Source organism: Cavia porcellus, unplaced genomic scaffold (genome assembly GCF_034190915.1).
Source record: "Cavia porcellus strain 051 isolate PalLab524CR breed Dunkin Hartley unplaced genomic scaffold, mCavPor4.1 scaffold_11, whole genome shotgun sequence".
Classification (NCBI taxonomy): Eukaryota; Metazoa; Chordata; class Mammalia; order Rodentia; family Caviidae; genus Cavia; species Cavia porcellus.
In genome coordinates this window covers 2,899,983-2,971,830 of record NW_026947494.1, presented here as the reverse complement: position 1 = coordinate 2,971,830, position 71,848 = coordinate 2,899,983, and the positions used below count along the sequence as shown (strand labels likewise).

At 47.1% G+C, this 71,848-nt stretch overlaps 1 long non-coding RNA gene across 1 annotated transcript; it reads right to left on the bottom strand.

Moving 5' to 3' along the window:
• Nucleotides 1-53,968: 53,968 nt before the first annotated feature.
• LOC134477976 (uncharacterized) lies at nucleotides 53,969-59,090 on the bottom strand. The gene is made up of 3 exons (XR_010050314.1): nucleotides 58,565-59,090; nucleotides 57,813-58,009; nucleotides 53,969-55,148 (listed from the first exon to the last, which is right to left on the bottom strand). It is a non-coding gene; the product is annotated as an uncharacterized LOC134477976 (long non-coding RNA).
• Nucleotides 59,091-71,848: the final 12,758 nt, after the last annotated feature.

The window sequence follows — 71,848 nt, the reverse complement described above, 5'->3', positions numbered from 1 at the left end:
TTTGGGCAGAACCATTTGACATAGTTTGACACATTTAGATGGAAGAACATTTGGAAATTAGCTTTTCTTTGTTTTGTTTTTCTTTATTCTTTGTTTTTCCTTTTATTCTAAGCTGTTTTTTAAACTTTAAACCCAAAGACCCTCTCATAACAAGATACAGCAAGACAGTGGAGAATGCAGAGTCGCCACCATCTGGCCCTTCCCCCTTGAGGGCCAGAAGTTTTGACCTCCTTATGTGTGTGCTAGGGAGCCTTCAGCAGGTTTTAGTCACAGCCATTATGCATCTCTGTAAATTTTGCACGGGTCCTTTGCTGGATGAATGTAGACTACGTTGTAGGTAGGCGGGAGAGGAAGGCGGAAGGTCAGCGGAGACATGGTGACAGACATTCTGGTGAGAAGCAGCGGTGGCTTGGACATTAGAGCGTGATTGGAGACAGAGAGCACTGGAAAGAGGAAGCAAATCGGCGGGACAGAAGCCACGCTTGCTCTTGGGGGAGGGAAAGACGACTTCCAAGTGTGACTAGAAATTTGACCTAAGAAGCTCCAGGATGTCTGTGAGGGACAGGATCCCAGGAACGGGCAGTGGGTGACAAGGCTGCCCTGGGCATTTGCTGTGCGGGAGGTGGTGTTAGACATGCCATTCGCTCCTGAATCACCTCCCCTTGCTGGAGCTCTGAGAAGAGCAGGGAGGAGGAAGGCGAGAACTCTTCCTGGAACTGGAGATTCAGGTCTTCCCTTGATGCAGTAGGGACCAGCATATCTGTTATGATTTACGTCTCCATGTCCTCTCAAAGCTGCATGAGCTCCCAGGTGGGTTTTGGGAAGCCACTAGGTCCTGAGGGCGAGACTCAAAAGTGCAGTAGTGCATTGATGAGTTCATAGCTAAACACATGCAGGGGAGGCCTGGTAGGAGAAGGGGGTCACTGGGGTGCAGCCTGGAAACGTGTGTCTCCCTCCTCTGTCCTTGATCTCTCTGTCTCTGTCTCTCTCTGACTCCTACCATCATTCCATGAGCTGTCCTTCCTCTATGACGACCCTCTGCCATGCCACCCTGCCTTGGAGCCAGTGAAGTATGGGTGTCTGGGTGAGGAGAAAAATAACCAAGCCCAGGTCCTGCTCGGTGCTCCCAGCAGTTGCACGCAGTGCCCACCATGATTCTGCTGAGAAGTGTGTGGCTGTCCGCTGTTGGGATTGTCTCTTATGTGAACAGCAAACTCCGTGCTTTTCTGAGCCAATGCAGCTGCTTATTGGTCTTCTAAGGAAAGCTTCTAAAACCCTGAGATTTTCTTTACTACCACCATTAATAAAAAGACTAATAATTGTTTAGATGTGTAAGTGCCATCAATTAAAATTAATCACCACAGTTGGTAGGTGATGTTGTAACTCAGGATGGGCCTCCAATAGACTGACCCTGCTCTACAATAGTATTTCCACGTCATTAAGTCATTTCCCTTGGGTAAAAGGCTGAAAATGAGCCTGCAGTGAATAAATGCATCACTCTGTTCTGAGATGGGCTGTGAGTGATGGGAGAACCTGCCAGGGCCAGCAGTTAGCGGTGTGGGTGGCAGCTTCTGGGTGCTGTTGGGACCGCCATTGCGGGGAGGGTCCCTGTATAGAAACTCATCAGAGTACTCACTCAGTATGATCAGGAGCTATGTCACTAGGGTTTTGGTGAGACACCTGCTTTCTCTGAGACTTTAAAGATGCTCTCTTTCAGCAGCTGCTCTCCTTGGTTAGCTGCTGTTCCAGAACACTCCATCGAGTTATGGTGAAGAGGTGTGACCTTCAAGTGGCTACATAAATCGGTCACCAATATGACCAGCTTTCACTTGTGTTTCTTCTATTTCTCCATGTGCCCAATAAAGCACTGTGTAGATTGTAAAGCCAGCTCTTATTTCAGTTCTTGAAGTGCTCAGGAATTAGACGGGAGGGTACTGACTTTTTACCACTGTAGCAGTCCTGTCCTGAGAGGCTGGAGCCTGAGCTGGGTTAGGACACTGAGGCTGAGCTCCTCAGAGTAGGCAGGGTAAGTTACCACACTGCTCTGCTAATTGTCAGAAAGAAGACCCTGGGAATGTCCAGGTGTAATTAAAGCTCACAGCTCACCTGCAGGGACAGCGCCTCTGAATGACTCACTTGAGTGACTGTTTGTTGTTGATAGGGCAAAGAACTCCCTTGAAGAGTGCAAAGCACATAATTACCAGCCTTTAATGCAAACGCTTTTGGAGAATTTCTCAGCTAAGCCCGCTCTTTAGAGGTAAATAGCAAGGGGGCTTGTAATTAGATGCGCTGCTCTTTAGACATGAACTGACATAGATAATGCGAGATAATTAGTAGATAATTTTCCAGGTATTTCTGGCACTGAACACTAAAAGCAGAATTAAGTCAGGCAAAGCACTCTGCAAACCGCCTGTGGCCAGCGGGCCGCTCCTGTCAGCTGGGAGGAGGGTGAGCTCTATACCCCGGAATCCGGATTCCTCTCCCTCCATTGTCCAGTTAACCAGGAGGCCCAAGAACGGCCCACGGCAAGGATAAGTGGGTCCTCTCTTGGAAACAGTTTTAATTTTAATCGCTGGCTTGCACTGTGGCAGGGGACGGTAGGCAGCACACGTTTTCCACTTTCAGTCACCTGCTCCGTTTACTGACCTGCTAATTGGGACAGTCGCCACCACCGCGCTCTGAGAAACAGTTAGATGCAGGTGATTCAGGAGGATGTAAACATCTCACGTCTGCTTTTACGAATTAATAAAGCAACTTCACAGTCTCCTCAAAATGTCAGCAAGGAGACTACTTAATTACACATCTGTAGTTTTTAAACACTATGCTAAGATGAAAGTGGGAAATGGGAGGAAAGTGAAATAAAGAGGTCTCTGAGCGAAGAATCGGGAGACACGCAGGACTCTGTAGTGCTCCGTCCAGCTGGTGTGGGGACAGACCCTGCCCACACCTGGCTCGCGCGGGGGTCCTCAAACATTACACAGGCGGTGCCGGTGACCTCAGCTTCAGCCCAGCGTCAGCCCGGCTTCCTGGGAGTCTGAGGGCGTAGCAATCCACCTCCAGCCCTTCAGTTTCCCATCCCCAAGAGGAGAGCAAACCCCATCTCCAGGAGGTGGAGGCGCTGAGCGAAGGGTCCAGGGAGACATCCTCTAAAGACATAGGGCTGAAATGAAGGATGCTGATGTGCAAGTGTGCTGTTCCTGGGCTAGTACGGGCTGGGAAGTGATGGGATTAAAACACAGGAATCTGTCCAGGCAGAGGAACCTGAGATACACGCTCAAGGTACTGTGAGATGCGCTGTCCATTCAAAATCACGGGCATTTCCCCTCACTTGCAGAATCCTCTGTCCTGATGGCTGCAGCCTCCTGCTTTTCCTTCCCTGGCTCTTGCTGTCTTCATTTTCACGCCCTTGATTGACGATCTCCTTCTCTGGTCCGGCCTGTTGGGCTCTTTCCGCTTTTTTCCTCCTCTCCCTCTTTCCCTAAGAGGCTCCCACAAGAATTTCTGGGTTAATTGGCTGACAGTGCTGCACCTTTTTTCTAGCCCTGGTTGAGTCACAAAACTTTATCTGATCACTGCACTAAATTTGAAATAATTAGGTCTCTAACTTCGTGCTAACGTTGATATGAACTTGGACTTCATTCTAACATGGAAATTTAGACACAGTAGGCAGATTTTTAGTTAATTACAAAAATTTTCAGGTCCAGAACATCCTCCTCCAACACTTTGTCCTGTGGTGGGTCCCTCCACTTGACACACAGACTTCCACATGTGATTTGGCATCTGAGCCTAGGGGGACACCTGGGGGTGCCCACAGGCCTTGCAGCCTGCTGACCTTGGGACTATCAACCACATGGGCAGGTCAAGTGACTCCCGAACCATCTGTGTCTCATCGTCCACCAAGGAAGCTGAGGACAGAAACAGGGGATTGGTGACACTGGGGCAGATACCAGTTTTTCCAGGGCCCATTCTGCCCAGCTAGCTGCTGAAGTCTCCAAAACACAAGTGACAGGCACTGAACCAGGCAAGGGACAAGGTCCTTAGCAGAGCCCAGTGTCTGAGGAGACGCTGCCTTGCCTTGGTTGGTGCTGATTGGGTTGGCGATGGGAGAGCTCCCTGTGGTGGTGACACTGGGAGCAGAGCATTCAGCATGGCCTCCTTCACCTTTCAGGGTCCTCATGGGAGTGGGGAGCATCCCCCACTGCAGCTGTTGCATTTGATGCAAAACCTGCCCTTTGTGTTAGCAAGACAATCCTGCCTTTGTATCCAAGAGAGCAGAAGGAGTTTTTGCATCACTTTTATTCCCCAGTTAAAATGAAATTCACTCCTAGCATGATTAAAGGGAAACGGAGCTTCTAGGTCTATACCAGGGGCATTCATCACCCGACCCCGGGAAGGGTGAGCACACCTGTGCCCAGGGGCAGGCCAGCAGACAAGGCTACTGATGACAGCCATCGCTGTCCCCTGCTCGGACCCGATCCTTCCTCAGCAGGCGGGGAGGTGCTGGTGCAGTCCTGCTGATGTTCAACAGAAAGAAACATTTGCCCGAGCTCACATCTCTCTCCAGAGGGAGGAGCCCAGGTGTCCGAGTGATGGTCTACACCTCAGCCTCTAGCAAGAAAGGACCTCATTAAGCCTGAACTTTTTCATGTCATGGATTTGATTTATATTACACTCAAAAGTAAAAGATGGGCCTGAAAGTCCAAGAAAACATTGGAATTTGTGGACTGTGGGCATAGCAGTAGTAGACGTTTGTCTAGCGTTTGGGCAGCTGTCGGTACTATCCATAGCACTGCAAAAAAGAAAGAAAATATCAGTCTTTGAGGACTCTAATGAATCAAAAACACTGCACCTTCATCTAGGATGGGGCTCTGTCCCAATAAGCCCATGGCAGATGGAAAATATTGTCAAGTCCAAGATGCTTTTAATGACCCTGCCCTACCAAGCAGCATGGCTGAGGCTCAGTACAGCTCGCCTTACCCCACAGCTGGGGAAATCGTGCAGCACAGGCTGGCCTGCTGGCAAAGACAGGGTAGCTATGCTGCTTACCAAAATGTTTGCACTGGAAGACACTCAGGTCTCAGAGACACTAGACAGTGCAGGGTGCTTCTTCCTCTGAGCTAGGGGCCAAGAGGGACCCGCAACTCACCCGTCATGGTGAGCGAATCACACAGGACAAAGCTGACCTCAGTAAAGAGCAAGCTCAGAGCTCAGTGCAGTCCTGTGAGAACAGATCATTTCTGCACTATTGTAATGGGAGTCTGTCTGTGTTTCAAGATGAGGAGTTTGTCAGGAGTCACATCCACTGGCCATCTCTAAAAGGTGACCTCAGCAGTGCCATCCTCTGGGGCCTCTCCTGTGTGTTATTCCGCTTCCCAACCGTACCTGCCACCAGGCCAAGTGATCAATGTTCAGGTCTTTGCAAAAGTGAGGTGAACTTAGAGCACTGCTTGCCCTCATACCCCGCTGTGCCCTGACATCTGACCAGCAATTGTCAGGATCAGTGCCTGGCTGAGGGTGATTAGGGGACATGGGTGTGAGGGGGCCTGGGACAGCACTGCCGTGAGTGCCATCGGGTCCTCTCCAAGGAGACTCGCACACCGGCTGTTCCTCTTACTGTGGGGTGACCCCCAAACTATCCTGGAAACTCTTTTACAGACATTCAAAGAATTGATAAAATGTATTTGAAAGATGCCAACCATTAAAAAGTACAAATGACATCTTGTTTTTAAAATAAAGGAATCATGAGTAATGGGTGCTCTCCGCATGCTTGGAGGGACACTCACTGATGCTTCCCATCTGCACAAGGGACTTCCCGTCCAGTTCACATATGGGGAAACTGACGCACTTAGCGATGGCACTCACGGCAGTGCTGTCCCAGGCCCCCTCACACCCATGTCCCCTAATCACCCTCAGCCAGGCACTGATCCTGACAATTGCTGGTCAGATGTCAGGGCACAGCGGAGTATGAAGGCAAGCAATGCTCTAAGTTCACCATCTAATCCCTAACCTGAGCTCCTCTACCTAGTGCGCATCCCTGGGGCTCTGCAGTCGGTACACACATAGGACCAGCCCTCCCGGGACCATGCGGCATTTGGTGTTCGCACCACAGGGTGATAGCTGCTGGTTTTCATTTTGCTTCATGTAAGGAAAATGGCCTGGATTTTCTCAAGCGCTTCTGCAGTCAACACCCAGCCTCCCTGTCATCTTAGCTCTTGTTTGAGGCAGCAAAACTGAGGAATGTTGAGAGGGAAGGAAGCAAAGAATCGGGTGGTAAACTGGCTTCTCACAGGGACATCAGTGAGAAACCTCACCAGAGGAAAAGGCGTCCTGGGGATGCACAGGTGCTCAGTGACAAGACAGGGTGTGAGCTGCGGACATTCACTGCAGTTTCCGATACCCAGTGCACATTTCCTGCACACCATTAATCTGTGAGCATAAAGCTGCACACCAATAAATTACACTGAAGTAACACCGAGTTAACACTGAATAGGTGCCTATAAATTACCAGTGAAATACTCCAGTCTAATTAGAGTAGAGAGACATCTGGGCAGGGTGGTACTGTAATTGTGGCGGTACAGTTGGTACTGTAATCGTGGCTCTCTTGAGGCTGAAGCAGGCAGATTAAAATCTGAGCCCACGGGGTGGGCAACTTACTGACTTAGCAGGATTCTGTCTCAAAATGAAAACTAAAATGGGGCTGAAGACGTAGGTCAGTGCAGAGGCTCAAATTCAGTTCTGTTACTTTGCTCATTGCTGAAACAAAATACCCTACACCCAAAGTTAAAGGAGGAAAGGTTCATTTAGCTCACAGTTTGTGGAGTTTTCAGTCAATGATCATCTGGCTCCTAGGCGGGGTGGCATCCCAAAGGAGAAGCAGTTCATAGGAGGCAGAAGGTAGCAAAGCCACAAGGGCCAACCATAGTGCTTTGTGTCCCTTGTAGCCAATCCAGGTGACTCACACCCTCAATCCCAGTGCTCTTGGGCCTGGCACTGTACCATGAACCCACCCCTGAGTGAACACATTCTGCAGGTTTAGTCACTTCTGAAAAAGGCCCACCTAAGAGTGCAGGAGACTTTTGGGGCACAGTTAGACACAACAAAACCAGAAATCTCTAACACTATCTAGAAAAAGAGGGATTGAAGATGGGGGAGTGTAATACAGTTCAGAATCAGATGTATTCCCCCCATGGAGAAGGCCCTGCCCAACACCTGGTGGTTGGGTGGACATGAAGCCAGGGAGAGCATGACCACAGAGGTTAAGGGATGATCAAGGAATGAGCCTCCGCAGCCAGAGAAGCGTCCTGTGGCGTTTCCTGGACTCTTTCTCCAGGAGGGTGACATTGTGCCCCACGATGGGTGCCTGCTGTTGGCTGGAGCTCCACGCCTTGATGACTCCTCCAGATTCCCTTAGCCTCTGTGTCAGCCAGTCTCTCCTATGTCACTTCTGTGCTCACCTGGATCCTGGGGTCCACTGTCCAGGGCAGCTTCTGCAGCCACACTCAATCCAGCTGGTGGCTACAGGGCTCACGGGCAACCACAGGTGGATCCCGCAGTCTCCCCACATCCTCTTCAGGCTGTGGACCTCCATGCTAGCCCCTGCTGGTAACTGTGTAGAGGTCTAGCCAGTGCCTCTCCTCCTAGGTAGGTCATTAATAGCATAGGAAGGAAGATAGGGTGGGTCCAGAACCATCCAGTTCCTTCCACTGGTGTCTTCAGAAAGGACTGTGACTGGCAGGTGAGCTACACACAGGAGCCATAAGAGAAGGATGTGTGTCCCACTCTCTGTACCTGCCACTTCTGCACGTGGATGACTTGCGAAAGATCTCACAGTGTGGTTATCTGATTAATAAATCCTGAGATCCATTCTTCCCCATTTCCCAGCAAGCCATGATTTTTCTTAAAAAAACTGGGTTCAGAGCATTTTCATTGCATCATTCTTTCAAGACAGGCAAGCCCTCGGCTCACGGGCTTCCCTGTGGTCCTGGAATTCACCCACAAGACCCACGACCAGGCTTTGTGCTGTCCACTCCTTCTGCTGGCCAGAGGCTCAGTTGTGTTGGCTGTGTGAGAAGCTGAAGCTCCATAACCTGCTTTGTGACCACACACTCCCACCCCGGCCTTTGCTCCTGCTCCTGCCTCCAGGCAGGTCTCTGCTGGGACATCCACTTCTTGGATACCCTGTCCCTTTGCACAGAACTCTGCGGTGTTCTGGCACCTGGGGGTGAGTGATGGGGACCACCCACACCAGGATCCCTGCCATGTTGGGCATTTCAGCCTAAAGGAGAGGCTGACCCCACTCCAGGGCCCTCCTGTCCTTTTCCTCTGGGGAGTCTAGCTGAGTCCCCTTGAATCACTGTCTTTGCTCTCTACGCTGTCTTTGAATTAAGCACAGAGATCCTGGAGTTGTACCGTCTTCATTGTTCCCAGGTCCTCCAGGAAAGTACTAGACACTGTCGGTGTCCGACAAAAGTGTGCTTGGTGAGTGCTGGGCCTTGCAAACTGAACCTGCGTAGAAACCCACAGGGTTAGAGCAAGAGAAAAACGTCCTAGCAGAGGTGCACAACCTGTAAAAGGCTCCATAGGGAAAGCAAGTGTCCCCTGAAGAAGCTGCTGGGCTGCTGCATGTGCCAGCTGCTGAGGATGAAGGGGTTCCTCTATGAAGGCTGTGGGGATATGGGAGGCTCAGTTCAGGACAGTCATGGGGGTCACTTCTGACTGGAGGTGGGCATGCTGTGCCTGTTTCATCACTGACCCTTGTTGGAGAAGCTCTGGGTACCAGAGAGCAAGTGCCAGTCTCTGACTCATCAAAAACATACCAAGAGGATATGAGTGCAGAGGTGCAAGCAGCATGGGACCCTTAACCCACCCAGGGCATGCAGTGTCCCATGCAGAGCAGGGACAATGTGCTCATCCCCTCCCACTAGTACAGCAGAATCCCACACTGGCACAGTATGAACCCAGATGCTAAAGGGATTTATTCCTCACAGTTCTGAGTTCTCACAGATCAGGGCACAGGCATGTTCTGCTGTGGTTCAGCACCGTCTCCCTGTAGCCTCACACAGGGCAGGGCCACAGAAGCTCTCAGGAGCCGCTTGCCAGAGCACTAACTCCATTGCTTAGGGCTCCACCCTTGTGGCCTAATAACCTCCAGAAATCCATAGGAATTTGTGGGAACACAAACACTCCCAGAATATCCACCAGTGAGTGACCTCAAGAGAACATCTCTTAGAAGTCACACTTTCATTCTAAGGTTTCTAGCAAAGAAGCCCTAAGGCTGGGTTGGAAGAAGAAGCTTCTCAGGTCTCCTTGCTTCTCAGCCAAACTTCCTGGACTGTGGCTAAGAAAGAGATGCTATCCAGCCGATTAGAACTGAATCTACCAAAACGGACCCAACCCTGCCATGGAGGCAAGGAGACGGGCCCCTGGAGGCCCTGCCCATCCCAGGAAACCATGCCACCTGTCACTGCCTGGGTTCCATATCACCTTCTGGAGACCACTCCTGACACTAATCCCTGCAGGGCCTCAGGCGGCTCCCACAAGGCCGAGGTTCATGGAGCTGCTGTGTATGACATTTGCCTTTCCTGGGAGAAAGGGCTGGCGTAGCTGTGATGGGACACAGTTTTTAGATGAGGTGATATGTTAAATCTCTAATAAACAAAACCCAGGGCCCATGAATGCTGGCCACTGCGCAGTGTGGGCAGTGGTCCTTCAGTGACTCCGAAGGGCCAAGCTGACCAAGACGCAGGGGCAGCCAGTGGAGCTCTGAGCCCATCTGGGAGATGAACTGTGACTGCCAGTTTAAACAGGTGTGCAGAAGTAGGGGGCCATGCCCAGGAACAGAATTCATTCCACCTCTGTCCCTTCCCTTCCTCTTCTTTATTTCTCCCTCTTCTCCTCCCCCACCCACCCTTCACTCTCTTCTTTTAAACACACTCAGCTTCATGGTTAAAATAGCTTTCCGTGCTTCTCATGCTAAGATGCTCCTGGAGACTCTACTACTTTGGGTTACAGCTGTAATTCTGTTACAGCGCTGTTCCTGCATTTGTTAAACCTTTAGTGAGTACCAGCTCCCCTGAAAGAATAGCAAATCTGCCCAACTTTCTTCACTGTTGGATTTGGATTCCAGAAGCAGAAACTGACAAGAAGAGAAGGAGAAAACCAATCATAAGCACAGACACAGAGGGCAGTGAGTCCGCAGGACAAAGCGTGGTCCCTGCCCTTGGAGCCAGAGAGGGCTGGAAATCTGAGGCTGTTTCAGGGACAAAACTTACAGGAGAGCTCTGCAGCAGCTGCTCAGAAGCACACCGGGATCTTTTCACCCTCCTTCCTGAAACCTCTCTACCCCCTCTCTGAAGCCAGCACGCTCATTTGCAAAGCATAGCCAGCCACAGAGAATGGGGTCCCAGACTGCATGCCCTGACCCAAGCAGGGCAGCCAGAGGGCTGGCTGGTTCTGCAAGCTGTGATGGTATCCTGAGCTGAGGTAGCTACACACAGCAGAGGCTGAGGGAGCACAGGCCCCAGGACAGCGCTCCTGAGACTGAAGCGGAAATGGAGCGGGGAAGGAAAAGAACAGAAAGCCCCTGGAAAGCCTCTTGAACTGCTGCAAGGTTTTAAGTTTTTATTTTAACCTAATAATCTACTTGGGGCTTGATCATGCATGTGTGAGGAGTGCTGATGGAATAAAGCTGAGTCTTAAAAGATGCTGCCCTGGGATTACAACTTGCTGAAATGATTTTTCCCCCTAAATTGGAACCAGATCTGACAATCAAATGAATTAGCTGAAGTCACCGAGACACCTGGATTAATTACCAAAATGTTGCATATGCTTGCCATGTTAGGAACTGCTTACCTCCTAATCACCTCACTGTGCCTCTGTAGAGTGGCCATTAGGAGGCTCCCGGAGCTGTGTGGGCCCTGGGCAGTTTCAGATCCCTGTCTCCAAGGAAGCCGGCTGCTCCAAAGAGGGATCACCCAGATTCGGGGAGCCATGTCTCTCTCCAGACAGCTTTGTGCTATGAGGCCCATTTTCTGTGTCACCTTGTATCTTAGTTACTTTTCTCTAGCTGTTGAGAGAAAATACCTGATGCCCAAAGTGAAGCAAGGGAAGGTTCATTTGTTATAGTCCATAATCAGCTGGCTCCAAGGCAGGGTGGCGTGGCACAGGGAAGCTGTTCCTGGCAGCCACAAACAGCAAAAGTGAAAAAGCAAAGGCGGGCACAGCACTTCCTGTCATTACACTGTGTGCTGGATCCTCCTCTGCATGGGTGCAGCACTCGCATCACCAATCCAGCACTAGACAATGAGCCAATCATGAATGCTGGACTCACCCATGTCCATGATTGCATAAAGCTTGGGGAGGCCATCCGAACACAAACAATAACACTTTGGGATGGTGAGGGCCGGGTCACCCCTCTCCTAGTGGATCTCTGTCTCCAGAGACTAGAATCCCAGGCAAACAGTGCTCCTTGGGGTCAAACAGCATCCCCACTCCCAGGCAGGCATGGCCCCTAGATTGGCTGTGTGCAGATGCCATGCACATCAGCTCACAGCACACTGCAGGTGTTGGTTGCTGGTCTGTTCCAGGGCTGTGCTTTCCCTCACTTAATCCCTAGCCCCCCAGCACTCTGTGCACCCAGCACTCATCTGTGTCTGAGACTGTGAACCCTCACCCCACACAAGTACAAAAGGCAAACAGGGCTGCCAGCAACCCGGAAGGGATCAAGGTGTTGTCCAAGTGGAGAGGCACACACCAGGTCCCTCTGCTAGCTGCAGGGAGGATCAAGCACTTTCTAAGGACACAATAGTCAAGAGGTCACCTTGAGTCCAGTACTCCAGCATATTAAGTCCAGAGCAGTGTGAGGAGCTGCCTCACCGAGGGCCAGCTGCACTATAAGCTGAGGAGAGTCCTGGTCAGTGGCTGGACAGGGTGCCAGACACTCCATGTTCCAAGCATCTCCAGTGAAGCCAGGTGAGCCTTGGCAGTGTTTCTGATGGCCCTCAGTCAAGGGGCAGCAGTAATGTGGTCTGGCGACCTTCAAATGTCAATCCCTACCCAAAAGCTGATGATCCAAAGTTGTCTGCTCTTATATCATCGGTGCCCTTACTTGACTATCTCTGCCAAAGGTGAGCTGGGATCATCTGGGGGCGTCAGACCGATAGATCATTGCTTTTAAACCCTGTGCCCCGCACGGCTGGTAGCTGTAGTCTTGTGAATAATGTTAAAAGACAGAGTCAGTGATGCTAAGGGACACTCCTTATTCTCATATCACACAGAGACCCAGAAACCCCGATCAGGAAATTCCCCCCCAAATGTCTGGACATGATACCGTTTTCATTTCTGATACCATCAGCAAATACATTTACCTACCATAAAAACCGAATGGGGAAGAACCAATAGGAAAGACAGAAAAAGAAACAATGGTGAGGAGGACAGAGGAGGAGGGCAGGGGAACATGGCCGTGTGGCGCTCAGATGCTCGCTGTCCAAGCACAGTGAGGGAGCTGCAGTCACTTCCCTGTTAAAAAGGATTAAAGGCTAGGTTAATGTGCTCGTGCCAAGAGACACTGCCAGAAACCTACCTGTGGAATCCAGTATTTGGCAGCAAAATTCACAAATGCATCTGTTAACTAAATTCATGTTCTAGAGAAGAACAGTGGTGACGATGACTCACAATGCTGGGTCATTGTTCTTTGGAGGGTATTGGGGGCTGGGTACTTTTAAAAAGGGGGGGGGGCAGAAAGAAAGGAATGAAGAATGAAAGGAGGGTGGAAGCAGGAAGAACAACCCTCCTTATTGGCCAGGAGTGGATTAAAATAAAATGTCTGTTTTCACCAGGGTCTTCACAACCAAGGGAGTTAAGGCTTGGAGAGTATCTTGACATGTTAGACCGGTGTCGCGAGGAAGACTCCAAGGGCCTCGCTCTCATGTAAAAACAATGGGGTTTTTATTATTCCGTGTACACGGGGTCCTCCAAACAGGTGGAAACGGAGAACCCTGAGTTGGGGCAAGGCTGGTGTTTTTAAGGATGAAAACCGCAAAGCAAGCAAGCATTGTTACAGAAGCCAATCATAGCAGTTAGAGCAGAACAGTTGGTGATTTGTCCATTTGTGATTGGTCAGATCATGAGGGGCGACCAGTGGGTCAGAGTTGATTAACTGTCTTGTTTTGCACAGCTTATTTTTAGGTCACCTAGCTCCTGTGTGGCTTGGTTCTGACATACTTCCCAATCTTGATTAGCATAGTCAGCAGACTTTATCTCTGAGTTTCCTGACATAATTACCTTACTTTAGCACCACAACCTTTTTATTTGTAGAGGGCAACAATGGTTAACATATCAATTGGGTAAGATTTTACAATTCTTTACAGAAGAGAGCATTGATTAACATATCAATCTTTTACCCAGGGGAAAAGGAAGACACATATTTACAGTTACAGGTATTACTATGATATAAACGAAGCTATTTCTGTGAAGAATGTACAATCTAATACAATCTGATGCAATTAACACAATTTGTGACGGGGCTACCAGATAGGGAAGACCCAGGATGTCAGGAGCTAGTACCTCAGGCCTTTGTTTTATGGCCTTTAGGAAGTTAAAACTTAACCTAGTTGGATTTGAAGGGAGAAGGGGAGGGGAAGCAGCAGATGGAACGAGCTTTCTTCGTCTCTTCATTCCCCCCCTTTTTTTTGGGGGGGATGACCTCTAATCTTAGAGGTTTGTTGTAGCTAGGGGTTTATATTGGTGACGTATGACCATTAATTTGACCTGAGAGACTTGTCTCCTTATGAATTGGGTAATTCAGTTAATGAGGCAAGGGACAATGGCTAGGATTAGGATTAAGGTCACTAATGGTCTTATTAAGGGAAGGAGATAGGGGAGAATTCCGTTTTACATTTTTTAAAGGGGGCTCCCATACAAAGATCTTTAACAATTGTTTTTTTTTTGTTTACAGGGGGACCAAAGCCGCCATGTAAGGTCGGCATTAATGTTATTAAAATTAAAACAAGTAAGCTAAAACAGTTTATGACCAGCATAATCTAACTATGCTTTAGTCAATTTTTAACTTTAAGGGTTACCAGTCTGTTGTGTAGTCCACTGAGTATGTCCCTCGTTGTCTGCTGTTTCCAGTGGCTTTACATGAGTGTAGTGAATCCGCGCAGTTTTTCCTGCTACCTTGATGGCAGTGGGGGTACTGAGCACCACGGTGAAAGGTCTTTCCCAGTGGGGTTCGAGGGAGTCATGGTGATGACATCGAACCAAGACTGGAGTCGTTGAGGCCTTGGTCTTTGAAGGCAGGTCCAAGTGTTTTTGTCTAAACAGCTGGTGGATTTAGGCCAACACAGGTTGGAGTGTCTGTAGGGACTTAAGATCTTAATTAGTAGTTTTAGCTAATTTGTCTTTTGACAATCTTGGAACCAATGGCGGGGGCCTCCCAAACATGGCTTTAAAGGGGGAAATTTTGGAAACATATGGGGTATATCTAGCTCTTAACAGTGTAAAGGGAAGAAGGCTCATCTAATTATCGTCAGTTTTTGAAGACAGCTTAGCTAAAATGTCCTTGAGACTTTGGTTTATATGTTTTATTTGCCCTGAGCTTTGTGGCTGATAGGCACAGTGGAGTTTTAATTAATCTTTAATGTCTGGGCTAACTTTTGGGTGACTCGGGCTATGAAAGTCAGGCCATTATCGGACCCCATTGATAGTGGGAGGCCAAATTAAGGTAAGATCTTATGTAATAGCCTTTTAACTACCACTAAGGCTGACTCAGATTTAGTAGGGAAAGCCTCTACCCAGCCAGTAAAAGTGTTTATTAATACCAAGAGATAGCGGTGTCCCTGTAAATTAAGTTTTACCATGTCCATGAAATCTACTTTTTAATGTTCTCCTGGAACAATTTTTTGATGTCGGGTGGTCTTTAGCGCAGAGCTCTTGGCTGAGTTGACTAAGAAGCACTGTGGGCATCTAGAGCTCGAAGAGGTGGTCAGTTTGTAGAGTTTTGGAATAAAATACTGAGTTCTGGACAAATCTATAAGTTTAGTTTTTTTTTAAACGAGTAGTCTGGCGAGCCCGGTATAACAGCTCCTGTCCTAGTGTCTCCAGTAACCGTACTTGTATATCAGGTAACTGGTATTAGCCCCTTGGGGTGGGAGACTTTACTCCAAGTTGAGATGTTAGCTGTAGGTCTTTTTTTGTGTAGACTGGTTTTGACAAGGTCAGAGGACTAGTATCAGAGCAGTTACTTTTTTGGTTGACCCCTCTGATGTGGTTGTTATTTTTTATCTCTGGTTGGGTGAGCCTTGTAAGGAATAGCAACCCATTGAGGCAGCCAGACAGCTGCCAGCAAATCTAGAATCTGTGGAGCATTTTTAGATGGCTTTTTCGTATATGTACAGTAGCAAAGGGATGTCTTTAGTAAAAAAAATGTTTATCCTCTTTTTTGTGGCTAGTTTTAGCCTCTCAGTCAAAGCAACAAGCTCCGCCTTTTGGGCAGAAGTGCCAGACTCTACCCGCTTAACCCAGAGTACCTTTTTTTTAGCGGTCACTGTTGCCCCGGCCACTCGTTTGCCGTTTTGGATGAAGCTGCTTTTATCGAACAGTTGTCGGCATTTTCCAAAAGCTGGTCAGTAAGATCAGCCTGTAGGTTCTGTTGTAGTTTGAGGATGTCAGCGCACTCATGGAGAGAGGTGTTCTTTGTTCCTCCGCACACGGGGTCCTCCAAACAGGTGGAAACGGAGAACCCTGAGTTGGGGCAAGGCTGGTGTTTTTAAGGATGAAAACCGCAAAGCAAGCAAGCATTGTTACAGAAGCCAATCATAGCAGTTAGAGCAGAACAGTTGGTGATTTGTCCATTTGTGATTGGTCAGATCATGAGGGGCGACCAGTGGGTCAGAGTTGATTAACTGTCTTGTTTTGCACAGCTTATTTTTAGGTCACCTAGCTCCTGTGTGGCTTGGTTCTGACATACTTCCCAATCTTGATTAGCATAGTCAGCAGACTTTATCTCTGAGTTTCCTGACATAATTACCTTACTTTAGCACCACAACCTTTTTATTTGTAGAGGGCAACAATGGTTAACATATCAATTGGGTAAGATTTTACAATTCTTTACAGAAGAGAGCATTGATTAACATATCAATTTTTTACCCAGGGGAAAAGAAAGACACATATTTACAGTTACAGGTATTACTATGATATAAACAAAGCTATTTCTGTGAAGAATGTACAATCTAATACAATCTGATGCAATTAACACAATTTGTGACGGGGCTACCAGATAGAAAAGACCCAGGATGTCAGGAGCTAGTACCTCAGGCCTTTGTTTTATGGCCTTTAGGAAGTTAAAACTTAACCTAGTTGGATTTAAAGGGAAAAGGGGAGGGGAAGCAACAGATGAAACGAGCTTTCTTCGTCTCTTCAGACAGGAAGCACAGGGGCTCCATGCTTTTTCCCAGGGCCTAATTCCCCAAAGGGTCCCTTGGCCTGAGCCCTCTGCCAGGCCCTGGAAAGATGCTCCCAGGTTGTGTGTGAGGAGCAGCGCTGAGGGACAGTTTGTTTTGCCGGCCTGTTGGGGTAATCCGGTCACCTGCTAACTTAAGGCAAGCTCTGTACCCGAGAACACCCAAAGCATTTTACTGTGCACATCCCTGTCAGAGACCGTCCTGCCAACACCCACCCTGTGCTCCCTTCAATAGTTGGCCGTGTGAGCATCATGGGGAAATCTGCTCAGGGATGGGGCCCTGGGGTGTCTAGACTTGCAGAGACAGGGCAGGAGAGCACTCGGCATTCCTGGGAGGTGTTAATGACTCTAAGCCTGTCAAGAATGTCTCCAGTTGTTTCAAAAGAAACAACTCATCAGTTTAATAAAAAGGAGCAACATTTCCTACAGGTGAGCTCCACTGATCAAGGCGGTAGAACCCAGCCTTTGTTGCCCCTTTGGAAAGATGCACTGTGGATTTTAAGCTGTGCTTTTGAAGTCAGTTTTGAAAGCCTGCGGAGCTTTGGAGGGTCAGGGGCTGCCCTGCAGAGGGACGCACCCTGACAGTAAAAGCCAAGGAGGAGAAAGGCAGTCCCAGGGTCAGCGCTGGGCCAGCAGAGCTGGGGGCAGGTGCTCACCTCTCCCCTCTAGAAAACTCCCTCAACAATCCACGCTCTGGAAGCCAGGACTCTGGAGTCTCACAGAAGTTTTTCGAAAGGACACAGGATGTTTTGTATTTAGGAGGCCTGGTGGTCACCATCAGCACGTTCACAGCACAGCAACACACAGATCCAGGTATTATTTGTGGCCCCACCCTAATGCTCCCGCCACTCTCCCCTGTGCGATGACTGTGGGAAACTCAGCAGAGCTCCAAGATGAGGTCTCTCTCCAGGGGTGACCTTAACGTGTAACCCGCTCTTTGGTGGGTGTGACATCTTGCAGAACTTTTCTTTAGATAATTCTGGTTGGCTCAGCAGGGTTCACAGCCCCACTGCTGCATAGCCGTGGTCTTTTATCAGTCTGGGACACCCCAAAGGGTTAGAATTCAGAGGGGGGGCAGAGAAACTGGAAAGCAGACATGTCCCTGTTTATGATGAGCCCCTTTCTCTGAAACTACCCTGCCCTGATCTCACCCTAAATCCAACTCAAGCCCAACCAGCCCCTGTTAAGACTGGTTGATGTGAATAGCTAATTGCCTATATTGCAGATGTGGTCTGCAAAACATTGTGCAAGGCAGGAGTGGGTCCAGAGATTTAATCTCTTGCAGAATGACTGAGTGTATGCTTTGCTTTCTTGATGAGCCAACCGACTTGAGGTCTTTCTGACTGAGAGCTCATACCGAGTCTCTTCCTTCTGTTTTACTTTTTCCCAAGTTTACCATTAAAACAAAAATTGTGGCTCAGCCTTGGAAGCAAAATGGCAGGAGTGACTTCAACTCTGTGTTTAGAGATCTGCAGCTAGCGATGGCCTCGCTCTTCTCTGGGCTCAAGGTTGGTGCAGACAAAGGATCCAGCAGGTCCTGGGAAACTCACAAACCAGGGTAGGGACCCTCCTGTTATGTATTCCAACACAACCTGCATTTCCGCCTTTTAAAATGCACCATTAGCTGGGAGGCCAGTCCTGTTTCCCCCAAGGGCACTGTGTCATCAGCAGTATGTAAATGTTGTCTTTGCCAGTTTATTTTTTCAGGTGAAAACTCTTCCTGTCTGTGAAAGAAGGCTTTTGTGGCCTCAGTTCCCTGGTATGCCACAAAAGGGAAGGGATCCAGTTCTTTTAACAAAACTGTGGTGCAAACCTCAACTCTGAAGTCAACTTGACAGGGCAGGGCTGATCAACAGGACATACTCCAATACACAGAGTCCCCATTGAATTTTAGGAAGGGAGGCTGGGGACTCTCCTGTACCCAAACCAAGCATGGGATACATGCCTCTGGAATGTTCTTTGCTGCTTTTTTAACTTTGGCCAGTGTCCCCCCTTGGTATAAAGCACAGACCTTCCCGGGAGGTAGAGGGAAATTTCTTCTCCTTTGTAAATCATACTAGGACCATGATTTTCCTTCAAGCAACCCACAGTGTTTCCTTCCATCCTTTCTCCCCTAGTTAGTTTTCCTTTGGAGAATCCCGGTGTTGGAGCAAACTCCAGTGGCAGGTCCTGGGTAGTGTGACAGAACAAGAGGACTTCATGTCCTCCAAAGAGTGTCCGAAATGTTCCACTGTGCAGAGCTCCGGCTGGAGCATTTAACGCACACTGTTTTACCTGGGTCGGCGCCTCAGGCAGGGAGCTGTGCAGAGGACTCCAGTCCTGGCCTTACAGTAAACACTCTGTGTGACTCTCCATGGCACATAGCAACTCTGCAGCCTCCTGCCTCAGCCTGCATGAACATGTGAATTCAGGAAAGGGCAGACCGGGCTCCTTACTCCTCAGGAGGCCTGACTGCGGTGCCATCTCCCTGAGACCCTGTGTCCATGTCCACCCACACGATGGCATCTTTCAGCCACGGTTCAGCCCACGCCCCTGTGTCCTGGCTCTCAGCTTCTGCCCAGGCTCCTGCACACACCCGAGTTGCTCTGCTGTCTGGAATCCTCTGGGAAGGTTGGCCTGGGACCACAGAAGAGCTGAGGAGATTTTTCGTGTATCAGTCACCCTGCCAGGATAAAATAGAAAATAGACTGTAGTTCAGTGCAGCTGTCTAACACAGAAGGTACTGATGTCAGTCATGAGTCCAGGGAAGACTTCTGTTTCCCCTGCACAGCTCTGTGTGGAAGCGGACCATGCCCTGTCACAGGGCTGTTCCCAAAGAATGTGCTGTAATATGGTAATTTATGAGAATACTTAAAATTATAACCCCGGGGCATATACAACAGGTTTTGCACATAATAATACACACAATTTTAACCTCACGAAGTTTTGATATTAACCTTATTGCAGCAACTTTCGGAAGAGACTGAAATTTTAAGACTGTGCCCTGAGTCCCCTTAAACAGGACACTGGGTGCCGGCATTGGAAGAGCAAGTGTGAGCCCCACTGGATGGAAAGTCAGCAGAGGCTTCGGGAGCGCAGGGAGGGCACAGGGTTTTCTTAGGCACTCTGAGTGGGGATCACCCAGTTCGGTGTAGGGGGTTACACCGAGAACATCCTTTCCCACCCTTTCCCCACCCACAAATCTGGGTTTGTGACAGCACCTGCTTTCCAGGCACGCCTTTCTCAGGAGGGAGCCTGACCATGCTGGGGCACCATGGAGGGCTGGCCGAGCTCACACTTAGCCCATGGCAAGGGGACCCGACTGCAGTTGGCTGTGGGCGTCCTCTACCTGATTTTATTAGTGTGCATGCTTTCGACTTTGAATATTTTCATGGAAGTTGCCTGGGGATTTCACCACACAATCACCCATGTGTTTGCTCAGGGCCTGGACCTCACAGCATGGGTGGGGCCATCCCTCCTGCTGCCCCCTCTGTAGGGCTCGGTGCTGAGCACAGAGAAGCTATGGGAGAGTTTGGAAAGTGCACCAGGGCAGCAAGGACTCCAGAGGACCACAGGGGAATGGGGCTGCGGCCAGCAGCCCACTGTGGGCCATTTGCTGCTGCACGTGCTGGGGACTGTTCAGACCCCAGAGGCCTGTGCATGGCCCTGGACATTGGCATGCTGTACATGTTGTCCAGTGCCTTTGCCCCCAGGCCTTCTCCAGGGACACAGATTCTGTCAGATCATGCAGCTCAGCTCAGCTCTGTGGAAAGCTTCTTGCCCCAAGATCTGAGCCCCGCTGCAGAAACTCTTCCTGCCCTATTACCGGGCAAAGTCAGGGCACTTTGACACCATTCAGGTCACTGACCCACGAAGTCTCTGGAGGTGAGCCCTATGTTCCCTGCAGAGCTGGCCAGGCCCAGTGACATGGTCCTCCTTGGCCATGGAAGGGAAGACCAGAGCAATAATTTTCCTAGCAGGCCTAGCCATTAGCTTCCAAAGATATGTACGGGGTGGGGGTGGGAATAGCAGTATTTCTATCTATGCAACTCAGACATGTGGTTTGCTATGAGGCTCAGGACATGCAGGCCACCTCTCATTCCGAGGCCTGGCCAACACGCTGGCACCAGTGTAATAGATCAATGTCAAGGCAATCAGGGTGATTTTGACTATATTATGACAGATGGTATAGTGAGTATAGCCCTGGGGCGAAATGTAAATGAGGTGTTTTTTTTTTTTTTTGTCAATTCCATGGGAAAACATATTAATTCTCATCTTACTTTTTGACTGAGAGAGAAGCGAAACTTGCTTGTCAGGTTGAGGAACTTATGCAGGGTACTGGAGGCCACACGTACCTGCCCGAGCAGAAGTGCTTTGTCTGGGAGTGTCTGAATGGGGTCATCCCGTGAATGACACTGATATTTTTGTGATTGTTGTTTTCACAAGGGTCAAACCAGTGGATTGAATGGATCTGTAAGGAGAAACCGCCACACCTTTGTCTCTGCATTCTGGAGTGCAGTCTTTCCGGTGACTTCCTGTCTCCATCAGGGTGGCTGAAGGGTGGTTTGCTTTTGGGCCTTAGCTTTGACCTCCCTGGCTAAGGACTTGCTCTGAAAGTTAATCGCTGTGCCGGACTGGCTAGCACCCGTTGCGGATGTAAGCTCACTGTGAGCTTATATCAGTGAGCTCCGAGTAAGCTCACTGACCCCACTGAGGTGCTGTGAGCTGGACCTTGGAATGATTCTCCCCCTTAGTTAAGGTCCTGTGGAAGGTAGGATCATGGTGCTTTAGGCCTCTGGACATCAGTAAGCTGTCAAATGATCTGTTGCATCTTTGTCAAAGTAGCTGGGTGTTTTCTTTCCCTCAGGGGACAGTCACTGGGGAGGAAGCTGTGGATGCCTCCAAGAACAGGCAGAGTCACTCCCAGGGGCATTTGTCATGTGTCACAGGAGTTTCACTGTTAGGGAGGACGGCCCGTCAGTCAGTGGGGCTGAAGCCAGGCAAGGGAGTGTGACAGTCATGTAGAGCTGATGCCTGCTGGGATCACAGCTTTCTCTTGGAGCCCATCTAGGGAAGCTGTATTGTACTGACCACCCCAGTGGCTCTCACAGGTCAGGTGCCCTAGGGCATCACTTCTGCTTGGGTGACTATTGCACAAGTGCCCCTTCTGGGGGTCAGCACCTGGTCTCTGCTGTGTCATGCAGCTGTCACCTCCTCCATACTTCGGAAAGAGGCCTTCTCCGGTGCTCTTCCATGGCACAGGTCGCTGGAGCACAGCAGTGAAGACCAAGCTCAAGCTGCATCTTTCCAACTTCCGAAGCCAGTGAGTCTCTGGTTTCTTGGAAATGCAGGGGGCTGTGAGGATGGACATGCTGCTCCCACTCCAGCTTTTACGTGTAGGAGTTCTTCCCTCTGTGGTTTCTACAGGTGTTCTGCCCTCTGCACCTTGGCCAGGCCTCACTGAGCCGTGTGGAGAGCAAATGTCCACAGTCACCAGGGGCCCTGGAAACATTGGTAAATCCCGTGTGGAGGAAAAGCACTCCCAAGCCAGCATGCTCTTCCTTGCAAGATTCATACTGCACCCCTCGATCAAACTCCTCCATAATCGCCTCCCGGAGCACTCCCTAGCTCCTGCTGCCACATGCTAGTTAGGGCCTGAAGATCCTTCGAGCTTTAGTCTCTGTCCTCACGTAGCAGAGTCTTTAGCTGTTGTGACAAATTTCTATAAACCAAGTAGATTAAAACTGTAGACAAGGACTAATTTTAAAAAGCCACAGAGTGTTATTTTTCATATTTTTGAAAGTTGGCAGTTCAAGATGAGTGTGCAGGCAGATTAGTGTCTGCTGAAAGCTGCTGCTGGTTCACAGGCGGGGCCTGTTTGATGTGGATTCATGGGACAGGAGGGGCGAGGGGATCTCTATGGCCTGCTACGGGGGCACTAATCCTATTCATGATTACTTTGTCCTTCTGGCCTAATCACCCCCAGTGCTAGTGAGCTTTCTCATCTGGAGACAACGTAAGGAGGAGAAGTTTATTTTGTGCTTACGGTTTCAGTGAGTTCAGTCCGTGGTCAGCAGACTCTGGACTAAAAGATATGATGGAAGGGCATGGTGGAGGAACATTCTTCACTCCATGTTAGCCATGAATCAGAGAGAGAGAGAGAGAGAGGGACAGAGAGACAGACAGACAGACAGACAGACAGACAGACAGACAGAGAGAAGTAGGAATGCAGGACAAGCAAGCCTTTCGGCTTATGCCCGAATGACCTTTCTCTCCACCCAGGCTCCACCTCCTAATATCAGACTTTAAAGAGGCATTTTGGATCAAAATCCTAACACCTCCAAAGGTTTCACTTAATCCCTTCATCATGAGGTAAAGATTTCAGCATAGGGATTTGGGGGGACAAAGCTATCAGACCCTTAGTGGGGCCCCTGTTGCCTCACATTCCAGCACAAGGAAATGTATGGCTTCTTCCTTGGGAGAGCATGAGGCCCTGGTTCTTCAGTGACCTTCAGAGGTCCCTTGGAGATCACAGTGTGCAGAACTCTGTGTTTTTCAGCTCTGCACTGCTGCAACAAGTACCTGAGATGAATTCCCATCATAAGAGGAAAAGCTGGTTTGGGCCACAGTCTTAGGGGTTTCCGTTCATGTTTCCATGGCTCCCCTGGAGCCTGGGGTGCAAAAGCTCAGTGCAGCAGGGAGTGAGCTTCTAGAAGAAGCTGCTCACTTCCTGGTACCCGGGAAGCAGTGGGAGCTGTGAGAAGTGGCTGGCCTCTTCACTTCTCTTCAAGGGCACAGTGCCACTGGCTTGATTTCCTTCCACCAGGCTCCACCTCTCAAAAGTTCTGTGTCTCCAACAGCACCAAGGGTTGACAACCATCCCTTTAACACTTCAGTCTTGGGAGTCAATGCAAACCCAGAGTTTAGGAAGCACCACATGTGTGTGTCACCATGGTCTGCAGTCTCAGACTTCTTCTAAGCAGGGCCCGGACTTTGGCAGAGCAGCCCAGCTCTGATTGGACATTTACGATTTTTGAATTTTAGCTCCTCACGTTGTTACATCTCAGACTTTGTCTTTTGTATTCCACACAAGCAATGAAAGTGCTTTCTAAGCAGGACTCCATATGAGGACTTCTTGCTCAGTTGTCCCTTATCCTCCAGGACAGGGGCAGTAGTGAAAGGTGTTCACATCTGCTGTTCCACCAGACATCACCTTGGATTCCTTACTGGTAAATTATTCCCTTGCCCTGTCGCAATTCTGAAGCCACCAGTGTGGTTCTGCAACAACTAAGCTCCACTTTTGGGCCAGGGTCTGTGTTGTTGACACCAGCACTGGACCCCTTGAAATTCAATCTTAGTGCTAACAAATCCTGCTCTATCTGCTTCATGCATTTACTGAATTTCTCATGACACCAAGTATGCAGTACCATCGAATCCCGGTCATTCATCAAGGATGAACTGCTGCATAAGTAATTTACACAGAGAACTTAATTTTTAAGATATTACCAGAAATATCTCTTTGGGTGTCGAATTGCGCTGGAGATATTAAATGAAGATGTCAGCCTCTTTTCAGGATCCTCAGATTCCATCTGCTGATTACGTCTTCATGGCACTCAGGAAGTGCTTGTGGGCCAGCACCAGGCTTCTACAAGCACAGGGCTTACACTGGATGCAGATCTGATTCTCTCCCACTCTCCACCAAACTGCTCTTCCCCAAGGTCTGTGTGAAGGGCGCCTGGCTGGAGAGTCTGGAAGAGTTTGCAGAGCAACTCCTTATCTTAAAAAAGAATAATTTTCTTCAAAGAAGACATAAATCATTTCCCCAAAATGAATAGCATTTGTTCTCCACTACTACTGAGGTTATTCACTTGGAACTTTGATGACATCAAGATCAATCCCAGGCAGTGTAGTCAGGGCTCCCCAGAAATTGTTGCGAAGAGCCTGAAGGTGATGGGACCCTTCTTTTCCACAGCATTCTGAAACAAAGAAGAGTGTAGGCAGGGTATATAATCTTTCCCAACGACCCTGCAGCATCCATGGGGAAGGCTGGCATGCTGTCCATTCCCAGGGTACCACATTAGAGTGGCAGATGCATCAGAACCATAGCGAGTCGTCGTGGTTGTGTCCTTAAAAGCCTACGCTGCCTCCTGTGGGGTCTCCTCCTGGATGCAAGGCTGCACCCTTCTTCTCAGAAGCTCGAGGACCTGCCCCTGGCGTGTGTTTAGCAGGGGCTCAGGAGGGACAAGGGCCAGCACAGGAGGAGGAGGCCCTACTGCCCGCCGGGCTTTGGCACATGGGGTGGGAAAGCCCAGCACCCACTGGTCTCTCTGTTCCCTGTCCCTCCCCACTGAAGCAGCTGTCATGAAACAGGTTCCCCTCCTTTCCAGACTGGAGGAGATGGGCAGAGGGGACCAGCATGTTGACGTGGGGGTGCCCACCTGATGGCCGGGTGACTGCTGTCTCTGCAGGTGACCTTTTCCGTTCTGCAGTTCTCCCGAAGTGGGCCTCCAAAAGAGACACATTCATCTTTGGTGCTGCTTTTCCTCTCCTCCTCCATGTGCTCAGTGGGAGGAACTGCAGAGCTGGCTTTCCTTACAGGGGGCCTTTTGGGCTGTGCAGTTCTCCCCGTGCTTGGTGTGACTGTGACTTGGTGTTCCTGGCACTTGATCACAGAGTCTCCTTTTGGGTTTGTGACCACCCCTCCTCTGGTATCACAGGGCTCCAGGAGGGCACATGGTCACTGTTGGATTCCACCAAAGGACATCCTCTCCCTGTACCAGAGACACACTGAAGACTGCTGGGAAGGGCGCTCACCTCGTGCAAGGAGTTTTACGCTCTGCGTGTTGAGAGCGTGTTAGCCGTATGGGCTCCGAGGGCTCCTGACTCCACTGCTGAGATACAAGGCTTTTCCTTAATGCAGAGTCCACACAATGCACACAACAAACCTGCTGCAGGAATAAGGAGAGAGTGCACCATGCTGTGTTCACTTACACAAGCAGGAAACCCCGTGGCTGTGCGGCCAAAAAGCAATGCACAAAATAATTTTGCTCATAAACCAATTTTCTTCCTTTGCTTTCCTTTTTGTCTCCTTCTCTTTTTTCCCCCTCTAAAGCAGCCAATTTAGCCCTACAATAGAAATCAAATGCATCTTTGAACATCTAAATTTACTTTAAACCCACGCTGTGGAAGGGCCCTCTGTAACCCTTACCGAAGCTGCGTCCCCACCCCTTCTTATGCCCTAAAAGTGCTTATCAAGATGAATGAGAACAGCAGTGTGTAATTTCAAAGATGAAATTGCTTTTCTTTGAAGCAGCCCCTGCACGCTCTCAAGGTCACCTGAGGCAAGAGGTCGCCCAGGCCTGCGACTGGGTCCACAGCCAGCCGGGTCTACTCAGGGGCACAGGGCAGGCTGGAGAAGTACTCTGTTATATTTTTCCTCTCCAAAGAGGTTGTGAAATTCTGTCTCATTTGCACATTGCAAGGCCACACTGACATCTAGCAAAACACCAAAATGCTTTCCCTATCTGTGGTAGTCAGGGGCTGGGAGAACAATTAGAATCAGGACAGGGAATTTATAGTATTATTTTATGTTGGTCACCCAGAGTTAACACAATAAAATGCAGGAAATCTGTCCACAACACTAAGGACATAGACTATTTAGTCAAGGGCCTGAATCCCACACCAATGTCCCACGTGAGTCCAGATGAAAACTTAGAGCCCATGACATTGCCTCCCACAAGTCAAACTGGAAGTCTAGAGCCCACAAGGACTCACACCAGTTGCTTTTAGGGATCTGTGCTGGGAAGGCCCAAACGTCAGCAGTGGAAGCTAGAAAGTCTAGGCCAGCAGGGTGAAGGAGCTGTGCTGGTGGATTGAAGGTTCTACACTGGAGCCGAGAAGTCACACTCACAACAAGATCAGGGCCGTCCTGAAAGGTACCACAGCCGTCCTCAGTGACACAGAGGCCCTGAGCTCCTCCAACGAGAAGCACAGTCAGGTACATGCCAGGAAACCAGTGCTACGAGTTCATCCTGGAGACTAAGTGGCACATGACTTCCTTCCGGAGCCAGGAAGCAATGCTCGATGTGAGGACCAGAGCTCCTCCAGAAGAACCAATGGCTCAAACAGCAACATGTAGGAGAACCCATAATGCCTCAATGCCTCTTCTTCTTCTATTTATGCTGTCAACTTTCCTCGGGTGGAACATCTATGCTCAGCATCATGGTGATTTAATTCTGCTGGTGTTAAGGTAACCACCAGTTTTTAATTTGTAATACTATCCAACTCCTGAAAGGATGGTCCTCCCTAAAGATAGAATCTATGCAGATGGATGTGACCACCCAGCAGTACCCAACACTCCCCAGTCCTCCCAGTGGTAGGATATAGCTGAGCAATCACCCTCAAGTGTGTTTGCTTCTTTAGAAGAAAGCTTTCTTGGGAAAAATCAGTGGCTCCGCAGAGGCTATTCCTTAGGTTGGTATACTTCCCACACTCTTAGGGGATCGGGCTTTCTAAGGTTTGAAAGTTATTGAGACAGAGTTACTTATTCATTTATTTATTTCAGTTTCTTGAGAGAGGGTCACGTTGTGTATTTCAGGCTGGCCTTGAGCTGCCATATAGCTCAAACTGACCTTGAACTTTTGGTGATCTTCCCACTTCAGCCTCCCAGTTTGATTCAGCTTGAAATATTTACTATATGTGTTAAATATTTACAAATGTGTTACATATTGAATAACAATTTCACAAAAGCCAAGGGAACTATGGTTCTACGTGATAATTATTTTGCTTATATGCGTACAATTCTCCTTATGCATTTTAGCAACATGTTTCCTGAAAATTTCTAGAAAAATGGTTCAGAGTGACTCCACTGAGCCTAAGAAATGTTGCCTGTGGTCAAAACGTCACGGGACTGAGGATGGCACGGCTGACGGGTATTGCGGGCTTCATAGGTAGCTTCTCTGGCTCTCGGCTTCTTGTGTGTAGAGAGATCATGGCACTCAGCCCATGGTTTGGTGGAATGGAGGAGGGAGCCAAGAGTTACAGCTGAGCAGGGCTGGCCTGTGGCTTCACAGCTGAATCAAAACCCTGGGAGGCCTCCTGGAGCATCCTGGGAAGGCAAGGGGAATTGTGATTGACAGTCTGCAGTCCCACCCTTCCCCTGATTTGCATAAATATTTTCACAAGTTAATCTGGTTTGACGTAAGCACTTGAAGATTTTAACAAATGTCGGGGCATTGAGACCCATCACGAGTTTAACATAAATTCAACGGGGAAACCATATTGAAACGCATCATAAAAATGCGGCAAACGCAGCCTTCTGTCTACTCCTGGCTCCGCTGACCGTTAGGTCTGCCATCGTGACACAGCCTTCGGGTAACATCACCCACCCAGCACTTTGCTGAGGCAGAGGTCACAGTGATCTGACCTCAGCATTGGCAGGCGCTGCATTCTTTGAGAAGGGTAGTTAAAAAACGAGTTTTTCCCAAATGTCTTTTTTAAAACATTTAATGACATTTTAAATAGCAAAGTGCATTTATGTCCCTACAATAAGCCAGAATTTAAGTTTATTAAATTTACTACTTACTCTACACAGTTGCATAAAGTAGACACCATCACTATATTACTTCTAATTATTATCTGTGATGATCATTTAATAAACAGTGGTCAATAATTGTTGCCATTTAATATTAGTGTTATTCATATTGTTATTGCAACTATTATTTTGTTGGCGGGAAGCCCAGAAATACTAAGGATTTTGCACCTAGAGGTCAAGAATCCCGTCCCTGCTAAAACATGAAAGAGCTGGCTGAGAGCACGGAGGGGCAGTGCAGTTAATTTACTCCACATCCTCCCGCAAGCTGCAGGCGTAGCTGCACCGGGATGCTGCATCTTGGGCTGTGTAATGGGGATGCAGCTTTTCCCTGGGAAGGCTTCTTACTGATTTTCTTTCTTTCTTTTTTTTTTTTTTTTTTTTTTTTTTTTTTTTTTTTTTTTTGTCTTTTTCATTTTTATCCGTACCGGGGATCGAACTCACGACCGCCTGCTTGCAAGGCAGATGCTTATGTCGCTGAGCTAAATCCCCAGCCCCTGATCTTCAATCAATGCTTCTCTTGCTGAAATTTGAGAACCCTGAGACGCTGATTCCTAAAGCCCATTCTTACCTTCTAAAGCAAATCTATTTGTGTTACTTATGTGATCCTCAACGCAGCTAACAAACCTGTAAGCCACTGAAATGCTATGGTAAAATGGAATTCCAGCTTCAAGCAGGAGCCTCGTTCAAAGGTTATTCCAAACCCTGTTATCTTACCCAATGTCTTCCTGTCATTTCTCAGGGCTGAGTTACTTTGGAGAATATTTGTACTTACATATTTTAGGTACTCCAACCCACGTTTAAAGTCTGCTGGGAACCTAACCTGGTCCCCTGGTGGTTGAAGATGGAAAGCTGTCGGTTTAAGTTCCCTGCAGCAGTACTGGGATCATCCATCTCTGAACCCCTTTCTGCTCGGTGCCTGGACAAATTTCACCACCCATGCTAGGAGCCTCAGGTTAGGACCTCAGCCCAGAAGGTGCCTTAGGCTCCTGGCTCAGCAGAGGTTCTATAGGAGAAGGAGAAGGGCCCCTCTTCCCTCGGGGGCCATGCCCTTCCCTCCTTCTGCCCCAGGGCTCAACCTGAGTCCTGTTGCTGAAGTGCCCCTCCCCCCAGATCTGAGACCTGCTCTCACAGAGGGAAAGTTTAAAGATAGAACTGGGGTTTCCAGTTCATCACCATTATCACTATTGAGTTCTGAATCTTTTTAAAAACAGTCTAATTGGTGTTTGTGATACGGGCTTGTGTTGTGGGATGTAGGTAACATATTCCATAAAATATCTTGACTTTTAATCAGAAAGGAATTTGTACTCCTCACAAAGTGAGGAGCTCCATGTAAGGAGGTCACCAGAGCACAGCTGGCCACAAAGGTGACCAGGCCAACAGAACCAGGTCCCTGGCTCATGTGGCTGGGCCCCTCCTGGTTTATGACCCAAGGGCTAAGCTGTTGAACAGACAGTGCACAAATCTGTATTTTGTTTCTTCCAAGCAAAGCATGCATTCTTCTGTTTCTAAAACTGCTGTCTCCTGGCTCATGGTAAACTGTATTATGAAAGTATAACCTAGGTGAGGAAGAAAATAAAAGCAAAATAAACACCTATGTCGTTTTTAATGTTTGGAAGGTGTCACTTATAACAGACTTTGCATAAAAACATCCACAGAGAGGACCACATCACCTACGGCCTTTAAAAAATATGTGTTTGCCATTGCATCATATATCTCTTTCAGTGATTAAAAATTAAAACAAAATTATTATTCCAACTTAATGACTGCATATGGTTACCTCCTATGAATATTAACTAATTTAATTTAAAAGTGTCCTTAGTTATTTATTAATGTGTACTTAGGATTGTAATTCTTCATGTTTAACTATGTTGAGTTAAATTTCTTGTGTGTATTTCATTAGAATACATTCACAAAAGAATGCTCCTATAGTCTTAGGGTTTTTGCATTTCATTTCTCTGGAGCTATGTTCTAAAAATTATACAGATTTGAACACACAGCAATTTTCAAAATGATATAGGGGAATGAAACTCCCAACCTACTACCTGTCCGGTACAAGATCGTGTCCTCTAAAATCGAAGAATGAGGTTAAGAGCAGAATATATTTATTGAGAGAAAGAAAACTTCTGTCTGAGAGAGACAGAAGGGGTCACCAGTGGCTTGCCACGGACTGTCTTTTCTAGGGACTTTCATAGAGCAAAACCACTAGGTGAGATGAACCCAAGGTGGGGAAGACGTGGGAACTCTCAAGGCAGGCAGACAAGAGGTGGAACAGAACTACGGTCAACCTGTAAGGTTAATTGTTCAGGTAAAACAGACCAAATCAGGGACAAATGGGGAACCCAGTCGCATCAGTGGTCATTTTATGCAGCAGTGACTCTTCCTGTAGGGGGTTGGGATGGTGACTTTTGGCTTCCTCAAGGTGATCCATACCTATTTAGAATATCATCACACTTAGGGTGTGGCTGCATTTGTTTTGCCTTTGTCTTGAGCTCTGGCCCACAGTGGGGGTGTCTGTCTCCTCCAAGGGCACAAGACCCCCGCCCTTCTTCAGAGAAAAACACCTTTGAGTCCCCTTTCTAAGGTCCTCTCTGCAGGCTCCCTGGAGGGCTGGTCCTGTCTGACTGCCTATAATATTTCTATCTAATTCAACTGCCTATAACAAAAAGATGATATATCCACTTGGGTGTCTCTAGATTTTATATATTGGTGTTCAGTAAATACAGTTTAGCAAATGAATTTATCCTTAAAACCATTATGGTATTTGTTACCACTTACTTTCTTTGCTAATATGAGAAGCAAGTGTTTTATGTTAATGAGTATCTGTTTAAATATCTCTGAGATGGAACATCCTTCCACATATCTTATGTAATTTCATGTTGATTTTTAAATTCTTGTGAATTACCTGCAGGGATTCTGTACTCTCCTCCTATTGACGCATAGAACCTGCTTGTGATTTAATTTTGGGTTAGATGCTTTTACCATAGGTCTGTAATTCTCTCTGCACATTATTTTTTGGAGGAGGAAAGAATTCTGGATCTTAACTAGACAGCCACCTCTACTCTGACAGCTTATTGTTTCATGATCTCAACAAATATGAATCAAGTTATAAAATATGTACAAGACACAAACTTAAGCTTGTTATTTACAACATAGAATACAAAATCTTGAATATAAAATAGGCAAGTTTTGTTTTCATTTGGCACTTTTCCCACAAAGAGTAAATAAGTCCCTAATTTAACAAATAGTAGTCAATCCACAAGGCATTATATTTTGAAATTCTAACTTTTGAAAGGCCACTTCTATCTGTTATAGCCTAACTGTAACCAATACGCCTCCATCTTGTTCTGTATGCACCACTCCGATAAGGTTAAGTTTCTATTTCCCGTAAAAGTTTAAGTTTCAGTTTCTTGTAAATCCCCCAAAACCTCCCTTCTGCATGTTATAGCAAAGTGTGCTGTCCTAAGATAATGTTTAACTGCAGGGTGGGAGTAATGCAATGCTCCAAGAGTTCCAGATGTTATTCAGAACTAAGTCAACAGCTTTGCGGTTTTTTAGCTTTAAATACCCCATCCCTAGTCTGTAAGGCACACAGTCTCTGGATAGATCCTGAGGGGGTTGCATCATCAGGTCTGGCCTAAAATAAAGCCTTTGCTTCTAAATTTTCTTGCTTCCTTGGATTTTATTCCGGGGTCTGAGCTATTTCACTACCAAACACTAGATTTGCATATATAGCTGGGTCTATTTTAGCTCTGTTTTTATTTGACCAATTCTGTTTTTATTTCTGTTTTTATTTGACCAATAGTTGTGAAGCCTGCACTGAACCTTCTCATTGTGGTTACCAGATTTAAAATGCATTTTAATATCTGAAAAGCCCAGTGGTTCTTTTTTTTATTTTCCTCCACAAATTTCATGTCTAGTTTTGCATTTCTTTTTCTTGAATTCTAAGAATTATTTTTTTTTTTTTAGTCCCAAAAACTCTAGTGGAGTTTTATTCTGAGGTCAATAAACTTAAGAATTTGAGAAGACTTGTTATTTTAGTGAATTATAATCTTTCCTTTCAAGAAAGAGCTTTGGTATCTTATACTCACTTACACAGATTCATTTCTTAATAAAAATCTATTTGAGTAAAGCATAAAGCAGGACAAATGAGATATAAATGTTAACCTTCCAATGGAGAGAAAACTTCAGTCATCTAGCCCTTGAGGCCTCCCGCCTCAGTGACAGCCACCATGTGCTGTCTAAATCAAGTTGTGAAGTTAAGGTGCCTTTTCTCTGAAGAATATTCCATTTTAACCCATCATTTATAATTTGTGGAGGGATCCCTGTGTTTTCTGAGCTTGAGCCTCAGACAGCCTCTTGGGAAGATGAGCATTTCACCTCCCGCTGCCTGTTGGTCATGGTGGAGTTCTTTTCATTTATCAGAAACTGAGTCTTAGCTACATAAAGGCCACCTTGTCTGCTACTTTTCTTCAGTATTTTGTCTGTAGGTTTGATCATCATATGGACTTTAATGATGCCATTGCTTATACTTTCAATTTAGTACAAAAATTCTGACATATTTATCCTGGGCTCACAGACAGCATCCCAGTTTGGACTCTCCTATGGAACCCAGTTGCATGACCGTAGTCTCCCTTGCGGTGAAGACCTTAGAATGTGCAAGGAGAAATAAGCCCAGTCTCCATTCAGAGTCAGAGCCTGGAAGCAAACTCAGGCGGCAGCAGGGGCTGCTTGTCTTCCTGCTCCCAAAACTGTTTCAATCTGGCCCACACAACAAAGCTGGGGACCATCACACCAGCCCAGGCAGAGTTCCTGGAACACAGGGGAATCAGGGAAGGAGAAATGGGCTTTGATTGAGAGTTTCCCATGGTCCTTTTCCCTTTTCCAATCTGATCACAGCCTTGTGGTGGAACATCAAGGTGTTGCTGCTGACAGCGCTGAGAGCAGCATCCCTGAAGGGCTAAAGAGCTTCTGCCGGCCCTGATTCCTCTTCCAGGGACCACAACTGGCCTGCCTGGTCCTGTCTGTCCCCAGAACTCTTTCCAGCTACTGGAAGATGAGCAGAGGCCAGATAGCTCCCCACTTCTGGTGAACTCTCTAGGTATCGCCCCTTCCTGTGAAAGGAGGACATTGAGCCAGGGATTTAGCTCAATGGCTCAAGTGCCTGCCTGTTAGGTGTGAGCTTGTGAGTTGAATCTCTGGTATGAAGAAGGAGGAGGAGGAGGAGGAGGAGGAGGAGGAGGAGGAGGAGGAGAAGGAGAAGGAGAAGGAAAAGAAGAAAACAAGAAGAAGAAGAAGAAGAAGAAGAAGAAGAAGAAGAAGAAGAAGAAGAAGAAGGAAGAAGAAGAAAGAAGAAGAAGAAGAAGGAAGAAGAAGAAGGAGGAGGAGGAGGAGAAGGAGAAGGAGAAGGAGAAGGAGAAGGAAGAAGAAGAAGAAGAAGAAGAAGAAGAAGAAGAAGAAGAAGAAGAAGAAGAAGAAGAAGAAGAAAAAGAAGAAGAAAAAGAAGAAGAAAAAGAAGAAGAAAAAAGAAGAAAAAAAAGAAGAAGAAGAAAGGAAAGGAGGACCCCCATGTCCAAGTATGGACACCAAAAGGTGACAGTTGTAGATTCATGAGTGCTGCTGGGTGGAACGCCTTGCATCAGACAGGTGACTTGGCCCTCACCTGGCAGAAGGAACTGTGTTTTGTGTTTGTTCTGCTGTACATCTTGGGCTGATGACACAGGTTATGGTTATTGCATGTCCTCCTCTGAAATGGCCATATGCTAAACAAAACTTCCTGCTTGCTAAAACATGCTTATAAGTCATTCACTGAGAAACTGCAGGAAAAAGAGTGCAAAGGTACAAAATGGGGTGAAGGAGCTGACTGCAAATGTGGGGAACACTCAGCTGCAGTCTCAGCCTTAGGGGGCGATGAGAACTCCCTGCAAGAAGCAGTAAGCAGAGGAGGAAACAAAGTCAGGGCCAAAGAAGAACATGAGGATTAATGACACCAACGGGGTGACCTACGGGCCATCCAGACCGAAAGGTCTTTCCACTAAGAGGCCACTTCCGCTCCTCCACACAGATGCCGACGCAGAGGGGGTGACGCTGATGCAGATGGTTATCCCCAGAGACACACACAGGAAGCCTCAGCCTTGCTCTTGACTTGGGTGGCAGTGTTCTCAGCGCCCTCATCTGTGGCATTCACTTCACCAGCTCAGGAGCTCTGTGCTCTTTCATGGATGACGCCCGTGTCACACACACGGACAGCGGTCCGCCAGCCCTGCTTCAGCCCCTCCTGTCTCTTCGTGTTTTCCCTCCTGTGTGGCTTCTGCTTCCTTCAGGGAGGTGTCTGAAACTGCCTTCCCTTGCCCTCCTCTTGGCTGATCTAGGGCCAGATACCTGTGACACCCAGCACCCACGTCGCCTCCTTCACACTCCACCACGGGGCCCCAGACGTCGCAGTTCAGTGCAGCCCCATGAGGCCGCAGCCTCCCACCTGCCCCTTCAGTGGGCCCTCGCTCTGCTGATGTCCTCTCCTGCCTACTTCTCGCCATCGGTCCCCCGGGAACTCATCCGTGTGGCCCACTGCACCCAGATCTCAGCCAGTGTCCCAGGTCCACCCCAGGTCCTCCTGCAGTCCTGTAACTCATTCCCGCTGCGTGAGTCAGCCGGGCCTCCACGCCTTCCCGTGACACACTCGTCATCACCTTCTTGGCTTCCTTGCACACATCTCTTGAGAATTCCTGTGTACATATGTTAGACCGGTGTCGCGAGGAAGACTCCAAGGGCCTCGCTCTCATGTAAAAACAATGGGGTTTTTATTATTCCGTGTACACGGGGTCCTCCAAACAGGTGGAAACGGAGAACCCTGAGTTGGGGCAAGGCTGGTGTTTTTAAGGATGAAAACCGCAAAGCAAGCAAGCATTGTTACAGAAGCCAATCATAGCAGTTAGAGCAGAACAGTTGGTGATTTGTCCATTTGTGATTGGTCAGATCATGAGGGGCGACCAGTGGGTCAGAGTTGATTAACTGTCTTGTTTTGCACAGCTTATTTTTAGGTCACCTAGCTCCTGTGTGGCTTGGTTCTGACATACTTCCCAATCTTGATTAGCATAGTCAGCAGACTTTATCTCTGAGTTTCCTGACATAATTACCTTACTTTAGCACCACAACCTTTCTATTTGTAGAGGGCAACAATGGTTAACATATCAATTGGGTAAGATTTTACAATTCTTTACAGAAGAGAGCATTGATTAACATATCAACCTTTTACCCAGGGGAAAAGGAAGACACACATTTACAGTTACAGGTATTACTATGATATAAACGAAGCTATTTCTGTGAAGAATGTACAATCTAATACAATCTGATGCAATTAACACAATTTGTGACGGGGCTACCAGATAGGGAAGACCCAGGATGTCAGGAGCTAGTACCTCAGGCCTTTGTTTTATGGCCTTTAGGAAGTTAAAACTTAACCTAGTTGGATTTGAAGGGAGAAGGGGAGGGGAAGCAGCAGATGGAACGAGCTTTCTTCGTCTCTTCATTCCCCCCCTTTTTTTGGGGGGGGATGACCTCTAATCTTAGAGGTTTGTTGTAGCTAGGGGTTCATATTGGTGACGTATGACCATTAATTTGACCTGAGAGACTTGTCCCCTTATGAATTGGGTAATCCAGTTAATGAGGCAAGGGACAATGGCTAGGATTAGGATTAAGGTCACTAATGGTCTTATCAAGGGAAGGAGATAGGGGAGAATTCCGTTTTACATTTTTTAAAGGGGGCTCCCATACAAAGATCTTTAACAATTGTTTTTTTTTTTTTGCTTACAGGGGGACCAAAGCCGCCATGCAAGGTCGGCATCAATGTTATTAAAATCAAAACAAGCAAGCTAAAACAGTTCATGACCAGCATAATCTAACTATGCTTTAGTCAATTTTTAACTTTAAGGGTTACCAGTCTGTTGTGTAGTCCACTGAGTATGTCCCTCGTTGTCTGCTGTTTCCAGTGGCTTTACATGAGTGTAGTGAATCCGCGCAGTTTTTCCTGCTACCTTGATGGCAGTGGGGGTACTGAGCACCACGGTGAAAGGTCTTTCCCAGTGGGGTTCGAGGGAGTCATGGTGATGACATCGAACCAAGACTGGAGTCCTTGAGGCCTTGGTCTCTGACGGCAGGTCCAAGTGTTTTTGTCTAAACAGCTGGTGGATCCAGGCCAACACAGGTTGGAGTGTCTGTAGGGACTTAAGATCTCGATTAGTAATTTCAGCTAATTTGTCTTCTGACAATCTTGGAACCAATGGCGGGGGCCTCCCAAACATGGCTTTAAAGGGGGAAATTTTAGAAACATATGGGGTATATCTAGCTCTTAACAGTGTAAAGGGAAGAAGGCTCATCCAATTATTGCCAGTTTTTGAAGACAGCTTAGCTAAAATGTCCTTGAGACTTTGGTTCATACGTTCTACTTGCCTTGAGCTTTGTGGCTGATAGGCACAGTGGAGTTTTAATTAATCTTTAATGCCTGGGCTAACTTTTGGGTGACTCGGGCTATGAAAGCCAGGCCATTATCGGACCCCATTGATAGTGGGAGGCCAAATCAAGGTATGATCTCATGTAATAGCCTTTTAACTACCACTAAGGCTGACTCAGATTTAGTAGGGAAAGCCTCTACCCAGCCAGTAAAAGTGTTTATTAATACCAAGAGATAGCGGTGTCCCTGTAAATTAAGTTTTACCATGTCTATGAAGTCTATTTCCCAATGTTCTCTTGGAACAATTTCTTGATGTCGGGTGGTCTCCAACGCAGAGCTCTTGGCTGAGTTGACTAACAAGCACTGTGGGCATCTGGAGCTCGAAGAGGTGGTCAGTTTGTAGAGTTTTGGAATAAAATACTGAGTTCTGAACAATTCTGCAAGGTGAAACAGCTCCCACCCTAGTGCCTTTAGTAACAGTACTTGTTTATCAGGTAACTGGTATTAGCCCCTTGGGGTGGGAGACTTTATTCCAAGTTGAGATGCCAACTGTAGGTCTTTCTTTGTGTAGACTAGTTCTGACAAGGTCAGAGGACTAGTATCAGAGCAGTTACTTTCTTGGTTGACCCCTCTGATGTGGTTGCTATTTTTTATCTCTGGTTGGGTGAGCCTTGTAAGGAATAGCAACCCATTGAGGCAGCCAGACAGCTGCCAGCAAATCTAGAATCTGTGGAGCATTTTTAGATGGCTTCCCCGTATATGTACAGTAGCAAAGGGATGTCTTCAGTAAAAAAAAATGTTTACCCTCTTTTTTGTGGCTAGTTTTAGTCTCTCAGTCAAAGCAACAAGCTCCGCCTTTTGGGCAGAAGTGCCAGACTCTACCCGCTTAACCCAGAGTACCTCCTTTTCGGCGGTCACTGTTGCCCCGGCCACTCGTTTGCCGTTTTGGATGAAGCTGCTTTCATCGAACAGTTGTTGGCATTTCCCAAAAGCTGGTCAGTAAGATCAGCCTGTAGGTTCTGCTGCAGTTCGAGGATGTCAGCGCACTCATGGAGAGAGGTGTCCTTTGTTCCTCCGGATCATCATCAGGCATAAGGGTGGCTGGGTTTAAAGCTGAAGAAGTCTTGAATATCATTAACTCTGGGTCTAGAAGCAGGGCTTGACAGTAGAATTCTGGCATTTGAGAGCCTTTTTTTAGGAGGGGTTTTGATAAGAGTCTCTAAACTGTGAGAGGTTACCATAGAAATCACTTGCCCAAAGCGAGTTTCTTTGTCTCCTTAAGTAACATTGTCACAGTAGCTAGTATTCTTAGGCAGGGGGCCATACTCCTGTTACTGGATCAAGTCTTTTGGAGAGGTAGGCTATAGGCCTCTTTTAAGGGCCAATGTCCTGAGTTAGGACTCTTTTGGCAATGTCCCTGAGTTTATCTATGAACAAGATGAAAGGCTTGGTAACGTCAGGGAGTCCCAGGGCTGGGGCCTCTGTCAAGGCCCGCTTGAGCTGTTGGAAGGCCTGTTTACATTTATCAGTCCAGTTCAGCGAATTTTGAGTTTCTCCCTTATGGGAGTCAGTCATATAGAGGCAAGCTTTTCAGTAAAATTTAGCCTACAGTATCCAACTGCCCCCAGAAACTCTCGTCTGTTTTTTAAAAGTTTTTTTCTCATAGAGCAATTTTAACACCTTGGCTATCTTTTTGTAAATTTTTTAGTTCTCAAAGACCTTTTTGTGCTATCTCTATTAACTGGCTGAGGGGCATTTTTTTAAACCTCTCAAACCTTTGTAATTTTTATCTAACATGTGGGGCCGACTGAGTTACAAAGAGAACAACTGGCAATATTGGGAAACCTCCTTACCTCTGGATGTCCAGTCAGGGTGGCACAAAAGGAGAACATGGTTTTGGCATTCCGGATCAGAGAGCCGGCTTCATCTGGATGGCACACTGTTTTTTGTCCAAGGGTGTCACGTGACAGGCCATTATTTTATTAAAATTATATTCTTAACAAAAAGGGCTTTTTCATAGGTAACAAAATTGTGCTGTATAATCTCCCAGATGTTCACAGCACATGTAAGAACTTGTATCTTATTTTTAATATCACCTATAATCTCATTTTAATGAAAACATTTTGCAGCAAAGTACAATCTTATGTATACTTTTACCAAAACTGATCTAATACTGTCAAATTCTGAACACATTTACTTTTTGTCAAACCTGTTATTTGTAGTACTATAAACCAAGACAAATAAAATTCACATCCTCTTGAGCCTTCTACAACTTACAATAATACCTCTCAAACTAAGCTTTAATCTTTTTCTACATTCTGGCATAGCCAGACACCTTTACTTGAAGACCACTCTCTTTGTCCCTCTTTTTACTATTACCAGTCAATTACCTTTTTTCTCACTTCTCAGACAACATCAAAACTCTCAACAAAACCCTTGAAGTCACCTTCTAGTAGTCCAAAACATACTTATTTTATGTCTTTTTACCACATAAAAATGTTGTATTTTAAAAACAAAACTGTAACCTTTTAACTGGCTCAAATATAGTACCGCCTGGTTTTTACTTGGCAAAGTTGACATGACTCTTAACAACCATAGATATACATATATATGTGCACATGTTTACATTTTCACCAGAGAGAAAAAAATACTCCTTTTAAAAGGCATGCTGAGGTTGCAAGCAATCAATTGAAGTCTTACATATTAAACAAGGTGCCACAACATTAAAGACACAAACAAAGGGAGCTTCTTGCATAGTTTGGTCAGCTAAAGGAAATAATTTTTCTTATCATGAACCTTGAATCTAATAAGCCATATGGATCCTGCAACAGAAATGGGCAACAAGCCCCTAAGTTAGTAACAAGTTTAAACAGGCAACCAAGGAGAGGGCGGAGGAAGGAAGGGTTTTACCCACGGTGGGGGCTCCTCCCTGAGGTCCTGCCATACCAAGATGTAGGTGACCCAGTCGGGGTGGCTCTCTCGTCCAGGGCGGAAGATGATGTTCTTAACTGCTAAGATGAGGGGAAGGTGGAAAGTCCCCTCCGGTGGCCAATCCACGGAGAATGTGGGCCACTCAGACGAGCAGAAAGTCTGCCATTTACTTTTTTTTAACCTGAAAGGAGAGATTGTGAGCCCTCTCTCGAACCTCCGACCAATGGTCGAGGGTGAGGGACAATGGGGACGATGTCGTTTGTCCCATGGTGTTCTGAAGACAAAGAGTGGTTAGCGTACGCGCGACACAACAAATAACCGATCACAACAGTCACAACACACAGGACAAACAGGCCGGCCACCTCACTCTCACGCATTAGTTTCACATCAAACGAGTCACCTTAGGGGGTGCCTCCAGATTGGCCCGGACGGACCACAGATTGGGAATGAAATTCCCCAGATTGGCCCAGACGGACCACAGATTGGGAATGAAATTCCCCAGATTGGCCCAGACGGACCACAGATTGGGAATGAAATTCCCCAGATCGATAGGAAAATCCTATCGCAGACGGTGAGTCACGGAAAACCGTGTGGGGCGTCCCCCGATCACCCAAGAACAGAATTTGCCCGTGAAGTAGAGCCGGAGTTCGGCCTGGGGCGAAAGGAAATGGCGGATCGATCCAAAATGAAAGTAAACAAAAACTGGCCGTACTACTTACCCCAGAGAGGTGCCGTTGGGGTCTCCCTCTGCGAGGAGGTCTCTTCTCAGTTTGATCTCGCTGGGGCCTCCAAAATGTTAGACCGGTGTCGCGAGGAAGACTCCAAGGGCCTCGCTCTCATGTAAAAACAATGGGGTTTTTATTATTCCGTGTACATGGGGTCCTCCAAACAGGTGGAAACGGAGAACCCTGAGTTGGGGCAAGGCTGGTGTTTTTAAGGATGAAAACCGCAAAGCAAGCAAGCATTGTTACAGAAGCCAATCATAGCAGTTAGAGCAGAACAGTTGGTGATTTGTCCATTTGTGATTGGTCAGATCATGAGGGGCGACCAGTGGGTCAGAGTTGATTAACTGTCTTGTTTTGCACAGCTTATTTTTAGGTCACCTAGCTCCTGTGTGGCTTGGTTCTGACATACTTCCCAATCTTGATTAGCATAGTCAGCAGACTTTATCTCTGAGTTTCCTGACATAATTACCTTACTTTAGCACCACAACCTTTCTATTTGTAGAGGGCAACAATGGTTAACATATCAATTGGGTAAGATTTTACAATTCTTTACAGAAGAGAGCATTGATTAACATATCAATCTTTTACCCAGGGGAAAAGGAAGACACACATTTACAGTTACAGGTATTACTATGATATAAACGAAGCTATTTCTGTGAAGAATGTACAATCTAATACAATCTGATGCAATTAACACAATTTGTGACGGGGCTACCAGATAGGGAAGACCCAGGATGTCAGGAGCTAGTACCTCAGGCCTTTGTTTTATGGCCTTTAGGAAGTTAAAACTTAACCTAGTTGGATTTGAAGGGAGAAGGGGAGGGGAAGCAGCAGATGGAACGAGCTTTCTTCGTCTCTTCACATAGAGTGCCTTCCCCAGATTTTCCATGGAGCCCTTGAAGTAACCCTGGGGTGGGCCAGTCTCCTCCTGGAACAGGGCTAAGGGTGTCTGAGACCTCTCTCTTCATGTACAAGGGCTCCATGTGTCTCCAGGCTGTCACTGTTGGGGCTAGTCCCCTTCTGGTCCATATCAGTCTGCAGAGCTCTGTCAGCTATATGAGCACACCTGGGCTCCCCATGAGCACCCAGCGTTTCCAGGGTGCCTGCTCGGAAGAGACCCCCACATCCTCCATCGGGCCCTGGAGGAAGGGAGGATCCGGGAGTCAGCCACTTGGCTGACTTTTCTCATAGATCTGCGCTTGGTGCGATTTTGGCACAAGAGAGACACTTGCTAAGTAGTTTCTTAACATTAATGAACTTGACCAGATGAAAACAGCGGGTCTCAGTCACTGGAAAAAATAAAGCTGATGACATTTCACGAGTGTATGAAAATGCAAGTATGTATATTGCTCAGTAACCCTTCTAAAATGCACAAGATCTATGTAAGCAGACACAGATAGCACAATGTGATTCCTCAATGTGAAGCACCGTGCGTGAAGCTCCCATTCTCTTCCACAGGAATCCAAACATTCCAGGTTGGTGTATCTCAGATCATACCATCAGCCTTAAACTTTAATATTGTACAGTCTAAGAGGTCACCTTATTTTAACTTTACTCTGTCTAGATTTTTAAATATCCAAAAAACCTAAAACTTGTCATAAAGTAGTTCAGAGATCTTCATCTGCCTCGGTATGGACACAGATGTAAACAGATACACTGTAGATGCCTGTGTGTGCCTGTGTGGGTGTGGGTGTAGGTACAGGTGTGTCCTGGCCATCCGTCTCTGTGTTTGTTGGTTTTGGACATAACACAACAAGCTACATCATCTCCAAAATGTGTTATTATGAAAAAATTCAAATTCATTGGAAAAAAGCAAAATATCAGCAGTTTGACAGTAGTGTAATTAAACATAATTATGTTACCTGGAGAAAACTCATGAATATTTGCATATTTCATGCTAATATTCTTTCAAATATCATACTGCATTTTATGTTTTTGAAGTCTTAATGTTGATTTTTCGCTTCCCAGTAAAAATAATTTTCCAGTTTATGAAATATTATTTATAAGTATAATTTTGATTTTTGTTTACTGTTCCATCACAATTATTTTCATTAATAAATTTTGCAATTCTGGAGGTGCCTTAGTGCTCATATGATTTACTGTTCCCATATTTAGTACAAGTTAATTTATTATTAGTGCACTTTTCTTGGGGTGGATTTATAAGCCAGGAGCCCACTTGTAAAGTCAAATTTCCACAGCCCGGAGCTTGCCCACTCCTGCAGCCCAGTAGCGTCACAGAGCTCACACTTACTCCCCGCAGCAGGCTTTACCCACACTGCAAGTGAGTAAAACCTTTCAGAATGCCTTTGCGAACATGTTTGAAGGGAAGTAAGAGCATGTTAGCCACAAACTGCACTTGACATCGTGCTGTTGGGCTCTGTTCCATCGTCACAACAGATACTATGGGATATTTGCGAAAGAAATCACCATTCAGTAATGACCTTTTTAGTGATCAGAGAGGAAATTGGCTTTAGGGTCTCTCCTCCCCCACACCTTTCTCATTGTAGAAGGAAACCTTTGTCAAATTAATCCAATTTGTGAGACACTCAGACACCTTTTGTGGTTCTGCTAGTCAGCTCAGCACTGGCTACCAGACAAGTCTTAGTCACTCTATTTTGAGAGATATCAAAATGCAAGATTTCAGATTCTACTCATTTGTTTCAGATAGTCTCTCTCTCTCTCTCTCTCTCTCTCTCTCTCTCTCTCTCTCTCTCTCTCTCTCTCTCTCTCTCCTATCTTCCAAATTGAAGTATTGTAATATTGCCACCTAGGGGTATCAGCAAAGAAATTTATTTATACATAAGTAATCGAGGGAGGTTTTACCATGTCAACCAATATATAAAAGTTCTGTCACTAAAGCGTGTCAATAACATCTGCTATTGTGTATTTATGTTTGATTGTTTCTTTCATAATAGTTTGTATTCTTAAAAATGAATGAGAATCATAGGCCATACACTGGTAAGATTTTCCCCTTTGGTAACTGAGAATTTAAAAGGCAAACTCAGTAAAGACTGAACATTAACTCATAGTGAGCCATGTCTGGTAAATTTGTCTCGACCTTTAGGGACCCCAGTGCCTTATTCCTCCAGTGTGACTGCTGGAAGCACCCAGTGGACATACCTCTGTCCCATGGCACAAATCTAGATGACACCTGTGGGCTGAGTGATCTGCTTATGCCCACCCTACTAGAAGCCAGGCCAAGGTTCCACTTATGCTGCTGACTTGTTAGGGACATCTTTAGACTCTACCTAGAGTCTTTTCTTGTCCCCTGGACAAAAGCTTTGTTATGATGAAATTTACCAAAGTGAGAAATCTAATAGTGCATCCTATCAGTAATTTGCATCATCTGTGGATATGGGAGTTCTGTTTTGGAGGGTCCAAGAAGGATGTGTACAGAGAGTGTGACCAGCTTCATCAATCATCACAAGGAGGCATGTTTTGTGGCTGTTCAGTACTGGACCAGGAGATTGAATTTTGCTCTGAGAACATACTTTTGGGTCGCTTGGCTCAGCCCTTGTGCTGTCAGGAGGCGCACAGAGGAAGGAAGGGAACAGGCTCTCATCACCGCATCCTCCGGCTGTGCTAACCAGCTGGGTTCTGCTCCATCGATGAGAAAGCGCATGGCAGAGCCAGCTACCCAAGGTAGCTTAGTCAGGCCCATCCTTGAAGCCCTGATCTAATTAACAAGCCTGAGGGAAACAGCGCACCTACCTCTGGAGTAACCTCCTAATCCCATTCCTGCAGTTCCTCTGCCCAAAAGATGCCGCCTTGCTCTTTGGCCTAAAAATCTGTAATTTCTCTCCGCAGTAACATGAAACAGAAGAGAGAGCTCTTCGTCCCAAATATTAGGAGTGCCCGGGATGGTGTTTGCTGGTGCCCCCTCCTCCGGAGGCAGTGAGAGGGAATGGAACCCTGAAACCAGTCAGGGTTTTGCTTGACTGGGGGCTTTCCTTCGCGGTGACAGCCTTTGTTCCGCTGCTGGACAAGCTCTAATTACACCTTCTGAAGGCTCAGTGTCGGTTGGAGGGAACCAGGCAAATGCCAGGTGCCTTTTCTCCTCTCCTATCATCTGTCTCTTTCCAGTCCCATCACTTTCCAGGGCGGGGGAGGGGCTCTATCTTTTTAGTTAAAAACACCCTTCCCTCTCTTCCGAGAATTTCTTCTTGTAATTCTTACATTTTCCTCCAAATCGCACCCCTGTTCAGAAGGCAGAGAAAATGCCATTGCTGCTTGTTCGCTGTAGAGATCAGCAATGGAGGCATAAAACTGCCCAGGTACCTCTGCTGAGAGGCATCAGGGGCGGCCCTTCCCTGCATGACCAGGCCTCTTTGCTCCGCAGGCACCATACCAATCAGCATGCCATCTACGGGCGAGGACCTCAGAAGTAACATAGGAGCAGGCCACTCAGCCGAGCCCTTTTCCACTGGACTTTTTATGGGAGCGTGCTTTGTGCTTTTTAATTAGGAGTTTATTCTAATAACATTTTAGATATGAAGCTTTCCAATAACAAGAGTTCAGTAAAATCCAAGTATTGGACTATCTAGGGAAAAGATATTAAAAGATATTCTGAAATATCCAGGCCTAACAAGTTCTTTTCAATTACACAGCTTCTGCTGTGAATTCTAAAAGCAGATTTAGTCCAACAATTGCTCATCTTTGAGAAAAACCAAATCTTCAGTATCCATTGGAATACTACAGATAGAAGTTTCCTGATGCTTTATAAAATTTTAAAACAAAAAAGAAATAAAGATAAATTTTAAGGGTTTTGATTTTATTGCTGTAAAATCAAATCTTTGTTAAATAAACTGGGCACAAATGATGACTAACTTTATAGAGGTGAAATATTTAAGTCACATAAAATTTTTAAAAATTATCAACTGTACCATAATTTGATATTTGTATGGAAAAATTTTCCATTCTGAGTATTTTTTGTAGATAACAAATAGTTGACTACATATCCTATAAATAGCATTTAACGAGTTTTGCAAATTAAGGACTGGCATATATAACAAACTTATAGGCAATCAATAAGTTTTTAAATAAGTATAATGTCAAAATTTGCAAAATTTGCAAATGATGCCGTCCTCTGTGCAATCTGCATAATTTTAACGTGCTTAATTCATGTGTCCTGTGTGGCAAGCACAGGGATTCCCTAGGCTCTTCTTCAAAGGCTATTTTTTAAATTTTTGTCTTACCAATTCAATTATTGCTCTAGGTGAATGATCACGTTTATAAAACACTATCGTGAACGATAGCATCAGGCGTCAATCTGTATACTACTGTTGCATATCTGTGATGTCTGTGTGTAGCTAAGGGAGCGACTGCCAGTGAAATCAAGCACTGACATTGGCACGCATCTATTCCGGCCTAGCTGACCGAGTTGATTCCCTGGTCTCAGGGTCCTGCACTGCGCTTGCGCGGTACTGTATGCGTCACATGCAAATAGAGGAACTCAGACCCCGCGGGTCCTTAAATAACTGTACAGACTGCTTCCCACTGGCATCAGGTTGGCATTACAGTTATTATCTTCAGTTAGAGAAATTGTATGTTTTCCATGAAACAACTCACTAAAACCAAAGATTCTTGGCCACATGGAAGGCCGAATGTTAGTGCTATTAATAAAACATTTGAACATTCGTCTATTTCATAAAAACCACATTCAAGTGTATGTAGCTCATGAAAAATGGGAAATGTTCACAGTCTTCCTTAAAGTGCAGATTTCTTGGGGATCACGGGAAACATCTGTATGGGAAGCTTAAAATACCATAAGAACTGCTTTCCTGTGAAGCCAGGTCCTGCAGGAGTGAGCATGCGCCTCTGGTGGGGGTGTGGGGTGTGTGGGGTGTGTGGGGGGGTGCCCAGGCCTGGGAGCGCCGCAGTCTGCACCCGCAGCTGCTCAGGCCGCCTGCCTGGCCTGCACATGCAAACCGCTGAGGGTTTCCAGAACAACACTTGCCTTCCTGGGCCGCTTGCTTAATTTAACTCTAGATGAATCAGATGTTCTTTGCAAACATCTGCTAAAATTTTTTTTTAAAATAAGAAAGCCACGTCCCCTCGCGCTGTCTAATACGGCTCTTCCTTCTACTGTCTCCTCATCTGTTTTAGATTTTCCCCGTTAGGGAGAACGTGTGATATTTGTTTCTCTGAGCCTAGATATTTCGGTCCACATGGGGAGAGGGAGCGGGAAAGGGCGTGTGAGGATGGGGTGGGGTGAGGTCCCATCAAAAGGCTCTGCACACCCTGAACCCCATGGGAAACTGTTGGGCCGGTGGCCAAGGGGGGCTCCTGGTCCCAAGTGACAGGCCTGTTATGTGCATGCAGGGATCTGGGGAGGCTGGCACTGTTGACCGTGTCACTGAGAGGAACGTGGGGGAGCCACGGGAGGCGGGTCAGTCACCCCTCCTGCAGCACGGGCGCATCAGACCCCAGCGGCCTCTTCCCCTGGAAAACCCCGCGGGCTGTGCCCTCCCAGAGTCCGCTGGCTGGCCGAGGGGGTCATGCAGCGGGTTTCCAAAGGGATGGAATGTGTTGAAGAGACGCGTTTTCAGGCAGTTTAGTTCTAAAATTCTGTGTTCTTTTTTTTACTGGAAGATAAATGGCTAATGAATGAGTGGGAATTAGGGAAATGACTAGAATATTTAACGTGAAATTCTGCTGCTGCAATTGATGAAAACTTGCGAAGCTGCCAGCTCAGAAACACAAGCAAGAGAAGGCGGGAAGAGGAGGAGGAGGTGGAGGAAGGTGTGGCCCAGGAGGACCAGGACCGCCGTGGTGGGTGACCAGAAGGGAAGAAGGAGGGAGGGAAGCTGCCTGGAGGAAGTCACCTTTTTCTTCTTCTTACTAATAAATCAACGCTTAAGCACTGAAGTTCTTCTGGTGCTTTTCCATGGGAAAAAATTCCAGAGAGACTTTCTGTCTGCTGATTCTAAGTGCAAGAAAAGCAGGAATATCCTTAGGGAATTTTCAGAACCAACCTGTGCAACGTGGGGAGAGTAAGGAAAGCAGGAGCCACTCACCCAGCACACGCCGCTCTCAAGCCTGGAGTTGGAGTCCGAGCCCGGAGTCCTCGTCCCCGTCACCAAGTAGACCTGAGCTTCTGTGTCTGAGGCTGCACCCGAGCTGTGAAGGGCACTGAGGCTCCAGATAGCTGCTGGAAGCCCGTGTTCAGGGGGACGGGACAACGTCCACTGTGCCTGTGTGTGTCGAGTGTGAGCGTGCTCATTGTCCCCAACACTGACGTTTCTCCATAGCTGCGATATTGTGAGTGCTCTATCAGTACGGGGCACCTAAACACAGTCATGAAGGACACGTGTGAAAAAAGTGAATTATGACATCGTTCAAAGTACGCTTGAGGAATAACTTGTCCCCCCACCCTTTATTTTCCATTGTGCTTTGTGTATTAGCTATGGTGCCTTCCTCCTAACACAGTGTGAGGTTACTTCGGGCAGTGTCCAATTCCCAAGGTCTGTCCTTTGTAGTTTAATGTGTCACATAGAGTGGACAGCACAGATGGGGGCTGAATGCAGGTATTGAGAGTACTTGTCTGTTTTGCAGGCGTGTGGAGCTGGCAGAGGGGACAACACAGGTGTACCCACAAGGCCCAGCCAAATGCACACCCACACCGGCGTCCTCCCTCCCTTCCCACTGGAGGGAAAGCAGGAAGCCCCGTGGAAGTTCCACAGAGACACCTTGGTGGTTAGAAAGGCAAGGTGGTTTAGGGCGATAATGGGCCACTCTGTGGAGAAGAGAGACTGAAGGGCAATTCATCCCCTCAGAGAGCAGAGCAAAGAGAAATGCAGATGGCCAGCCTGAAAACCACCTAGTAACACACTTGCGGGCCTGGAGGGACTCGCAGGCAGCGCAGAGGGGAAGTGGGGAATCTCTAGCTTTCACTGTGCGTTTCTGTTAGGTCCACCAGGGCAAAGATTAATATCTTGAGCGGTCTCGTTAACCTGGCCCTCTCCAGGACAGCGGCACAAGGAAATAGCGTGTTGCCCTGGGATGTCAAGCTCGGCTAATAACCAGATCAAGCCAGCTCCAGACCTTGTTAGTCCAGCCTTGTCTATTCCAAGTCTCAGACCCCAGCGTGAGGAAAGCTTTGATTTCCCAGTCAAGCAGGGTTCGTGTGGAAGCCATCTGGTGTGCACAGAAGTGAGGGGGCCTCGAGCTGTACTGAGGGTTGAAACAAGGCAGTCTTTACACTGATTGGACTGCTTGAATGGGGGGGAGAGCACACCAGAAAGGAGAGACCGTGGGGCTCCCCTGGTGTCTCTCCGCCTCTGTGACACAGTGAGACCCACGTACGGTCCTGCACTTCATTATCAAAGTGATAGCAACAAGCTCAAAAGCATAAAAAAGGGAAGCAAAAAACATTAAGGACCTAGAAGGGCTCATTTGTGAAAAAGAATAAGACGAATCCTAGACTATAAAGAAGCCCATTTTAGTGGTCTTATTTCATGCTTTTGGGGGATTCTACACAGGGTTGTTGGCAGAAGAATCCAGAGAAAAATATCTGGAAACCAATCCTGTGCACACCTAGGAGAAGGCAACAAGCAATGAGGATTTAAAAAGCCATTTAGCTAGATTCACTAAGGTATCATCTCATCTGATATCTAAATCGTAAAACAAATAAACCAGGGGAGATCCGGGATGGAACATTAGTTCAAGTCAAAGTGAACACATGCCATGTGTTTACATTGCAGAAGCCAACTCAAAAATACGCCCAGGACTCATGGAAACCCTAGCACGTGTAGGAAAGCGAATCACGTCAGGAGCTGGCACTTCCACGTGGGGTGGCGGGGGAGCCCTGGGCCTAAACAGTGCCCTGGGTCACCCTGAGCTCTGGGGCAATCCCCACCGCTTCCCCTTCAACTCTCCTGGCTCCATACTTTATTATAGTGGGAAACTCTTTGACGGTTTGACCCCTGGGAACAAAGCAAATATCAATTGGGGCTTGATATTTGCTGACACCAGGAAACAGAGGAGCCCTATTTACCTACTGAGGAGCATGCTAGGCTAGCACACGTGTTTGTGTTTAACGAAAGTTTATGGCGCGTCCCAATAATTTATCATAATTTTTCTATAAAGAGCTATAATTTTTCCATCCTTTCAGACTACTCTTCCTGCAGGGTGAGTCAGGAGCAAACCTGTTTTTGCTGGCCAAGTACCCTTGGCTTCTAATGGTGGCATGGCTGATGACCGATTTTCTAACAGCAGACAAGAAAATGCTTTTACGTGTGGCTATAGCAAAACCAGGGACTTGGTTTGCCACTGAGTGCCGTGGACGTGGTGATAATTGTATCAGATGCCATGTGTTTTCTTTGGAAGACAGTCCATGGTCAATGTGCAAAAGTGGGAGGAGGGCACTGCTGTATTTCTTAAAAGATGAGGGGTTACAAACAGAGGATTCAAGGGGTCATGTTACACCCTATGCACTGCAGACAACCTGACTCTGGAGAATTTCTGGCATTTTCATTTACCTATTAGAATCAAAACTTCCCACATGATACAAAGTAGGGGTGGGTGACAAAGAAGACAAAAACTGTGTTTTACACTTCAAGTTAGCAGACTTCCTTCCTAGCAGGTTTTTTCAAGTAATAAATAAATTTTTGGTCCTCAAGAAATAAAATTAATATAAGATTACCTGATCAGTAGCAAATGCTCTCTTTATACAAAAATACCTATCTTTTGAAATAGTCTTTTTCAGACCACTCATTTTTATTACACACCAATATAAAATTCACACATCACAGTGTTTTCCAGAAAACATTTTCATAGGAAATGCTTTTGCTCCCTGCAGAGGCAGCGTCATCTTTGGTGCCATCTTGGTGGTAAGTGTGCTGAGATTTTCTCAGCAATCGGTTCTCTCCGGAAGTGGAAGCAGTGTTGTCTTTTCAAAAAATTCTCTTTTTCCTGGTTTCCATCCATCCTACCGTGCTGATCCCAGACTAGCACCTCCTCCCTGGCATCCGCAGACTCCTCAGGACCCCCAGTGCGCCCTGCTGCCCTCCCAGGGGCCCATCTGCTTCCACCCGGGAGCTGGTGCGGGTGGGGGAGTGTGCTTGCTTGCAGGAGAGGCCTCTTCTGAGAAAGCCAGTTGTAAGGTTGTTCCCAGGGTCCTCTTCGGTTCACGACACAGGGAAAACAAACCGCATTTTCTCTGTGCTCAACCGAGGCCTGGTGGTAAAAAGGAAAAAAAGTGAGCATCACTTCTCCAAGCACAATTTTACAGAAGCCGTAATTATAAGATAAGAGAAGCTGATCGCGCCTCGGGAAGTCTGGGGTGACAGCGAGCTCCCCCTGTAGAGCAAAGGCACCGCGGAAGACAGCCGGGCAGGTGCAGGTGAGAGGCCTCGCTGGGCGCGGAGAAGGTGGGTCAGGGGCACGGGGCGAGGCTGCACCCCGCCCTGCACCCTTTACCCTGCTCTGTTACCCGCGCCCCGCCATGCACCCCTCACCTGTGCTGCATCACCCGCACCCCATCGTCCGCACCTTGTCACCTGCTCGGCTTGGGATTAGAAAGGACCCTGCTCCAGGCCAGGCACCAGGAAGCTGGAGCAGGTCTTTCTGGGCTTCTCTTCTGTCTCGCTAGAAGGAAATGCATTTCCGAGGTCTCTGCATTTAGTTGCCCAGTAGCCGGGCGGACACGTCCCCTCCGAGCCGGAGCCTGGGAGCCCTTGCTGTGGCCTGGCCCGCGTGCCTGACCCGGGCAATCCGGAGCGCCAGGCTCTGAGGGCGCAGGCAGGCGCGGAGCGCAGCAGCAGGGGGCAGCATTGTCGCGGCGCCGACAGCACAGCGAGGCCGAGCCGGAGGGAGGGGACCGAGGCCCTTTGTGGGTTTATTGTCACCTCCTCCGGGTGCCATTGTCTGCTCGCGACCTGGTCTAGCGGCGAGCGTCAGCGCCTGGGAGCCGGCTCGCGTGGCCCGGGACACCGTCCCTGCAAGGAGGCCTGGGGACCCACAAACCCAAAGCAGACAGCGGGAGGGAGCAGGACAGCGAGGACAATGCACTGGCTGCAGCCAGCGCGGGCGGATGGGAGCGGGCGCAGGGGCTCAGGCCTGGTGGTGCTCTGCAGGCCGCTGCCCAGGCCCGGAGCTCAGCTGGAGCCTGGCGGACAGGACCCTGCGCCTCCTCCAGAGGCAGCGCTCTGTGCCTGCTTGTCCGCTGACCGTGGTGCTCTTCCACCCACAGAAGCCGCTGGGGAGCAGGCGGGGGTCTCACTGCCCTCAGGGAGAAGCACCGGCTCCAGGGGCAACTGAAGTGGCCGGTGTTCCAGGGACCTCAGGGGACAAGGGACGGAGAGCAGGGTCGTCCTCCTCCCACCCCAGGCCCGGAGCCCAAGGCAGAGAGGCTGCAGCAGGGACAAGAGGAAGAGAAGGAGGAGGAGGAGGAGGAGGGTGAGGCGGCCTCCAGGGGCAGCTGGCCCTCCTGCGGCCCCAGGCCGCTTCCCCTCCCCCGCGGCCTAATTAGGCCGGGGTCTCAAGGCACGGGGACACAAAGCGCCCCTCTACTCTCTCTTGCTGTCCTTGCTTTTGTGCTAATGCGCACGCGGCACACCTCCAGTCCTGGTTTAACCTCCTGTCTTGACAAGCAGCCCTGCACACGCCTGTCTCTCTGTCTCTCTGGCGCGCTGCACACGTGAGTCCCTGCCCTCATCAGTGAGCCGCGGAGTCAATTAGTCGTGATTGCATATATGCTTAACAGTTCACAGGGAGCCCCTTCTCCAGGGCGCGCTCAGCTGCCGGCTGGGCTCCAGGCCGGAGAGTGACACCGCCGAGGCGCGACGCGAGTTCTGTTTAAGATGATGCCAGGGTGCAGCGCCCGGATTCATTAAATTGGGCAGAGTTTCTCATTAAAGGTGCAGATTGACAGTCGGAACTAACTGTCATTGTGGCTCCCTTTCAGGCCCCCTACCCAATGATTGTTCTTTTTTTTTTTTTTTTTTTTTTTTTTTTGCACAGGTGGCAGTACATGGTGAATGAGATGGTGACACTGTGTCTGCTCTGCAGTTGGTAGATGCCAGCTTGCATAAAACAGCCACCCCTGTTCCTCTCCTGCCCCGGAGGAGGGGACTGTAGAAATGGTGGCACCCAGGCTGGGAGCTCATCCCTCGCCTTCCTAGAGTCGAAATAACAGCCACAGTGGACGGTGCTCTCTGAGATGGAGTTAGACATTAATTATGAAGGCAGTCGCAGCCAGGCTTTGCCGTTTGCTTCACACTTTTAATTCCTGCGTGTATTTCACTTTAACTACATCCAATAAATCCTTTGTGGAAAACTCCTCTTAATATCACTGTGGAAGAAGGGTCCAAAAATTAACATCTCTTCATGCTCAGAACAGTGAAAGACTCATTACAAAAATACCACATTTCCCCACAGATCTGAGGCCCCTGCGTGACACTCTTTTGCATCTTAACATAAAATATGTAATGCAGAACCTTCTGGTGTTAACAGATAGCACAGGAGTGCTCTGCCCTGGGCCGTTGCTAAGATGCTAGATAGTCATGCCTCAAGGAATGTAAAGAAAATATTTCTACCATAAATATGGGGTCCTGATCATCAATGAGCAGATATTCTGGAAGGCACTGTCAATATGAAATGTTGTCTGGGGGCAGAGATGCTTTTTCTGAATTTAAAAGAAAAAAGTCAGGTCTATGTGAGACTGGGTACATACATTTCCATATTCAGAAATGGATGCCAGTGTTGGAAAACGCTGTAAGAAACACTCCTTAAAAATAAAACCAATCTTCCAGAGAACCACCTGAAGGAGCCACTGGCTCATCGCTGCAGATCTCAGCTGAAGGAGAGAAGACTTCAGGAGCCCGCGCTCCGGGGATGCTGCCTCCTTCCGCGCTTCCTGGGGAGCCGCCGTGTTCAAAGGGGCTGGAGCTTTCTTCCCTTTGCACACCCCTGCTTTCCGCGAGGAGCACTTCAGTTGACAAAGCGCTGATTTTCAGCTCTCCACCGCTCCTCGGGCTGTCAAGAGCTGGCTTTTCTCTCTTAAGGTAGATCCTCTAAGGCCCCCGGAGCGACTGTGCATTTGAAAGCAGTTTGTCTGAAAAGCTCTTTCTCATTCTTCTTCTTTTTTTTTATTCTTTCACAGGGAGAATTTATTTCAGAGGGTTGCTTTGTACCCTTTGTGTATAAATATAGAGAGATAGAGATATAGAGAGAGGAGAGACAGAGACAGATCGAGCCAAGCCTGGCTGCTTCCTCTCGTCACCTGCGCTCTGATTTGCATGTCTTTCTGTTGTGCTCTTCCCTGGGGGCAGGTAGAGGTATTCTGAGGCTTTTTGTGTATCACCGACTAACCTTGTCAAGTGCTTTAAAAATAAATGATTAGAAATTGTTGAAAAAATATTCACCTTTGTCCTTGGATCTGAAAGTTTTACTTGAACATTCTTCCTGTGTTCGCTGCAGACCAGAGGAACATGTGCGATCTTAAATCAACAGTATCTCAGTGATCTTGACATTCGTAATTCTGCAAGTCAAGCCAAGATCAAAAACAATACCCTCCTTTAATTATGTAAAAAGTTTTGAATTCATATTGTATGAAGGAACCCAGAATATCTAAATGTTAGACAAGTGGACTTGGCAAAAAATAATTATTTAGGAGGATGTGACTAAACCCCTGAAAAATCCTCCAGCTTAGTTCAAAAGAACATGGAAAAATAAATTTGTCTAGAGAATTTCTCATGATTTTATGCCCATAATGGATTTTCTTTGGAATATAATTCATAAGGAAAAGCTAAGAAGGAAATTAAATATTTTTTTACAGAGCTTCATTTAATATTGTAGTTTTTATTTATGTGATTCAACAATATATGAGGTTAATGTATGTTGCTGGTGCTTTTAATTAGAAAAATAGATTGCTTACCAAATGACATCAAGAAATCTAGGTAGCTGTTTAAAAAATTAAATTCTTAGACTTCAAAGCATTTAAAATAGTTGAAACTGAACACAGTATATTGTTTGGCCACAATGAATTAAATAAAAAATCGATATCTGGTAAATGTATAATGCCCTGAAGTTTGTAAAATAATCAGAACACAGCAAAATAGACTGTGTATCAAAGAAGAAATCTCACGGGAAATTACAATATCTTTTTAAATGAATTACAATTTAAATCCACTATATAAATATGTATAGGATGTACATAATGCAGTGCATTGAGGGAAATGTGTAGTATTAAAGATTTAAATTAGATCTAAATTAAATAACAATAACGCAATCAAGGTCTTAGAAAAATAAGAATAAACCAAACCCTAGACCAGCAAGGGAGAGATCAGGGACAGACACATGAACTAGAAACTGAAAGAACAGTGTGAAGGGGCAGTGAAACAGAGCTGAAGCATCAAAGCTGACAAACCGAAGCCCTCGTACCTCTTACAGTACAGCCACGCATTCTGGGGAGCAGAACACGGACAGCTGAGCGCTGGAAGAAGACACCCAAGTAGAGGAACTCTGCAGCACAGCAAGACACGAAAACAGAAGGAAAGAAACCTGCAGAAGACTGACAGAAAACCGCCTCTCCTGGGAGACCGCACGACCATTCAATCATCCAGCCCCCAGAATACTGCTGGGGTGAGTGTGGTGCGAAGCGTCGTGGCTTTTCTCCCTTAGCGGTGTAAACTTAGAAAACTGATTATTCAAGGAAAATAATTTTTACTAACACTCAAACCTTGAAACAGTTCAGAACATTAAGTAGACTATTTAGACTATTTAAAATTGTTAAACTTTGGAGAAAACAATCAATAGGGATTAATGTTAAGTTACTCTCATATATTGGAAAACTTTATTTGTTGACGTCAAAGGTCAGTTCTAATATTTATTTGTACAGAGAAACAATAATTGAAAAGCTAAGATCCAAAAGTCTAAGACAAAACAACAAAATGGAAGAGAACTTTCTTGGCATCCCAATGGGAATTTTCAATAACTGCATACCGAAGGGCTTTCCTTCCTCTGCCAAGCGGAGAGACGTGCCCAGATATGCGCTCCTTCTGTGAGTGTGTATTTCTGAAAGGAAGAAAATTTGAAGTTATGTGTTCAATGGTCACATTTTGGCACCAGAAAAACGTGACCTATCAAATGAAAGCTATTCTGGCAGAATTATTTTGTTTTGCACACAAAAGCTAAGGATTTCCCCTTCCAGGTTCCGCAGGTGGAAATTATAAGGCGAAGAATTTCTATCAGTTAAGCAGTGTCTAAGGAAGCCAACTTCTGTGGTCAGTCATGAACCTGTGGAGCTAAGATTATAATACTGAGTCGGAAATGAGTGAGCACAGCTCCCTGCCTTTCCCAAGAAAGATGATGGGACAGACCAAGATTGCACCAGCAGGAAAACTATTATTTTGTGACCACTGACTCTTATAAATGGAATATTAAGAAAAGCATAAAGGTATTTAACACAATAGTGGTAATGTTGGGAAGATAGCATTATTGATTAATATTTGTGCCAGTGAAGAATAGAGAAGACCAAGACAACCTGATAGCCTAATCTTGCTTGGAGGAGGAGCTAATCGGCATTGCCTGAGTAATGAAGGGATCAAATGTGCTGCACCAGTGGTAAGGGCAAAGGGACGCAGTACAACAACCGTAAAACACAAGACATCAGAAATACTGGAAAACATATTCCTAGAAAATGCACATAGGAAATGAAAGACTTTCAAAAGTTCTGTGAACACAGAATATACCTAAAACAATGTTATAAAATTGTGTTCAAGTGTACTTCTTATTTAAGAAATGTAAGTAAGCACATTTTTGCCACAAAGTGAAACCCAAGCTCACTATCCTTAAAGAAATATGATTTTATAAAGACTGCAAAATCAAAAAGTAAGGGAATGTGGCAGGAAAGGAAGGAAAGGCCAGGGTGGCAAGCTTAGTGTCAGAGAAAACAATGACTCAGGTGAAAGCAGGAAAAAAGACACAAACAAATAAACAAATGCTCTGGAAAAAGGAATGAGCAAAAGGTAAGTAAGTAACAGTTAGGTGTATCCGTCGGTGAAACAGCGTAACAGCTACGCTAATGAGGTCCAAACTGCAAGACCTGACAACAGGAGAAGCAGCAGAAGCTGTGGCCTTCGTGTGCGCTCCTTTCTGTGGCAGGCTGCGTTTAGGCAAAGGCAGATGAAGTCCACGTGACGTATCTAACAGGGAAGGTCTGGGCTGCAGAGAACCAACGCCCTAGAGCGCATTGCATACCGTCTACACACAGCCCCACAGCGCTCACCCCCTTGCCCTCCTCGTAGGGCATACATAAAACATGAGCAGTGCTTTCTGTGTTTCCGTGTGGCATGTAACCTGGCCTTGGAGAGAGATGGGCACATTTTATCCATTGGAAATGGGCATCTGTTCCTAATTTATTAGTTTTTCTAAAATGGTGAGTGGTTGTTGAATGTTTCCAAATGCCTGTCAACATCCACAGAGATGAGCATAAAATTTTTTCTTTTAGATCTTTTAATGTTATGAACTAGACCAATACATTTTCTAAAAGTCAACTATCCTGCATCTGGAGGGAGCACCGGTGGCTGTGAAATGGTCACATCTTTTTATGTGCTCTTTGATTGCATGTGCGGATTTCCCTCTAGGACTGTGTACCAATGTGTGTGCTGTTGTGACACATCTGTGTCAGGCGTCGCCCTTGTCACTGCCATTCTCCCCCCTCAACACTGCTCAGTGGTAGCCCATGCAATTAGACAAGAGAAAACAAACAGAGAAACTTGCTGAAGGTGTGATAACCTGTCGCTGTGAGCTGACACAGCAGGGAGTTAGCTAACATGCAAAAAGGCTCCCGCTGGAGAGAATTTCACATTTAAAATAGCAAACCCCACATATGCCATCGCTACAAATAAATTCAGAATGAAACAAGAAGCGTCTACCTTAAGTACACTTTCAGCCTTCCTTGAAGAACACAAAGCCCCAACATGGGGGGAGACAATGCCCTTGTTTGTGAGACTAAAAACCCTGGAAAGGGAACAGAACTAAGAATATTTGTTCAATAAAAATTATAAACTTTGAGAAGAAGACTCAGAGGATATCTGAATTTGCATAAATTATTCTTCCTCTCTTTATATATATGTATAAAATTTTATATATTTATATGTTACATATTTTATATGTTATATATAAACTTACCTACAATTTAAGGTACAAATTTAATATGTCAATAAAATATGCCATCAGTGTTTGGGGAGGAATAAATTTACTTGGGAGATAAGATTCCAAGCTAGCATGAAAGATCAATAGAAAGTGAAGATCTTAAAACACATGAGAAATTTTTCATAAATAAAGTAGTATGATATAAACACATGGAAATATAGCCAAGAAAATAAACTGAATTGCATGAGTCTGGAGCATAACCGAATGATACTTAAAATGAGTGAAGTCAGTCTATAAGTAATGTCGGGCCCATGTATGGAAGTGCCAATGCTGGCTTCATTCTTCATACTGCGGAGCAGGAATATTCCTGTATTTCCTGTCAGTAAATTCCTGCATCATCCAGCAATCTTACTTTTGAATATGCAAAGATTAAAAGAACTGAAAGTAGGTGATTGGAGAAGCATCTGCCCCGTCCTGTTCACTGAGGCTCTGTCACAATAGCCAAGAGAAGGCGTAACCCTGGTGTCCACCACAGAGGAGGGCACACAGAGACTGGAGGGCACAGAGGCGGACAGTACTCACCTTTCTAAAGGATGGGAGTCTGGCCCTGTGTGTCTCGTGGTGAAAGTTGAGGACGTTACTCTAAGTGAAGCAGACCAGTCACGGAGGACAAAGTTAGCACGACTCAGCCTTAGAGAGCCTTAGAAGTATCTGAAACCGTGAAACAAAGAGACAGAAAGCCAGGAGTCTGCAGCGGCGGGAGGTTCGGAGCTCCAGTGCTGCGGCGGGAAGAAAGATGTGGAGGTCAGCTGCAGAGTAAGGTGGTGACAGCCAGGTCTGCTGGACCGTCCACTTCAAAACGGGCACCCCCTGCACACACATCTTCACATCTCAGTTCACGTCGTCTGTGTGGAATTTACATCCCTGTGCTCGTCAGAATCTGCAACTCTATCTGTGTTTACACAATAAATCTCACTAAGCACATTTCCTTACATATGCACCGAAGTTTGTATCTACCATACATCTATCTGTATTGACATATATAAGTATATCTGAGTGCATCTGCATCTATGTCTAAATAAATATCCATTTGATGCTGTATCTATGTATTTCCATATATGTCTGTATCTCTGTGTCTATTTAAATCTTTATGTACGTTTCATGCTACAAATACACAAACCCACAACCGTAGGTCTGTGTATTTATTCAAACTTCCTCTGTCCCCGTGTGTCTCCACGTAGACATCTCCTGTACATCTCTCGGTCTAACCTGATCACATCTATACCTCCAGCTGCTGTGTCTCCATCCCCACCCGTAGAGCTGGTTCTACTCACAGTGAGAGCAACGGGCCGTCTACATTGTCTGGGCCGAATCCTGAGGGCAGCAGAGGTGGAGGCATCTGTGATCCGCCACCATCCTCGCTCTGTGGGTTCCGTCAGACCCCAAGGTCTGGGCCCAGGAGAGCTGGCTGTGGAAGGATCCGTAGGAGAGCAGGCACAGTGCTGTGCAAGCCCAGCCCAGCCATTAGGCGGAAAATCAGAGGCCCAAATCCCTGTTCTCTGCTGGCAGCTCTGCCAGGCCCTGGGGAGATGAGATTCGCTGCGGGCCACCTGCTTCCCTGAGTGTGGAAACACAGACGCTGATCTTACACAGACGCAGCCTCCTGGGCACTGCTGAGGTCACGCTGACCCCTGGCATGCCTGGGCCCTCTCCGGCTGACACATGACTGTAACCAGGACAGAAAGTGCTCCTGTGACTCTGAAGAGGAAAAGCCACGGCCCCCCAGGCGGCTGCGGGAAGCGGTGTCCTCTGTAGTTGGAAAACGTCCATTACAGCATTGGACAGGGGCAGCGCTGAGCGGCTGGGGGTGGGAAGTCACTGGCACCAGTGGCAGAGCAGGAGCCAGGGGATGGTGGGAGATGGTCTCGAGGGTCTGGGACAACCAGGGTGACGTCACTAGTCCCGTGAGCCCTGCTGTTGGTGTCCCTGGGTCTAAGTGGAAGGAGATGATGTCAGTTCAGGAGGGAAAGGGGCGGTGACATCCAAGGCCAGTGCCCATGGCAGGAGAGCTCTTCCAGGGGACACAGCCAAGGACCATGCAGTGGGCAACGGGTGCCACCTGCAGCCCAAGCCCAGTGATTTGCCGGATGGGGAGAATCTGGCCACAGAAGAGGAAGATTTACAGAATGCAGGACGGATGGACCCTCGGCCTTCTGCAGGGGACCGTTTGAATGAGGAAGCAAAAACACAGCACAAAACTTTAGCATAAGTGACCTCACTGGGAATCAGTGTCCACCGTCTTTTCCAACGCAGGTGACCCACAGTGAGAGCAGTGGTGGGTGCAGGCTATCATTTCATACAACTGCGGAGAGGAGAAAACTCGTAGATTTCCTTGGCTCCTTCAGGTCTGCTGAACACACTTTCTCTTGTGAGGGAAATGCTAAGGCTCCCTTCTGTGCAGATGCACCACCACCTGCAGGAACGAGGCCACCTTCCTTCCAAGAGATGCACCAGAATCCTGAAAGTGACCCTCATGTTCCATACATGGCCCTTCGAATATTTATTTGTTTTGGGGGTTCTGGGTTTCAAAACAAAGACCTCCTCACTAAGTTACACCCTAGCCCTTTTCATGATGAGACAGTCTTGCTAAATCTACAATTTCCCAGGCTAGAATCGAACTTGTGATCCCTTTGACTCAGCCTCCCAGAGTGCTTGATTACAGGCATGTGGCACCCACACCTGGCTTTGGTGTACAAACTGCAAGCCACAGTAAATTCCGGATTTTATTGGGACTTATGTATCTCATTTTTTCAGTAGCATTTGCTCCATAATTACATTATATTTATTCTTTTTCAGAGTAATGAAAAAGTACACAGTGTATTAATGAATTAAGTAATGTTTATAAGATATTTATCTACAGAATGCCACAAGTTTCACCTACAAAGAACCTTTTTAGAACACAGTGGAGAGTAGCTCGGAGAAAACCTAATGCCGCCCCCTAATTTTAATGTATATACCTTGCGGAACCTGAGTATTTTGTGTCTGTTTTTAACATTTTAAGTTTTTCCCATTTTTGTTTCTTTTCAGAGACAAAAGGCGTTGATATTATCCCAGGAAGACATCCAACCAGTATGAGATGTTAGAAACACAAAGCTTATCTGCATATCAATTTTCGAAAGCACAGTATCAGCAACTCAAGATTATAAGCAATTTCCTCCTTTGCCTTCATTCCCTTGATAAGAACAGTGGCTGGGTTTTAAGAGACCCATAAAGTTCAATGAGTGCTTGCATAACATTCCATAAATTGAATTATCTTTGCATCAGTGGATAAAGCACAGATTAGCTTGGGGCAAACGTTGGAAAAGAATGAATCAAGTCCCCAGTGTCACATGCCACGTGCTCAGACCCTGGGGGCTGAGGCTGTCCCTCCCCAGCTCGAGTGCTATGTCACAGAACGTGAGGCACTGACCACAGCTTCCAGAAGACCGCGAAGATAATATCAGCGTGGGGCTCCCCATTCCGTCTCACCCTTCTCTTCCTGATCTGTGATAACGAACTTGTGTTTCTGCTCTGGTGACTGTGAGCAGCCGTCCAGGGAGGTGACAGATAGCCACCTTGACAGTGCTGGTGCCATTAATGCAGAAAATGGGCCGTGGCCAGGAGCTCCTTTCCCCGCCCTGGGTGGCTTTGGCGAAGCCTTGCAGGGCTGTGGCTCACCAGTGTCCACTGCAGGCCTTCCCTCCACACGGACCAGGGGCACGCACACTTCTGAAACTGAACACTAAATCCTTCTCATTCTCCTCCTCCGAGAAGGTCAGGGCCTGATGGTGCTTTGCCTAGTACTGCAGGTCTTTCCACCCAGAAAATGCACAAAGAGCAAGGAGACCCATGGCCACGCGAGCAAACCCCATCAGCAACACCATCAGGAGGTCCCAGGCCACGATGGAGGCGGGCTCGCCCCGTGACACTGAGTGTTTTGCACTTAGCAGGTACCTTAGATTCTGAGCCTTTAGGGACTGCACCTCCCATTCTGAAGGCTTTTAGAACCTCTGCTCCATCTTTGTCAAGGGGGTGACAGAAACAATTCACTTGGTTAGAACCAACTTTCACTTAGAAAACCTTGAGCCTGGCATTAACATTTCACCGATAATACTCTTTTCATAAATCTCTGTTCCTATTAAATTATTCATACAGTGTGCTATGAGAGCATATGACAGTTTTTTTAAAAAAATGTATTCTTCACGGCCTCTTGCAATCAGCCTCAATGCCACTCCGTGGGTTATTTTTCTGGATCTTGCCATCTGAATGTTCTGAATAAATTTCATTTTATTCAATAAGTTTCACTGTTGTTTCGAAGCATTTCTTTTCTGATTTCTACAGCCTCACTTCTATTGTATTACCCCTCTATTTTATTTTTTCCTTTCTTCTTGATTTCCCTTTATATCTGCTCTGAGCTTCACTTTACCATTTTTGCAATCTATCATTTCAGCTTGGAAAAAAGATACTTCCTATTATCTGATCTTCTCTAGATGTACTTAACTTTGTGACACTCGTATTTCTCCGAGTGACCTTTCTGATATAATTCTTTGGTGCTACATCTTGAAAGTGCCTTCTGACAGATTTAGCGGGTGCCCTTTTAATTCCCACACTGGAACTATCCTGGCTGTCTCTAATATGCTTTCAGTCAGCCACGAACTGTCTGTGCTTCTTAAATCAGAGGCAGAGCAAGGGTGACTCTTGAATGTACCACCCCAGAGCTACCACACACAGCTTTCTCTTTGGAACTGTCAGATGACTTTTTCACCGTTATTTGCCTAAAGAAATCTGAAGTCTGTGTAAGAGAAACATGTGGACACTCTCAGGTCACCTCTCTGGGCGGGAGCTGATGTATACCCAGAACCACTCTTTGTGTCACCTCCAGGATGCATCTTGGTCCCAGGGCCCCTTCTTCTGTGGGCTTGGTCACTGTCATGGTTTATGTCTGTGGCCCCCAGGCCTCATGCATTTGCATTGTACATTCATGATGATTCATTGTCTAGCGCTTGGATTGATGGTGTCACTGCTACCCCTACATAGGGGTGGAGCCAGGATATGGTGTAATGGCAGGAAGAAGGTGTGTCTTGCTCTTTTGCTGGTTTTCGAGTTGCTGTTTGCAGTCAGTGTGAGCTGCAGCCCAGCCATCCCTGCCTGCCTTGGAGCCAACTGAATATGGACTGAAACCTCCAAAACCTGTAAGAAATAAACCCTTCCTTTCCCAACTTTGGGCTTCAGGTATTTTGTCTTAGCGACAAGTAAAAAGTAACCAAGACAGGCACTTCATCTCCTGTAGTGCATTGGTTTATGGTGGTCAACTTAAACGCCAGCTGAACTAAGCATGGTGCTGAGTGAGGATGCCCACCTGAAGACTGCTGCCTGCATAAAAGGAGACTCAGAGAGGAAGAGAAAGGCACTGTGGGTTCTCTAAAGTGCTATTGTTTGGAGCCATTGGTTCTCCTGGAAGAGCTTGCCATGCTGGCTTCCCTGATATGAACTCAGCTGTTATCATCAGAGGAGCTCGAGACCTCGTCACTGAGAGTAGCTGTGGTTCACTTTGGGGGAGCTCTGATCTTACTTTGAGCATTGCTTCCTGGCTCTGCTGCTTAATCTCCAGGAGAAGCTTCTCACATTGGCTTCCTGACATAAACTTGGCTGTTCTCATTGTCAGAGGAGTTTAGGGCCTCACTGTTGCTGAGGACGGCTGTGGTACTTTTCAGGGGAGTCCTGGTTATTACTTTGAGCACCACTTCCTGGCTCCAGCACAGCTCCTTCACCCCACTGGCATAGACTTTCTGGCTTCCATTGCTGACCTTTGGGCCTTCCCAGCACAGCTCCATGAAACAGACTTGCACGAATCATTGTCATGGGCTCTGAGCCTCCAGTTGAACTTATGGAAGACAATGTCATGGGCTCTAGGTCTTCAGCAGGACTCATGCAGGACATTGCTGTGGGATCCAGGCCCTCAGTTGGATTTCCTTGGCTCTTTAGTGTTGTGGACAGGTTTCCTGCACATCTTAGTGACCATCGTAAAATGGTGTTATAAACTCTGTTCCTGTATGTAATTGTTCTCCTTGTAACCCTGACTACAACATCTCCTCCCTCCACAAGGCAGGCATGAGGGGTCTTCTGTCTGTGCTGGACCATGGCAACATCCTCATGAGGCCGCCCTGGGGTACAGGCCCCTTTCACCGTGCGACGGCGCTGCCCTGCCATGCAGCTCTTGTGTAGGGCCAGAGCAGGTCTGCCCTCCCTCAAAGGAAGAGAATGAGTCACTGAGTCTAACACCAAACCCAGGGAATGGAGGGAAGAAACCAAGAGCTGCCGGCTCCATTTCCAGATGAACCTTGGACTCAGTGTCTCCTCTTTTGCATAATCTAGGCCATGGTATTCACTGTTTCAAGAAATTATGATAGATTATTTAATTAGCCAGTCATAGTAACAACCCTAGTAATCTAAAAATGGATGTTCCGTGTGCTCTGTACCTCTTCCCAGGTACACACCCCAAGCAGGACGGACAGGGCACCTGCCGCACAGCCACCACATGGCTGGTCCAGAAAAGCATACTGCCAGGCCTCATGGACCCCCACAAGCGTGGCAGCGGGACAGGAGACCCCCACTTCTCAGTCTTCAGCTCTGAGGAAGACACAGGGCCAGCACCGAGGGGTCACTGGGCCTGGGCTTCTCACTCTGGGTTCCCAGCTCTCCAAGCCCTCCATACTCCTCGGCCTGTGGCCTCTTCCTCCATCTCTATAGCTGGCCAGTGGCTGGCTGAGATATCTCACACGGTGTGGCTCGTCCTCCCTTCTGCTTTCTACTCCTGCCTGTAAGGGCCCCGTGGTCACTGTGGGCCCACCTGGCCCTTGTGGGATGTGACAATCCTCTCTCTTTTATCTTTGGCCAAGCTGAGCAACAACCTCCATGCAGTTGCAATGAGCGAGGTGTGTCCTCCAGCGTTCACAGTCTATCCTTCTGTGGCAGGCAGGAGTGGTGGACCTTCAGAGATGTCACCTAGTGGGAGGGTGCAGAGGTTATAGGCTGTGCCATCCCCACAAGGGGTCAAAATGTTCCTCCTGGAACCTTGCTCAGTTGGCACCTAAGCATGGCCCATGTGTCCTCTCTGGCTTCCTGTTTGGCCACGTGGCCTCCTCCTCCCCATAAGCTACTAGCACTGCCCTGTGTCAGGAGGTGGTGCAGTCAAGGTACCATAAATAGAGTTCCATAATGTTTGGATATTTGGCCTCCACCCTGACAGCCAAAACCTTCTGTTTTCTATAAGGTAGTTTGCCTCAGTTATTTCATTATAGTAACCAAAACAGGATGATACACTTTGTAACAAAGCATCTCCCCAAGTAACGGAAATTGGGAGATGGGCATGATGGGAGGACTGCTCAGTACACCAGGAAAGAAGCCAGGCAGGGCAGCGCGGAGCGAGACAGACATAAAGGAGGTTCATTTTTTTCTTTTCTTTTCTTTTTCTTTTCTTTTTTTTTTTTGTCTTTTTCGTTTTTATCGGTACCAGGCATTGAACTCAGGACCGCACACTTCCAAGGCAGGTGCTTATGCCGCTGAGCTAAATCCCCAGCCCCAAGGAGGTTCATTTCAATGCAGTCACACAGGGAGCGGTGAAGGCTGAGGGAGCATGGTCTTCTTGCTCTCCCCTGGTCAGGGATCACAGTGACCCACAAACAGAAGGAGGGGCTGAGGAGGACATGAGCCCGATGCTGACTCCTGGGCCCAGAACTGTATCTCTTGGGCAACTGGGACATATGGGTCAGCCATAAGCAACAAGGACACACAGAGGCCTGGAGTTGTGAGCTGATTTGTCTGTTTATTTGTCCTGGGAATCGAATTCAGGACCCCATGCTTGCCAGGCAGGCACTGTGCTGTTGAGCTCTATCCACGACCTGTGACCCGAGATGATTTTCTTTTTTGAATGAGCATGGAATCCAAATGATAGGCTTGGGTCTAGAGGTGAGAGCACCCAGAGAGCCGGAGGACACCTGTAATGGGCCAGGCCATGCAGGGCAGGCAGCTGCCCGGCGATCACTCAAGAGTGTTTGATTTCTTTCCTCATTTGTCTCTTTGCTCATCCCAAACTTTCCACAAGACGATATTTCAGCATGGAAGTTTTGGTGCTAGAAGCTGAGAGGAACTGAGTTCGGCTTAGAGAAGAGTGTGTGCATCATGCTACAAAGCTTTGCAAAGATCGTGCTTACAAAATCAAAGGAGACGAGGTTTACAAGTTTATGTTCCAAGCTGACAGTTACACCAAGGGGTCATGAGGGCTTAATTTTTGTGTATTGTGTGAGAAATTAATGTGGGGTTGATGCTTTTGCTTTTGTTTTTGTGGTTTTGCCCACGGACACTCATGCGTGGCGGCGAATGGAGGGACGGCCTTGCCTCGCGTGCCTCTCCTCCTTGTCAAGGCAGTGGTCACGTGTGTGAATCTATTTCTAGTGTCTGTCCCATTGACCTGTTTGCTCTTCCACTGACTATCTTGATGAATGTAGCTTTGTGATTAATTTTTTTCTATTTATTGTAATGAGGCAGGGTCTCACTATGCACTTCAGGCTGGCTTTGAAATCACTACGTAGCCCAGGCTGGCCTTGAATTCATGGCAACCCTCCCGCTTCAGCCTTCTGAGTGCTGGGATTCTAGTGTGTGCCACGACACCTGCCTCCACTGCAATTAATTTTGATAGCAAGTAATATTTATTTTTAAATCCGTTCTATTTCAAATTGCTTTAAAGGATTTTTTGAGGAACCAGAATCATTCTAGACAAAGTTGCCCTCAATGCCACCTCTTACATGTAAGATTTTGGTAAAATGTATCCAGCACAATTATGTAAGTATTCTCAAAGGATGAACACTTGATTGAGTTAATTTTCTCTATTATTTTTGGATGCTTATTTTATTTTTGTTTGCTCTGTTTTTTATTATTTCTTTTTACTGCATATTTGAATTGTTTGTTCTTGTTTTCTTGATTTCTTAAAAAAGAGTTACAGTCATTTATGTGACATATTTTTCTTTACTAATAGAGACAGTCATTGCTGTGAAACTCAGGCCCCATCATAATAAATTTAGCTGCCTTCCAAAAACTCGATTACACCTTTTTTTCTTTTTCTCTTTAAACCAAAAATCATTCAATCATGCTAGCTTCTGAATTATTTTTCTGTCTTACAGTTTTGAAAAATCAAGTCTCGCAAAGTTGCTGATTTGCCCAGGCTGGGCCTAGGCTTGTGACCCCCTCCTCCGTTTCGCAGAGCGCTGGGATCCCCGCCCGGGCCGGCGGGTCCATCCCCTCCAGGGTTCTTCAGCACACAGGGTTTCCAGAGATGTTTTTGATACTGATTTCTGGTGAGTTCACTTCAGTAAGAACTTTTAGATTACTTCATGTTGCTGGGATTTGTGTTATGAATCAACATATTCTCTATTTTAGTGTTTCCTGTGTAGGTGACAATAATGCAGACTGTCCTCCATTTTGATAGTAAGTATGTTTCAGAAATGTCACTTACTTAAAAATTTACATTATTTTAAAATTTTATATCCTCACTGACTTTCTTGCTACTTGTCCCAGTTGTTTTATTTTGTTTGGTTTTGTTATTGTTTTCTTGTTGCTTTGCAGTCCAGGCTGCTTTTGAACTCACCCAGTTCTTATAAGCAGGCAACTCTCCTGACTCAGCTTCCCAAGGGCAAGGGTGGTAAGTACACACTGTTTTTGGCTTCTATTAAATATTGACAGGGAGTATTGAGATCTTTGAAGATAACTGTTCATTTGATTTTTTTTCTATAGCTCTTCCAAATTTTTGCTTCATGTATTTTGAAACCACTCTGTCATCGGGCCCTAAGTCTTGAGGACTGTGACGTTCTCTTGATAAACATTTTCCTTTTTGAATGTGCATGGATTCTGTTCACACGGGAAATGTGAACTTCTCCGACATACAGCTAGCCCATCACTCGTGTCATACTCCAGTTTTCTCCATCACTGTTGTCACAGCACATTTCCCCTTTGCTCTGAGGTTTTCACCTATTTTGTGCTCAGTTTTGTGTCTTGGCATTGCCAGCATCGTACTCCACGCCTACTGCGTGCAAAATCCGCTCCTCCTCTTGGGGCTGCATCCCAGCCCTGGGTGTGTCTACTTCAGTGCACGCGTGGCGGAGGGAACACGGGTCGTGGAGAACAGAGGTGGCCTGTGTTAGCGGGCGGGGGGGGGAGCTCTGCCTGAGTTTCGGTGCTCAGACCACTGATGCAAATGCAATTTTTAACCCGCCCAGGTTTGAATCTGCCACGTGCTCCGTACTTTCTTAACTGTCCCCTGCTCATCCTTTCTCATCTTTTTTTCCTTTCTGACTTCATTTAAAAGACTGATTGTTTATGATTTCATTTGATCTTCATTTGGGTACATTAGTCATACCTTTTACCAGGGTCCATTTTCCGTGCTGTTACCTCACGTCGTAAACAGCTCAAGAGGCTCAGGGTCAGCAAATTTCAGGTCCTCGCCTAGCGAATGTGCACTACGCCTGCCATAAAACCAAGATTTACTTTACACCGGCCCCTCGGTTCAAGGACCTGATGTGGTCCACGATGTTGGAAAGGGTGGCTGTGTTCGGGGGCAGAGGGAGGTGACCACCGGAGGACTGTCACCCAGTGCGGAGACTGCCAGCAAAAATAGAATGTTGGCCAGTGTTTCTGCTTTCAGATCAAATGGTTCCCAATAAAAGTGTTCGGGAACCGAGGCACCACTATGTGATAAAGGCCACGTTGCGTGGTCTTACCTATGAAGATGTTTAATAACAAGCAGAAGCCACACCAAAGCCCGGTGTGGTTCCGCTCAGGGCGCGCACAGCCTCGATTCTCTGGTACCGTTTCCTCCTCCCTGAAGACTGTATTCAACGTTGCTTTATACATACGTGCCCTGCAATCAATTCTTTCATCTTGTTTGTATAAGAAGTCTTTATTTCATTTATGTTTCTAAAAATGATTTCTTTGGGTATTCTATGTTGATATACATTTTGTTTTGGTCTCTGCCAGTACTTTAAAGAGGTTGAATTATCTTCACTGAGAAACTTATGGTTTTCTCTGTCTTCATGTCTCTGCTTTGATGTGTATTTCTCTTGGCTTTTAAAAGTTTTTATTGTTGGTAGACTTGAGTATTTTGATTCTGGTGTGTCTTGGATGCAGCTTTTTGCTTGTTTGTTGGTTTGTTTCGTGTCTTATGTTTCAGCTTTCTGAGTGGCTTCGAGGGTTGGTGACAGTCCTCAGATTTGGGTTTCAGCCGTTCTTTCCTCCGTCCTCCTCTTCTCCTCTCTCATCCCATTCCCACAGAGCCTGGGTACAAACTCGTGCACCCACCTGAGGCTGCCCCGAGATGGTCTGCCGATTTGTAATACCCATTTTCTCATCCATCCCATTTAGCTTTGCTTGCCATGCCCTGAAGTTTACAAATGTTCCCTTCTCTGTGTCTAGGCTGGAATTAAACCCATTCACTGACTTCTGCCCCTTGCATGGTCGTGTCTTCTTCACTGCTTCTAAGTCAGCATCAGGCGTGTGAAGCCTGATTTAAGGAGTTTTACAGATTTGTGTGTGTGTGTGTGTGTGTGTGTGTGTGTGTGTGTGTGTGTGAACTGGCATCTGCTGGGTGACTCCGTCCAGGCTCGTTTCCATAGCATATAACCTCCTCTAAGGAGAGGGCGTGTGCAGTAACTTAAAAGTGATGGGGGCTCAGCACCTGCTTGGCAAGCACGAGGTTGTGAGTTTGATTCCTGGTACAAAAAAAGAGGAGGCAATGGAGAGTGAGAAGGAGCTGCTTCGTCTGCTAGTGCCTGGAGGTGCTGAGGCCTCCTGCTCAGGGACTCCGTCCGCTGGGCCCGTCCCAGCGTTGGTCCTAAGATCCAGGACTCGTTCCTGTGCTGTATCTGCCTGTGAGATTTCCCAGCACTTATCCGTTAGTATGGGTTCCTCACAATTTTCTTAGCCAAAATTAAAACATTTCCCTCTGCTCCAAGTCCAGGCAGACACTGTAAACCTGTGTGAATGAGTGTCTTTTCCGAGCGGCCCGTTTTTACAGCCGTACACTGATTTAAAGCCAGGAACTGAACAAGGAATGAAATTATGTGCAAAGCAAGTGTTTCCTGAACGTAATATTCAGGGTTTAGATTGTTTGGTTTGTGATCCATTTAACTAACATCTTTAATTTAAAAAACTAAATTAAAGGGGCACGCAGGCCTCGAGTCCTTCCCCTGACCATGGCAGGTCGGGCGCCGTCCTGCTCCCCTGCCCATGCTGGCGTGGGAATTTTATGGGTGCTGGCTTAGGCACGGGGTGCGCCCTGCGAGCAAAGCAAACAGAGTGGGCAAGGGCAGGCTCTGGGCCCCGGAAAGGTCACCTGGGTGGTGGCGGGGACTGGGGTTACAATAACACCGAGAGACCTGGGCCTTGGGAACGTCGCGGGGCTGCCTGGGCAGGGGACCCGGTGACTAAGCAGCCGGTGATTTAGTGACCCATCCGTTATTTTCCGCCTGTCACTTAAGCAGCCAATCTATATGCACAGGAGGGCCCGGGGTGCCGGGAGGAGGCGTGGGGGCTGATTTACGGGCGAGGGCCGACACCTGTGGGCTCAGCGGCTCGGAAATTAGCCACAAGTAGCATATTAGCGCAGCTAATCAGGCACAGTTCAGCATTTCGGGTGCCGGACTCGCCCATAAATAAGCTTCACTGTGGCTGCCCCCAGGCCCTCGGTGATTAACGGCTCGACCCACAGTGCAGCCGCGCTCGGGCAGCCTGGCGGGGTTCGCAGGTGCACGCTGCAGTCACGCGACTTTAAACTTGCACCTCGGCGGGCGGAAGCTGTGAGTTTGAGAAGCAGGTTAAGGGGGCTTCTCCGAGCGCTTAACAATCAATTTGCCTTCTACTCCCTACCTAGATTGTTGACAGCCCCCAGACTCCGGCCCTGTGAGCAGCTGGGCTGCAAAGTGCTTCCTCCCCTGGTGTCTCTTGGAGAAATGGATGGGGCACTTTCCGGGGAGGCCCGTGTGTGTATGATGCCACTTTTAATAAGAGTCAAGTCTGTGGCCTTCTCTCTCCATGCTCGCTGTGTTACGGCAGACACTGTTTGCTCTCGCTGTGTGGATTGGTGACTCTTTTATGCAAAAAAAAAAAAAAAAAAAAAAAAAAAAAAAAAAAACCCTAAAAACAAACAACAACAACAACAACAAAACCAACAACAATAACAACAAAAAAAAACCCCAAAACAAACAAACAAACAAAAAAACGAGAAATGGACAGCAGTGGAAGGAGGGGCGAGTCTGTCCCCACCGCTGGGTTAAAATATCCTATGCACCTACTCGAGAGGCTCTCTTGCTTTGATCTCAGAAAAGACACCAAAAGAGCCATAAGAAGTAGAATGGACCTCTGTGCCCTGGTGAAGGGCTTGGCTGCAGCGTGAGGGTCAGATCACTGCTCTAGAAGAGTGGGGAAAATGAAAGTGGACAGGTGCATGCAGACATTCTCAACTAATATTGTATCAAGACAGCCAATATTTTTCCACGTTATCTATGAATTTTGAAGGATCTCTCTATGTTCTTTCTATCTGTTAGGAAACTTCCAAACCCTTTTAGCTCATGTAATACTCTGTGTTGAGAAAGTCAGTACTTTGATTCGAGACATTCCACTGGTGGGACCCAAATTGTTGTAGACTTTGGGGAAAAGAATAACAGGACCCCGGAGCTGCCTATAGATGCTAATTCTAAAAATGCACGAACTGGGCTGGGGATCCAGCTCAATGGCACAGCACCTGCCTGGCCAGTGCAGGGCCCCGGATTTGATTGCTAGTACCGAAATTCAAATACAAGTGTATGAACTGTGCTATTTAAATTAGTAGTAGAAAGAACTGTGAGGTATCTTTACTGTGGTTAGTATCTATAGTTGAAATGTGGAAATAAAAGGGAAGGGGAGGCTTCAGAGCATCACCACAAATGGAGCATCTTCAGGATTCGGTAAACAGATGCCTTTTGGCTGCCAAAGGGAAAGGAGTTCAGGAGCCCCAGGACCACTAGCTGGGGAGGACACTGACACCTCTGGAAATGCAGAAATTAAGAAGTGGTGACGGAAAGATAGTAAACTATTTTGAGGGTACTTCCATCGTTAAGTTAATAAATTCAAGAGAAACCCAGCTGAGATCTAAATGCTCAACCTACTCTGCTGTACGAGTTACATTTTAAACCAAACAGGACTCTGTCATGATATCCCTTAGGGCAAGTACAGTGTCACATGAATTGCAAATGCTAACTGCTAATAGCTTTCCCAGGAGTTGGCTTCCTGTTAGGAACCCTTCAATGACTTCATCCGCTTATGTGTGGAAAAATCTTGCAGTTGCGAAACGAAAGGGGATTGCGTTTCCACATTACTCCTATGCAAAGACCGTGGTTGGCCTCCTGCGGCTGTTTGCCGTTTCACAGCAGTGAACAGCCATCTGTGCCCCATGCAGCACTACTCTGAGTGAAGTGCAAAGGCCCTCTCTGCTTTCCTCTGCCCAAGAGGTCTTGCCAGCCCTGTGACGGGGTCAGGTGCTGCCCAGGCCTCTC